Source organism: Lactuca virosa, chromosome 2 (assembly GCF_052849685.1).
Source record: "Lactuca virosa cultivar CGN04683 chromosome 2, Lactuca_virosa_CGN04683_v6, whole genome shotgun sequence".
Lineage (NCBI taxonomy): Eukaryota > Viridiplantae > Streptophyta > Magnoliopsida > Asterales > Asteraceae > Lactuca > Lactuca virosa.
This window is the reverse complement of record NC_136427.1, coordinates 196,280,343-196,352,431: the sequence shown is the minus strand read 5'-3', so window position 1 is coordinate 196,352,431 and position 72,089 is coordinate 196,280,343. Positions and strand designations below refer to the sequence as shown.

Below are 72,089 nucleotides of genomic sequence, written 5' to 3'. Positions count from 1 at the left end.
TTTGTTTCCGAATCAAAGTCTCGGGTTCGGTTATCAAAGGGTAGTCATATATGTATCTAAAGAAATTTCCTTAAGATTTTATAGCATTATTAATGACGACAAGTGGTCTAACAGGTCGATTCAGATGAACGCTCATAGGTATAGCTCACACTTCACTTGGGTGTTTGGTTGTTCTGGCAGCAGAACAAGTTAATGATCACTAAAAATGAGTGATATCTCTCTCTGACGACTCACACTCATATTGGAGGTGTTCAGCTATGCTTTTCCTGTAAAGTCACTTAGTCTCATTATTAGATAATCAATCACATAAGACTGGTTTCGGCATTACTCAGCGGGTTTCTTCATTCATGCCATTAAAGTTCACTCTCTCTCCGTCGGGAAATACATGTAGAGGGGTTTAGCAATTTTCATAGTGCAGTTTGCAACTAAGATTCTTCAGTGATGAAGGCTACAGTATCCCGGGAAATCCATTGTTGTTGCAGCTTCTTCTTTGATAGTATCCTGTTTGTTGATCAATATCGATTTATTGTAAAAAGATATTTTGTTTTAGCATTGAGAATTTGCTACATTTGAGACCTTTTTAAGAGTATTTGACTTGAGTGATTGAGATATCTTCTTTTGTGAAAAAATGGTTAAAACAAATCGCGAGATTTTATGATTTTTGTTTTGAAATAACCATTTGGTTGAAAGTTTGTTTGAAAATACCAAATATAGAATATTTTTTTTTGTTTTGTTTGGTATATCTTTATTGAATCCATTTGTTTTCTTGTTGATTTGTCTTTGAGGATTGGATGTTGATAGATATTTGTTTCTCATTTGGTTTTCTTGTAAGGATATGTCGTTGTTTGCTTGATGGATCATGGGATCGCAAGTCTTCATTTTTGGTTGGCTTTTATCTAGGTAGGGATAGGTGGCATAAAACACAGTTTGTCTAGTATGTAAGAAATGAATGTATCGTCCCTGGTCATTTTGATATCTAAGCAAAAATAAGACCGTGACAAGGTATAATTGGGTATACCTTATAAGCAATAGTGACACACCTAAGCTCACAAGAAATGATTTCCACAATGATTTAGATCGACGAGGCACAAATTCTCACATGGGTTTTTGTTTTCATCTGAACCTCCTAACCTTATGTCCCTTGATTGTTTAAAATCGTCAATAATGAAATAAAATCGAAGGAAATAAAGTTATATACATTATGAAAAGTAGGATATTTGAACCTTCACTCCAATTGAGAATCAATATGACTTAAAATCTTCATCGAGCATAAGCATCTGAAAATTAAGTCAAGAGAAGATTAATCACAAGGTTCTATAAAAGCTTATTATGGCAAGTCTTTTATTAAATTTTTTTTTTTTAAGATTTGTTTTTCTGAATGTTTTTGGAAATATTGGTTATTTGAATGTTTTTGGTATTTTTGAAAGGAAAGCAATTTTCAATTGTTTTTGAATTTTTCTTTTGAATGAAAATAAACACACTTTTGTACAAACAAAAAGTAAAAGTTTAAGGATGGATGTTATCTGGATTTAACATTCCTAGACGGCCTAGGAAGTATTGAAACTTTGTTTCATCGAGAGCCTTAGTGAAGACATCGGCAATTTGATCTTCGGTGTTGATGAAGTGCAATTCGATATGACCCTTATGAATGTTGTCTTTGATGAAATGATATCGAATGTCGATGTGCTTTGTCATGGAATGGTGAACGGGATTGTGAGAAATGGCAATTGCACTGGTTGAGTCACAAAATATGGGAATTTGTGAAATTTTGAAGCCATAGTCTCGCAGTTGAGTTTGCATCCATATGACTTGCGAACAACAGCTGGCGGCAGCGACGTATTCAGCTTCTGCTGTTGATGTGGATACACAAGTCTGTTTCTTTGAAGTCCAACTCACTAGTCTACCTCCTAGGAATTGACAGCTACCAGATGTACTCTTTCTATCTAACTTGCATCCTCCATAGTCTGAGTCGGTGAAAGCGTTCAGCTGAAAATCGGATTTAGCTGGATACCAAAGGCCAAGTTTGGGAGTGCCTTTTAGGTATTTGAAGATGCGTTTCACAGCAACTACATGGGATTCCATAGGATTTGCTTGGTATCTGGCACAGACACATGTAGAAAACATGATGTCAGGTCTGCTGGCAGTGAGGTATAAGAGTGATCCGATCATTCCACGATATCTTTTCTGATCAACAGGTTTGCCATTTAAGTCTGCATCGATTTTGTATCCAAAAGCCATTGGGGTTTTTGCGGTATTGGATTTATCCATTGAAAAACGAGTGAGTAGGTTTTTGACATAATTCTCTTGGTTGATGAAAATGCCATCAGTTGACTGTTTGATTTGAAGTCCGAGAAAAGTAGTCATCTCCCCAATCATGCTCATTTCAAATTTGCTCTTCATTAGATCTGCAAACTTAATACTCAAAGATTCATCAGTAGAACTGAAAATAATGTCATCAACATATATTTGTACGATTAAAAGATGTTTATTATAGATTTTACGAAAGAGGGTTTGATCGATTGAACCTCTTTTAAAACCTGATTCTTCGAGAAAGGTTGTCAATGTGGCATACCAGGCTCGGGGTGCTTGTTTCAAGCCATAGACAGCTTTCTGCAATTTGAAGCTGTGATCAGGAAATTTGGGATCTTCGAAACCTGGTGGTTGTTGGATGTATACATCGCGATCTAACTCTCCATGTAGGAATGCACATTTAACATCCATTTGGAATACTTTAAAGTTCTTATGTGCAGCATATGCAAGAAAGATGTGAATTGCTTCAATTCTGGCAACTAGAGCATATGTTTCATCGTAGTCGATTCCTTCTTGTTGTGAATATCCTTTGACTACGAGACGTGCCTTGTTTCGACAAATGATTCCTTGATCGTCAGTTTTGTTTCTGAATACCCATCTTGAACCTATAATAGAAACATCGGGTGGGGTAGGGACAAGATTCCATACGTCATTTCTTTCAAATTCTTCTAGCTCTTCTTGCATAGCTTTTACCCAGTCTGGATCTTTGAGAGCAGAATGTATGGTTTTGGGTTCAGTCATGGATAAGAAGGCTCCAAATAAACAATCATTAGAAGTTGCGGCTCTAGTTTGGATGCCTGAGTTTGGATCTCCGATGATTTGGTCAGTTGGGTGGTTTCTGGTCCATTTTATTAAGCGATTCTCTTCCGCTATAATAATTGGAATTTCAGTATCCCATTGTTCTTCTCCGGGAGTTTCATCTTGGAATAGGTTTGAAGGTTCCCCCATAAATGATGCATCGGGATTGTTTTGGATATTTGGGGATGGGGTATTTAAAGGAGGATTTGGTGTTTGTTCCAATGAAGAAGTATGTGTAGGTGGTTCCCCCTCGAATTGATCTGCATCATTTCGGTTTGTTTGTGGAGTTCCTTCAGTGGTTGTTCCTGTAGAATCAATAGAAGTAGTTAGAAGTTCAGAATTGTAAGCGGTTTTGGGTTGTTCAAAAAGTAAATCAAGATCGATTTCAATATCTCTGTCAGGAGAAGGTGTTTGTTGAATTGGATTTTGAAAAATATTATCGATCATTTTTTAACCAAAATGTTCACGATCCAATTTCCTGACATAAAATTCATCGAAATGAACATCGGTACTTTCTTCAATTACTCTGGTACGTTTGTTCAGTACTCGATAAGCAGCTGAAGAAAATGAGTAACCAAGGAAAATTCCTTCGTCCGACCTTGATTCAAATTTTGAGAGGTGGTCTTTATTGTTCTTTATGAAGCATCGACAACCAAAAATATGGAAAAATTTGATGTTTGGTTTTCGGTTGTTAATGACTTCATATGGTGTTTTATGAAGATGTTTATGGATTAAGGAACGATTTTGAGTGTACCAAGCTGTGGCTATTGCTTCTGCCCAGAAGTATTGTGGCAGATCAGCGAAGATAAGCATTGATCTTGCAGCTTCACATAGAGTTCTGTTCCTTCTTTCGACAACTTCGTTCTGTTGTGGAGTGTATGGGGCTGAGAAGTTATGTTCAATTCCTTTGTCTTTGAGAAATGAATCTAGAGTCTTGTTTTTGAACTCTAAACCATTATCACTTCGGATTCTTCGAACAGGTCGTTTGAGCTTCAGTTCGATTTGTTTTATGAAGTTGATCATCTCTTCAGGTGCTTCTGATTTTAGTCTTAAGAAGAAGACCAAAGTAAAGCGCGAGAAGCCATCAACGACAACAAGAATGTACTTCTTCCCTTGTATGGTTTGGGTTTTGGCAAGGCCACAAAGGTCTATGTGCAGCAATTCTAGTGGTTCGGATACACTAGATTCTGAGATGCTTTTGTGAGTGGATTTGGAAAGTTTTCCCTTTTCACATGCAGCACACAGAGTTTCATTATCAAGCTTCAGAAGTGGCAGTCCTCTAACAAGATCATCGCCGATCAGTTTGTTGATGTACCCAAAGTTTAGATGGGAAAGGCGGCGGTGCCATAACCAACTGATATCTGCTGGGGCTTTTGATAGCAGACATATATCGGGTTTACCATAGATAAGATCCATGTCAAGTGGATACATATTTCTGGCACGGTAAGAATCAACAATGATTTCTTTGGTTTTGGCGTCCATGATCAAGCTTCTTTGTTTGGTGAATAGGACTTCAAGATTGTTATCACACAGTTGAGAAACACTGATGAGGTTGTGTTTCAGGTCATCGACATAGGCAACTTTCTTTATGGTGAAGTTACCATTTGTTATGTTTCCATAACCCTTGATTTTTTGCCGTCATGTTGTTGCCGAAGGTAACGTCTTGATTGGTTTGGGTGGGTTTGAAGTCACGAAGGTAGTTTCGGTTTCCTGTCATATGCTTGGAGCAGCCACTATCAATATACCATGTATCATCCTTGGGTTCTCCAGCATTAGATACCTGCAATTTAGACAGAAGATTTAGGTACCCAAATCTGAATGGGTCCTGGTTTGTTAGTTGTTTTTATTTTGGGTTTTTTGTTTACTGAACTTCTTGTAGCATTTGACTTCATATTGCTATAAGAGTTTGGTTTATAAGGATGGAATGGTTGAGGTTTGATTTTATTTATCAAATTTTCCCAAAAAGTGATTTGTTTCTGAAAATTCGTTGGTTGATAAAATCTGTGATTTGGTGAATGATATCCTAGATGTGAAATTTTTTTTGAAAAGTTCTCTTCATATCTGGGATGTGATTGGCGGTTATGAAAGGCTTTTTGAAGATGATGTTTTGAAACTTTCTGATTTGGTCATTTTTGAAAGTTCATTGAATTTTTAAAGGTGATCTCCTGAAAGCGGTTTTCAAAAGGTTTTTGAAAAGGTTTTGGTTTTTGTTTGGAAACCTCTTTTTGAGGTATGACGTATGGTTTAACAGGTTTCTTTGGTTTGTTTTCAAAAGCCTTTGGTTTGTTAAGTGGGGTTATGGTTGCTTCATTGGTATGTTTGATTTGGTTTGTTGAAGAACTAGCAGAGTTTGTTTCAGATTTTACAACTCTTTTGATAGACTTTTTGGAAACAGTGAAAACAGTGTCATCTGGGCTACAGTTGATAACTGTTTCGTCATCTGAATCTTCATCATTAGCAGATGTGAAAAGATCTGGAAGAGTGGATTCAGAGTTTTCACAAATTGTCATGTTTTCTTGTTTAGCTAGTTCATTTTCAAAGGATTCTCTTCCAATTCCTGGTCTGTAATTCGTATCAATTTTGCCAGTTCCTAAGGTGTTTGCTTTGGTGAAAACATCATCACTTAGTTTTCTAGCAATTTTGATAGAATTCATATTCCATATCAATCTTTTGTTTTCAGATTCAAGAAAATTGGTTTGGTTTAAAGAATCAGTCAGTTTTTCATTTAAAGTTTTGTATTTTTCAGTTGATTCTTGAAAGTTTTGTTTCAACTGAAGGATTTCCTTTTCTAAAACATCTTTTGTTTCAGAGGAAATGACTGACTGATTTTTTTGTTCCAAATCCTTTTTCTGAATTAGGGTTTGATTTGATTGTTCCAAGACGTGATTATAATCTTCTGATTTTCTTTCAACGTCTCTTTCCAATTTGTTCTTTATCCTTGTTGATTCTCCAAATTTGAGTTGCAAGGTTTGTAACTCAGATTTGCAGATATCGAAATTGATCATTGTGTCATGATATTTTTTGAGATCAGCTTCTAGACTTTTCTCAATCTTGGTTATATGGGACTCAAAAATTGATTTCGAAAGACCAAGTTCAGAGATCATAGACCATACCTGTTCTATGACGTTTGGAGCTCTTGAAGGTCTATCAACACCAACTACGAAACAGAAGTTTGATTGTGTTGGTTCATTGTCAGCTTCGTCTTCAGAAGTTGGCCAGTATTCCACGTTTGGTTCATGGATTGCCATCAATGCTCTTTGCTTATCTTGATTTTCCTGTTTCTTTAATTCATCGGCTTTTTGAGCGTAGTATGCTGAGTCTTTGACTTTGGTTTTGTTTTTGGCTCGGCATTCTCTAGCATAGTGATTAGTTCCTTTGCAGTTGTGACAAATGATCACTTCTTCATCACTGTCATCCTTTTGACTTTTAATCGGAAGTCTTTCAGGAGCTTGAGTTTGGATTTGTTGGGAAGATTGGGAAGGGTTCTGTTGGAATCCAAAATTTTGGTTGTTTTGAAAGCCATTGTTTTGATTAGTGTAACCTTGATTTTGGAATCCTCTGTTTTGGTTTTAAAAACTGTTGTTTTGGTTATTGTTATGATGACTTGAGTTGGGATTGTTTTGAAATCCCTGGTTTTGAAAACCTTGGTTTGAATTGTTTTGGAAGGAAGGTCTTTGAAAATTTTGTCCAAAATAAGGTCTTGGTTGAAAACCTGAGTTGTTTTGAACAGGTTGAGGTCTTAGTTCAAATCCAGAATTATTTTGTCCAAATGATGGTCGGTTTTGAAAATTTGGTTTAAAATTCGATTACCGTGATTTGGAATAAATCTCTGGAGGTTTGTGTTTGCTACCAAAGCACACAGTTGTTGGTAGTCTGCTTCATCATTTAAATCAGATTGATCAAAAGAATTGTTCAAAAAGGGTTGGTTTTGAAAAGATGTCTGATTAAAATGATTGAAGTTTTGTTCATTAAAAGGTGTTTGGTTTTGAGAAGATGTGGAAACGAGAGCAAGTGGTCCTCCAAAAGCTGTAGTGGTTGGTGGGTCAATCGAGGATTCATACGATTGAAGTTCTCCATACAAATTGTATAAAGTTTCAGTATGAATGGCTGGATTTCCCTGAATGATGAGTTTAACCATCTTCCAGCTTTCGTAAAGATTGTTTAGAAACTTGAGATTTATCTCGTGTTGTGTCTTTTTGATGCCCAAATTGTTCATTTTTACCATGATAAAATTGAACCTATCATGAGCATCATGGATGGTTTCTGATGAAAGCATCTTGAAATTATCGAATTCATTTAAAACAGATGTTCTTTTGTTTCCAATAATTCTTTGATTTCCACAAAAACGATTTTTTAAATTTTCCCAGATTTGATTAGCAGTCAACAGTATTATGTCATCCATTTGACTTAGAATACTGTGGGGAATTCCAGACACAAGTTCCTTTTTGGCTTGGAGTTGCAGCCTTTTTTCGGTTTCAGCAAGAGTGGCTTGATTTGTAGCAAGAGTAGCCATATTTTCTGGAGTAACATATGTTCCTTCTACACAATTCCAGACATCTTCACTTATGGTGTTAAGATGAAGATTCATACGGCCAACCCACGAATTATACTCTTCAGGAATAAGTATGGGTGCCCGTGAACCAGATCCCAAGCTGTTAGCAATAGAAACAGAGTTCATGTTGGAATAATTAGCAGAAGACATAATAAAATTTTTGTTTTTGAAAGGATTTTGAACAATTGATATTAAAATGAAATTTTTAAAGAAAATCTTATGGAAGGTTTATAAACGCTAACCAAAAGTTTTCGACAAAAATTTCAAAGTAAATCACACAAGCTCTGAATTTTTTTGTTTAAGATTTTTTTTTTTTAAAAATTTTTTTTAATTTTTTTAATAAATTTTTTTTTTTAAGGATTTTGAACAAGTGATATTAAAATGAAATTTTTAAAGAAAAAACTTATGGAAGGTTTATAAACGCTAACCAAAAGTTTTCGACAAAAATTTCAAGGTAAATCACACAAGCTCTGAATTTTTTTGTTTAAAATTTTTTTTTTTTTTTTTAATTTTTTTAATAATTTTTTTTTTAAGGATTTTGAACAAGTGATATTAAAATGAAATTTTTAAAGAAAAGCTTATGGAAGGTTTATAAACGCTAACCAAACGTTTTCGACAAAAATTTCAAGGTAAATCACACAAGCTCTGATACCAATTGTTAGAAATATATAACAATCTGATTACCACGAATAAAAGGCTCGGTTACCAGTTACTGGGCGACAGATATATATATTTAATGAGATTAGATGCGGAAAGATAAGAAGTGCGGAAAAAATAAATACTGGAAAGCTATAAATGACTGAAAGCTATAAATGAAATAAATGACAGTATTTAAATGACATAAAGCGTTAATAAAATATATAAATATATATATAGTGGGTGGTGTTAGAACGGGACTTGTGGAACGACTGTTTTGTCAAGTTGTTAGTCAAATAAATGACTAACAGGCTTAGGGTTGGACTGAATCTTAATAGACTGTGTCTCTATTTGTTCAAAGTTCAATCCGGTAAGTAACAATAAGTTCTTTTTATGTAACAATGAATTGTTTACAAAACGATACAAAATACACGGGTAATGTTTTTTGTATGTGGGTATGGTTTTTTTTAAGGTGATTTGATGAGGTTGAAGTGGGTATTTGGAGAGTGGTAGAAGGTGGAATAAGGTTGTAGTTTTGGTGGTATAAGGTAACAAAGAGGGTGATGTTGAAAGAGCTTTGGGTGGTTATGAATATAGATTTTCGTAGTAAATCTCTCTGGATAGCCAATTCTCTCTCGCGTCTCTCTGGGGTTTGCAGTGGTCAAAAAAATCGAGGAAAATTCCTGGATGTAGGTAAGGTCCTGAATAATTTGCGGTGCAAATCTCTCCCGTATTATCTTGTTAAGTTGTGCTCGGTGAATTTTTTCTTAACTTGCAAATTCTGATGTCGAAAAACAGCAAGGTGATGATGGTTGTGGTGATTTGAAAGGGTTTTTGGAGGAGGTTTAAGGAGGGTACTTGGAGGGTGTTTGGAGAGTATTTTGAGGTTGTTTGGAGGTTGATATAAGGTGGTGATGGTGGTGAAAGTTTATGAAGATGATGATGTTTGATGGGTTGAAGATGAACACCTTGAGTTTGAATGAAGAAGATGAAGATGGTTGATAATGTTCTTCATTTTTGGTTGTTGTTGATCTTGATGTTCTTGGTTATTGTTGTTTGGTGATTGAGAGAGTTTTATGTTCCAGGGAATTTACAAAGAAAAATGAACACTCACACTATAACATATGAATCTCTCTTACTCTCTTCTATCTCTCTCTCTCTCTCTCTCTCTCTCATTATCACCTACACTATCACATGTGCATATATACTTGAAATGTCTTCAAGCACTTAGTCTTTTTTATTGAAAAGAATGGTTGGTGTATGCAAGTTGTAGAAGAAAAAACATGGGGTGGGGTGGCTTATCATTTCCCTCCCTTTTCCTTTTGACCTTTCCACCTAATATATGAATATATAATACATATACACATATATAATACATACATATATATATATATATATATATATATATATATAATACATACATATATATATATATATAATACATACATACATATATATATATATATAATACATACATATATATATATATATATACATACATATATATAATACATATATATATAATACATACATACATATATATATATATATATATATATATATGTATTATATATATATATATATATATATATATATATATATATATATATATATGTAATACATATATATATATATATATATATATATATATATATATATATATATATATATATATATATATATATCGTTGAAACTGTTTAGTCATGCATATGTGTTTTCGTCATTCGCTGGTTTTTGTATTTTCCGTTTTGATCACGCATTCATGCAACCTGAAATAACTGATAATATTTGTTAGATAATACAAATACAGCTCGTCTTATTTCAGTGATGGTTACATACAATGTCACATACAAAGACATTTTTCAACAGAGGACCAATTGTGATATGGTATCTTAATCATTAAGATGATCATAAACATGATACTAAAGTACTCTCCCATCTTTTCAGATTTGAGAAACTTTTATCTTTCTGCCATACTTTGATTCTTCTTATTCGTTCTGTCTCACATTGAAACTTCTCCAATGCTACAGACTTATACTTAAACTTATAAGGATAACCATATTTACTGAACTTAAGTAAATCATGACGAATAGCCTTCTTGATCTTTTGTGGTGGACTTGACCAGTGCACAAGAATGTGTACTCGATCCCTTAGTCCTTTCCTTATTCACATAAGGAATTAGTCTTAATTTTCCAAGCTGAAAGTTCTCATTCATCATACTATACAACTTGCATGATTCCAAGTTTCGGTCCAATTGAACCTTGGGTGATGAGAATCTTTCCTTATTTGGTAATATTAGACACTACCACAACCGAAAGAATCAAATTCATTTTTCCAATATTGCTATCAATGGAATCTTATAAGCAACAACTTTTCACAAATGCCATTGTAAGGATACTTAAAATAAATAAAATCAAAACCTTTTTCTTTTATTTTAAAACTTTGCGGAAAAACTTATCCTTACAATCCATATGAAAACCTTTTTGTTATCTATTCCTAAGCAATATAAATATCATAACTCTTAAGTAATAGCCCAAAATTCTGATCACCGAACCATGCGATTGAAATCCATCTTCGCGATCAGAATCAGCATGTACTTAATAGAGTTAGACAATGGACTTTACCTGAAGTAGAGCCAAACTTATTGACTTTAACATCCTTAGGTAAATTTGGCAGCTTCGTAACCAATGCCCCTTCCTTTGGCAATAGTTACCTATGGACCCTTGATAATGGGACTATCTCAGACTTCGCCTCTCTCTTTACCATTGGGTCAACCGAGTTGACTGTGGCCGATCCCTTTCCATTGGGAAGAGAGAGCTTTACTGGATATCCAATGTCATCATTGTCAATGGCCATAGCGTTTTAGGAAGTTGATCTTAGCAAATAGATAAGATCATTAAGGGTCTTGTCTTAGTCTGTTTCATAGGATTCCCAAAAGAACTCACTATGTGACTTAGAAAGTAGTTGAGCCACCAACTTTCTCAAAACTTTGACACCCAACTCTCCCGGCTTGTCAATATGTGACTACATCTCCAAGATGTGATCACACCTAGACCTTGCCTTGCCAATAGGGCTTGAGTGACCTTAAGCTTTTTAGGAACTTGTGGGTTAGGGAGAATAATTGGAGGAGGTGAAAGAAGTATGATATCCATGGGACATCATCTTCATTTAGGAAAGCTTGTTTCAAGATATTTGGGAAGATCATAAATGTCTAGACCAGACATCTTTTTGGGAGATATTCAAGATAGTTGATTTAAAGTCCTTAATATGACACCCAATATGAAATATTAAGGCTAGGACCCAACAAACTATTTTATAACTTAGAAGAGGGATGCCGTAATCCAAGCTATAAAATATTTGAAGGTAGGTGAATGACGATTCACCAATTTCCACCATGAAAAACGAAGTAATTTATTAGGTTTTAATTGGATTTGAAAGTCCTGGATCTTTGAGATTCATTGAACTGTTCAAAGGCATGTTTCAATCTCGAGTGTGCCCTTCAGGTTTTGTGACTGGGATGCCGAGGATCACAAAACAAGGTGTGAATAACCATGCAAATATACTTGGTACCCTTAATATTTACCCCTTAATCAGTGTGCCGGTTAACCACACACGCTCCACCGATACTATGATAAATATTAAGTTACCCTTTGTCTACCTTGTTAAGTCCAGGTTAGTGTGCCGGTTAACCACACACGCTCCACTAACGACTTAAGCAAAGTGCAAAGTGTAATTTCATGGGTTAGCACCAAATTCACATTTTCCTAAGTAACTAAGATTGGGTATTAATAAGAGTTTAGTTACTTAGTATTTATCATTAATACTTTTAATGAAAGGAGAATTATAGTCCTTGTCCTACCCGTTCGGCTAACGACCCTCCACCAGTCAAGGAAGCGGTGCGTGAGAGTGGACACCCATTAAACTGCCATTTTATAGGCAGTAACCTTATACCCCCCTTATAGACCGGCTTCGTGAATGAGGCCTACTAACGTTAAGACTGACTTTACTCTTATACATATATATAAATATTATTAACTTATAATATTATAAAGTATAAGGGTTGAATTTTAACTTTTAAAATTCTAAGGGCTAACTTGGAATTAAAGTATTCATAAGTGAAAACTTTTCAAATTCCAAAACTTGAGGGCAAGTTTTGAAACTATTCAAAACTAATTAATTCCATAACTTATGAGTTTAAAGTAGTTTTAATTAAAAAAAAACTCTTCAAGTTCCATAACTTGAGGACAAGTTATGGAAGACTTTAAACTAATTAATAAAAAAAAATAACTTTTTTTTATTGTAACTTATGGAACTAATTAAGGTAACACTTTTTTTTTTAATTTAATGAAGAGACTCTTGAACCTCCATAACTTGAGGACAAGTTATGGAGTCATAAAACCATTTAATTAGAACTAGACTCTTCATTTTGTAACCTTTGCCAACTTTTATGAGTTTTATGATTCTTAAATGTGACTTTTCATATAACTTGAGGACAAGTTACAAAAACACACTTTGGAATCAACTCTTAGATTAAAATGGATTGAAAACAACTATTTCACACAACTTTTCTATTAATCTAAGAACCTCATAAGAACAAGATAATTCAAATCATCAATCTTCAAGAAATTAGCATGAACATACAAACTAATACAAATCTTGAAATTATGACAATTATCTTAGAAATTGGATTAGCATGAACATTACCACATCAAAAACAAGTTTATAAGTCCAAAAACATCTTAGGGTAATGTTCCTAGTCCAATTCCAGCCAAAACAATCGAATATATGCATCCAACTCGATTTTTCAGCTACTTTTGCAAGTATAACAAGAAAACAAGCCTAGGCTCTGATACCACTGTTGGGTTATGAACATTCTAACACTCCTAAGTGTACATGCAACCCTAAATACCTTGGATCTATGTTTTCTCTATTATACATACAATTATGAACATCCAAGGTATTATCCTAATCTAGCATACAAAATAATAAATATAACAAGATAGAATACATACCTCTTTGATGTAGAATGTCTTCATGAAGCTTGAGTGCCTAGTGCCCCAAGTGTGACACCTCAAATGGTTCACACAACACCAAATACACTTGGAATAACTTGAGAGAAACTTGAACACTCCTTGAAATTGTCTAGCCCTCACACTCACACATTAGTGCACGATTTCTTGAGCCATGGGATTCTTTTATATGGTGGCTATTAGGGTTACACCATGTAACTCATAACTTTACCCATTCCTTATGCTCCATGGATTTTAACCTCCATGGAGTATCCATGGGTCACCCCATGGACTTAGTCCAACATAAGGAATCTTGGATCACAAGCCCACATATATAAGAATGAATGATTTACACAATCAACCCATATATTTAATTAGTCTCCTTTTGATCACTTAATTAATTCCAAATTAATTCTTGATCAATACTAATTAAATAACCTTATTAATATATTAGAACTTAGAATATATTAACCAACCTTAAGTGTTATTTCTCTCATTATAGTCTATCCAAATGCATGATGCCATGCAACCCAAATGGACCATGCCGGGTCGGGTCAAGTCTTACCAATTATAGTTATGGACTTAGACATTAATCCAACAAATAATCCTCATAGGACTTTTGGAGTTCAGCTGTCATGGTGGCCATCATGATGCATGCCACCTTGGTGGCATCTCTTTCATGTGCCTGATACTCAGCGACCTCCTCAGGAGTAGCAGTGGACTCATCAAGCTCCTTTAGCTCCTTATCGAGGACATATTCCTTGTCCTCGTAACGAGTGGCCATCCTGATGTTCCGGATCCAATCCATGAAGTTGGAACCATCAAAGATGACCCTCCCACAAAGGTTCATGAGGGAAAAGGAGCCAGTAGGGTTAGAGGCCGAAGCATTGTTGTTGGAAGACATCTGAAAAGAAGAAAACAAGTTTAGATTAGATATATCGAATCCTTAATAATACACCCAAATGTAATATTAAGGCTAGGATCCAACACAATATATTATAACTTAGAAGAGGGATGCCGTAATCTAAGCTATAACATATTTGAAGGTAGGTGAATGACGATTCACCAATTTCCACCATGAAAACGAAATGAATTATTAGGTTTAATTGGTTTTGAAATTCCTAGATTCTTTTGAGATTCATTGAACTTTTCAATGACATGTTTCAATCTCGATTGTGCCCTTCAAGTTTTGTGACTGGGATGCCGAGGATCACAAAACAAGGTGTGAATAACCATGCAAATTCACTTGGTACCCTTAATATTATCACCTAATCAATGTGCCGGTTAACCACACACGCTCCACCGATCTATGATAAACATTAAGTCACCCTTCGTGATCCTTACTAGTCCAAGTTAGTGTGCCGGTTAACCACACACGCTCCACCAACGACTTGGTAAGGTACAAAGTGTGAATTTCATGGGTTAGCACCATATTCATATTTTCCTAAAGTAACTAAGATTGGGAATTTATTAAAGGTTTAGTTACTTTATAATATTCATTATACTTTTAATGAGAATTTAAAGTCATTGTCCTACCCGTTCGGCTAACGACCCTCCACCGATCAAGGAAGCGGTGGGTGAGAATGGACACCCATTAAGTTGCCATTTTATAGGCAACAACCTTATACCCCCTTATAGACCGGCTTCCTGAATGAGGCCTACTAACGGTAAAACGACTTAATCTTATACATATATATAATAATTAATTGTCACACCCCCAAACCAAGGATGGCGGAAACGTCCGGGGTGGAGGACTTCATGTATAGTATCACAACAACGAGTATAATAGTGCCCAAAGTAAATACAACCATCATAAATATAATTGAAAAGGTTATACAATAGTATGTGTTTACATGTTTCAAATCAATTACACTTATGATGACAAAAATGAAATGTTTGACGATTTAACGTCTCATCCTCAAAAGCGGTTGATTTCCTGTTTCACTGAATTCCTAAGAATACAAGTAGTTTGAAAAAGCGTCAACAATTAAGTTGGTGAGTTCATAAGAGTTTTATTTGAGAAAGAAGTCGTTTTCCTTGTAAAAAGCGATAGAATATGATTCCAGAAAATTTAATATTTTCCTATGTTATGCAATAATGTACCCTAGAAAGACCCGTAGATTCCTTCTATACTCACCCAGTGTATAAAAGTTATATAAAATTTAAGTTAAATAAACCGTCGAATATAATGGGTCTGCCTTAGGTCCACAACCAAACAAGGAACAGGAAGTAAGGCGCGCCCACCAATTCTAGGTCGATTGCGACTAGATTCTTATATAACTCTAGCATATACAATTAGCAATTATAGCTGAAGTCTAACAATTCTAGATGGAATGTAGTTTTGATAGAACTATGTTTCCAAAGAAAATCCAATATTTTCCTTATAAAAGTCATGTATTCTGATTATAACTAAGGGACTTTTCTAGAAGATTTGTTGTAGACTAAATTGAAACAAGGCTTAGTATATGTAAGCAAATCGTCATACTTAGGTGTGTGTTTTATATTTAAATAAAACTCATATGTATAAAGCCTTAGAATTGCCGTGAACTGTAAGTTTTGTTAATATTCCATGCCAATATTTTCCTTATAAAGGTCATGTAGTCCTAATTGTTAAGATAGAGAATATGTGTGTGCTTATAATGTTCATAATGGGAATGTGTTTCCAAAGAAAATCCAATATTTTCCTTATAAAAAGTCGTGTAGCCTTAAGCGTCAAGACCGAGAATATACAAGTATTTTTCCATACTTAAAGTAATTCATGCAAGTTTAAATCGGCATAAACTCGTTTAAATTAGGAGTAAAACCCCTTTTCAAAGTAGAATTTTTCATGTAAACTTGAAAGATTGTTAACTCCCTATGTGAGTCGCTATAACCATACTATGACAGAATAACCTGCTGCGACGTTCTTCAGATGTCGGAATTGAAATGACATTTGTCACCCCCGATCGGCCGATCGGACTTATGCAAGCAACATGGGTGTGGGTTGTCAATCCCAATATAGATCTATACACAATTATCACGCTCTACCTACAAGAGACCCTGGTTATAACTAATTCAGGATTTTCTGTGGTACTTAAGAGTACCCCGAAGGAGAATGTCTCACAACTTACGTTAACTAGTTTACATATAGTTTTGGGTATAAAACCTCTTCCGTGGAGGAAGCGAAATCACCTTTTATGAAAATACATTTGTGATATAAATCCATAAACTATTACTATTATATTTTATCAAGTAGTATATGAAAAACCCATTTGTTTGAGAGTAAAACCTTTTCCATGTAGTATGCTTTTATCGAAAATTCATAAACTATACTTAATGTAGTTTATTAGATGTATTCGAAATGAATGGAGGAAAATCCTTAACATGAATGACTAATTTCTGTTTATGATGATAAACTAACGAGAATGCATCCAAACATTGAGAAACTTATTGTTATGCACTTTGCTCAACATAATACAAACTGTTGTTAATATGGTAAACTATGCAACTAGTTTTTATCCTTTCTGCACTGTTTTGAAATTATCATAGAAAAATCATACGAAGTTGAAAACTAACTCCGTAAACTCTGAGAGATTAGAAAATGTGTCTAGTTTATTCATAATTTTTATTATGATTTTTAGAAGCCTCTAACTTATGTGAAAGTGTTCATAATCACAGACTGGTCCGAATTCGTTTCTGAAATGCTAGGCAGTTTTGTAAAAATCACCATAAATCATAGAAAAATCATATGGAGATGTGCAAGTAGTCATTTTAAAGGTATAAACCTGAACTATTTGTACATTATACAGTTTTGAAAGATATTAAGTTTAAGTTGGGTAAAAAAGTTCGTGAACGGGTCACAACTTTTCTGTTGTAAGCTGTCAAGTTGAGTTTTGAATATGTTTTGGTGTTTTAACTTGTATTCCCCCCCTGAAAACTGAAGAAAACTAGAAAATGTAGGGGTATGAACTCACCTTGAGTGATTTCTTGAAGAGTGGAAGGTTGAAGATGATGAGTTTTCAAGTCTAGATCACTTGATGAACACACGAAGTTTTGGATGATCCTAAGAACGATTTTTGGCGTTAAGATATATGAGTCAATGATCCAAGAGTGTTATGAAATTATGGAATAACACTTGAGTTTAGATGGAATACTTACCAAAAAGTGCAGTAGCAACTCAAGAACACTTCCAAAAGTGGCTGGAAGTTGAGAGAAAATAAGCTTCCTTGTGGGGTAAGAAAAGTGTAAAAGTGTGGAAATGATCAAAGTAAATCAAGAGCTCTTCCAAGGATTTCTTTATATAGATGTGGCTGGAGCAAGTTGCAAAGATGATAGGATGTTTGCCTTGGTTTGTGTGATGTGGATAGGGTTGGGTTAATGAGGAAGTGACACATGGAGGCAAGTGGGCACACTTGACCCACTTGTAACATAAAATATCCTAAGCCCTTTTCTTTAGTGTAAAATATTGATTTATAATTAATAAATCCCTGGGATGTGATTAAAGTATGAATATATAGAGTCTTATATGTCAAAATATGAGTTTGGGCGAAAATCCCACGTTAAAATCATGAAAAACGGGCTTAAAACGAAGTCGTGGTCGAAAACCGGGTAAAAGTTGCGAATCTGCGAAGTCAGGGCCGGAGGTTCGGTCTTAGGAGCTTAGAACCGAAGGTAGGTTCGCTTGATGCATTAGAACCGAGAGGAGGGCTCGGTCCGAGCAGTCTCGCAGGCGAACACGGAAGAGGGACCGAAGGCGAAGTAGGCTAGAAGCGAACGGTAGTTCGGGTTCGGTCTATGCGAGCTCGGTTCTCCAGAAGCTTCGGTCCTTGCAAGTTCGGTCTAGGAGGCTTCTTAGGGTTTCGCCTCTAAGAGGTTCGGCTCTAAGAGGGTTCGGCCCAAAATGGCCGTTTTTCAAATAAACTTCTCGTTTTGCGCGGTTTTTGACTAAGTTAAGGGTCGGGATGACTATAAAAAGTTGAGAGAGATTTTGAGAGAGATTTGGGAGAGATTTCACATACTTGGAGAGATTTATGAGAGATTTCACATACTTGGAGAGACTTCACATACTTGGAGAGATTTGGGAGAGATTTCACATACTTGGAGAGATTTGGGAGAGATTTCACATACTTGGAGAGATTTGGGAGATATTTCACATACTTGGAGAGATTTCACATACTTTGAGAGATTTGGGAGAGATTTCACATACTTGGAGAGATTTGGGAGATATTTCACATACTTGGAGAGATTTGGGAGAGATTTAACCTTAGCCAATATTATCGTATAATCTCATAATGCAAGGTTCGTGAACCCCGTTATGCTTCGTTTATGATTGTTTTAAGTCCCCGAAAGGGTCCTTAGTCGTGTTTTGATGCGTTTAACTCCCTTTTTAGGGTTTTTACATTGCTAAACACATAGATTCTTTGAGACACTTGAATTCTTGACATACAAATGCACATTTTTATACATAGAATAACTTTTAGCATACAATTACTAATTAAGTATGATCGGTTTGACTTGTTGACTTTGACTTTGACTTTGACTTTAATTTGACGGTTGTCACATTATCCCCCCGTTAGAAGGAATTTCGTCCCGAAATTTGTATTTGAGTGGGACATCAAGGGTTGGGGAATGGATGTGGGTATCTTTGTTTCACTTGATCCTCACGTTCCTAGGTGAATTCGGGTCCTCGTTTTACGATCCAACGGACCTTCACAACAGGGATGTGACTTTGATTTCGTTCTTTTGATCTTTCGACCCATGGTTTCTATCGATTTTTCCACAAAGTGGAGACTCTCGTTGGTTCTGATTTCTTTGAGGGGGGAGGGGTATTACAAGAGTCTCGTCGGACAGACACTTCTTTAAGTTTGATACGTGGATGGTTGGATGTACATTATTAGGTTCTCGTGGCAGTCAGAGTTTGTATGCTATCCGGCCAATCCTAGCGAGGATTTCGAATGGCCCTCTGTACCTTAGATTTAGTTTCCCATGTTTACCGAAACATATCATTCCTCTCAATGGTGAGGCCTTCAGTAGAACTCGGTCACCATCCCGCAATTCCGAATAAGTTTAGTCGCGTAAACCGAACCTATATGCTCCCTACCGATCTAATCAAACGAGAAACACTAAAGCAGGCCCTATGCAGCGCTCCGAGGAGAAGTTATTACTTATGACTTAGTACAAATTCGAGAAAGGCTGAAAGCATCTTGAAACCGACAAAGTGCTACACAGATAAGCGACGCCAAAGTAAATACAACCATCATAAATATAATTGAAAAAGTTATACAATAGTATGTGTTTACATGTTTCCAATCAATTACACTTATGATGACAAATATGAAATGTTTGACGATTTAACGTCCCATCCTCAAAAGCGGTTGATTTTCCTGTTTCACTGAATTCCTGAGAATACAAGTAGTTTGAAAAAGCGTCAACAATTAAGTTGGTGAGTTCATAAGAGTTTTATTTGAGAAAGAAGCCGTTTTCCTTGTAAAAAACGATAGAATATGATTCCAGAAAATTTAATATTTTCCTATGTTATGCAATAATGTACCCTAGAAAGACCCGTAGATTCCTTCTATAATCACCCAGTGTATATAAGTTATATAAAATTTAAGTTAAATAAACGGTCGAATATAATGGGTCTGCCCTAGGTCCACAACCAAACAAGGAACAGGAAGTAAGGCGGGCCCACCAATTCTAGGTCGATTGCGACTAGATTCTTATATAACTCTAGCATATACAATTAGCAATTATAGCTGAAGTCTAACAATTCTAGATGGAATGTAGTTTTGATAGAACTATGTTTCCAAAGAAAATCCAATATTTTCCTTATAAAAGTCATGTATTCTGATTATAACTAAGGGAATTTTCTAGAAGATTTGTTGTAGACTAAATTGAAACAAGGCTTAGTATATGTAAGCAAATTGTCATACTTAGGTGTGTGTTTTATATTTAAATAAAACTCATATGTATAAAGCCTTAGAATTGCCGTGAACTGTAAGTTTTGTTAATATTCCATGCCAATATTTTCCTTATAAAGTTCATGTAGTCCTAATTGTTAAGACAGAGAATATGTGTGTGCTTATAATGTTCATAATGGGAATGTGTTTCCAAAGAAAATCCAATATTTTCCTTATAAAAAGTCGTGTAGCCTTAAGCGTCAAGACCGAGAATATACAAGTATTTTTCCATACATAAAGTAATTCATGCAAGTTTAAATCGGCATAAACTCGTTTAAATTAGGAGTAAAACCCCTTTTCAAAGTAGAATTTTTCATGTAAACTTGAAAGATTGTTAACTCCCTATGTGAGTCGCTATAACCATACTATGACAGAATAACCTGCTGCGACGTTCTTCAGATGTCGGAATCGAAATGACATTTGTCACCCCCGATCGGCCGATCGGACTTATGCAAGCAGCATGGGTGTGGGTTGTCAATCCCAATATAGATCTATACACAATTATCACGCTCTCCCTACAAGAGACTCTGGTTATAACTAATTCAGGATTTTCTATGGTACTTAAGAGTACCCCGAAGGAGAATGTCTCACAACTTACGTTAACTAGTTTACATATAGTTTTGGGTATAAAACCTCTTCCGTGGAGGAAGCGAAATCACCTTTTATGAAAATACATTTGTGATATAAATCCATAAACTATTACTATTATACTCGTTGTTGTGATACTATACAAGAAGTCCTCCACCCCCGGACGTTTCCGCCATCCTTGGTTTGGGGGTGTGACATTAACCATTAATGTTATAAATAGTATAAGGGTTAAATTTTAACTTTTAAAACTCTAAGGGTTTGGAATTAAAGTATATTAAAGTGTGTGTAACTTTACAAATTCCAAAACTTGAGGACAAGTTTTGAAACTATTCAAAACTTTTCATTTCATAACTTATGAATTAAAGGTTCATAAAATGAAGACTCTTCATTTTCATGTAACTTATGTGTTTTAAGTGTGCATAAATGAAAGTGACCTTTGGAAATCCATAACTTGAGGACAAATTATGGACTCCATTAAAACACATAAATGATCAAGAATTATCAATAAATAATTTAGCAAATAATTCCTATGATCTAACAATAATTCATAAGAACATGAACATCATATCAAAAATTCCAAGAACATATGAACACATATCATCATGCAATTTTGATATAAGCCATTGTAAATGGATTAGCATAAACATTACACCATCTAAAACAGGTTTTATAACACCAAAACAGTTTAGGGTAATGTTTCTAGCCCATTTCCAGCAGCAAAACTCGAAAATCTGCATTCTAAGGCTTCTACTCGTCGATTGCACGAACATACTCGACGAGTAGGATGAATTTACTCATGGACTCGGCGAGTCCCCCCATGGACTCGGCGAGTTCATGCTGCAGAATGCAGAAAACTTGAGTTTTTCAACAAGTTTGCAACAAGTATCAAACAAACAAGCCTAGGCTCTGATACCACTGTTGGGTTTTGAGCAAACTAACACTCCTAAGGTGTTCATGCAACCCTAGAAACCTTGGATCTATGTTTGTCTAAAATACATGCAAAATAATTTTCCAAGGTTCATAACCTATCTAGCATACATGGGGTACTTTTAAACATAAAAGATACTAGAAGAATTACATACCTTTGTTAGTGAGTTGATTCCTTGGGAGTTTGAGAGCCAAGCACCAATAATGTGAATGCCTCAAATGGAAATCACAAATCACCACAAACTTGGAAAACTTATGAGAGAGCACTCTAATACTCTAGAAATCGGCCACACCTTATGCACACACACATAGTGTCTTTTCAAGCACCATAAGCCTCTTTATATAGTGTAGATGATTAGGGTTATGAACCATGCAAACCCTAATAACCCATGTCTTTTCCTATTCCAAGGATCCATAGGTTAAAAGCTCCATGGATCATCCATGGACTCCCATTCAAGCTTAGCCCATTTCCTTATGAGTGTTAGCCCACACTATATAAGTACAATAGCCCATTATTTAATTAGTCACCTTATGATCACTAAATTAATTCATAATTAATTTAAGATCAATACTAATTAAATAATAAAATTTCATATTAATATATTATAACTTATAATATATTAGTAGGCCGCAAATATACTCTTCTCATAATGTTATCCATATAAATAGTTCGGGTGAAGTGCAACCCAAATGGACCATGCCGGGTCGGGTCAAGTATATACCAAATAAGTTATGGACTTAGACACCTTATCCAACAGGGATGACTTTGGATGTTGAGCTGCTTGATCGTGTTTTCAAGGCACCTATCACGACCGTCAAAAGTATCTCTCATAGTTGTCGTATGGCTTTCTCTCAAGTGTTCCAAATAGCTCTTAACAAGGTGGTCGCTCACCTCGAGTATGTGGAATCGTGGGTTAAGCTATTGCTTCTTCCCCGATCTACTTTGCAGGTGTTCGTGCCTAAGAACAGACAAGAACGTAGGTATGGGAACAGGAAATCGTTACAAAATCGTTGCATATTGAATTCTTTAGCTACATGGGGGAAAGAGTACGGTATTGTCATATTAGTTGAAAATATGTTCGACAATGCAGGTCTTGGCTCATCGGGCCAAAGAGCTGATCACTTTCAGGATGACAGAACTAAGGGCAACACCAACATCAGACAATGTCTCCATAAGGTTGCTGATGGGCATTTTACAGCAGCAGTGAAAGTGTTGTGCTCCTCGGGTGTTGCTTCACATGACAGTGACACTATCAAATCTTTAGGGGCTAAAAATCCATACAAGCCACCCCAATCCATGTCGAACACCATTTATTCTGAGCCTCCCCATATAGTAGATATTGATAATGTTCTTGGTTATATTAAATCGATTCCTAAAGGAACTTCGTGTGGGAGAGATGCCTTGAGAGCTCAACACATTTTGAATGTTGTATGTGGGGAGGGGTCTACTATAGCTACAGATATCTTACATGTCATCACCGTAGTGGTTAAGCTGTGGCTAGGGGGAAGATGTCTGTCATGTCTGGCAGAATTTGTACGTCTGCACCTCTTACTCCGCTCCTAAAACCTGCCAATGGAATCCGTCCTATTGTTGTAGGCACTATATGGAGGCGTTTGGTCTCAAAGGTTGCTATGAAAGGAGTTGGTAAATAAATGGCACAATACCTTAATGACTTTCAATTTCGAGTGGGTGTGTCGAGTGGCGCTGAAGCTGTACTTCATAGTGTCAATAGGGTGTTGAGTGCACGTCATGATGATGGATCTCTTGCAATGCTTACTGTGGATTTCATGAATTTCTTCAATTTAGTAGATAGATCTGCCTTACTTCACGAGGTCAGGATGAGATGCCCTTCTATTTCCTTATGGGTTGAATTCTTATGTGGACATGCAACAAGGTTATATTTGGGAGATAAGCATATTTGGTCCACTATTGGGCTCCAGCAAGGCGATCCTTTGGGACCACTTCTTTTTGCTCTTGTACTACACCCACTTATACATCAAATTAGAGACAATTTCAAGCTTCTTCTTCATGCTTGGTACTGTTGGATTAATGTCTAAGTCCATAACTATATTTGGTATGTACTTGACCCGACACGGCATGGTCCATTTGGGTTGCACTTCACCGGCACAATTTATATGGATAGTCTTTTGAGAATAGTATATTTATGATTTATATTAATATATTATAAGTTCTAATATATTAATATGGAATCATATTATTTAATTAGTATTGATCAAGAATTAATTTATAATTAATTAAGTGATCAAAAAGAACTAATTAAATATGGACTCTTATATATATGGAATGGGCCAAGTTCATTTAGGTTGGGCTAAGCTTTCATGGATGGTCCATGGAGCTTTTAACCCATGGATCCTATGTAAATGAAAGGTCATGGGTATTAGGGTTTACATGGATGTAACCCTAATCCTCCATAATATATAAAGGGGTCCTTGGCTCACAAAATTGGCACAAGTGTGTGAAAATAAGAGTGGGCCGATTTTAGTGTGCATTCATATTCTCTCAAGTTCTTCCAAGGTGTTTTGGTGATTTGTGATTCCATTTGAGGCTTCCACACTATTGGGGCTAAGCTCTTAAAGCTTGAAGACATCAAGCTACATCAAAAGGTATGTCATCTAACTAGAACTTTGTAGTATAGGTGCTTCATAATATGCTAGTTAGGATGAAACCTTGGAATAGTTAATATTTGCATGTATAATAGAGAAAACATAAATCCAAGGTTTATAGGGTTGCATGTACACCATAGGAGTGTTAGAATGCTCAAAACCCAACAGTGGTATCAGAGCCTGGTTGTTTTCTGTTATATTGATGCAAATGTTTTATTTTCAAGTTGGAAAAAAAAGGAAAAAAAACATGACGTTTGTCAAATTTTAAGATAATTACTTGTTTTGTGAAAAACGAATTATTTGTAAAATTTGAATCATTTGTTATATGAGTTGAATTATGTCAAATTTAGTAAAAGATAAAATGATATGATTATTTTATTAGTTTTAAAAGTTTGATCTAAATGTTTTAAGGAGTTACATATTTTGTCATAAAATTTTGGAGCTCAAAAGTTTTTTTTTTAAAGTTGTGATCTTAAGGGTTTTTGAAACTTCCATAAGTTATGGATATGAAAGTTTTTTTTTTTTTTTTTAAAAAAAATTGATTCAAAGTTTTTATGGAGTGACAAAATTTGGTGTTAATGTTTTAAAGAATTCCATAACTTGTTCTTAAGTTATGGAACATAGAAAGTTTCATCATAAAACACCATTAATTCCATAAGTTATGGAATCCAAAGGTTTTCAAGAATTACAAAACTTGCCCTCAAGTTTTGGAATTTGAGAAAAGTTTTTTTTGAAAAAAAGAATTGAATTCTAAAACTCTTGGGTTCATAACTTAAACAATTAATTAAATGGTTTTAATTTTGAGTTTAATAATTGGAATTATGATGCTTTGTTGAATAGTTCAAATTAACTCTTATGGACTTTATTAATAGTTAATTAAAGCGTTTAATTAAAAGAGTATTATTAATCCATAAATATATGGTTTGAGTTTAATTAAATTAAAAGTCTAGTTTAATTAATAGATTAAACCACCAAGTATTTTAAATGTCTAAAATACACCCTTATACTATTATAATATTAAAAGTTTAATATATTATATGTATAAGAGCAAGTCGTCTTACCATTAGTAGGCCTCATTCACGAAGCCGATCTATAAGGGGGGTATAAGGTTACTGCCTATAAAATGGCAGTTTAATGGGTGTCCACTCTCACTCACCGCTTCCTTGACCGGTGGAGGGTCGTTAGCCGAACAGGTAGGACAAGGACTATAATTCTCCCTTCATTATAAGTATAATGATAAATACTAAGTAACTAAACACTTATAAATTCCCAATCTTAGTTACTTAGGAAAATGTGAATAGGGTGCTAATCCATGAAATTACACTTTGCACTTTGTTTAAGCTGTTAGTGGAGCGTGTGTGGTTAACCGGCACACTAACCTGGACTTAACAAGGTAGGCAAAGGGTAACTTAATGTTTATCATAGTATCGTTGGAGCGTGTGTGGTTAACCGACACATCGATTGAGGGGTAAATATTAAGGGTACCAAGTATATTTGCATGGTTACTTCACACCTTGTTTTGTGATCCTCGGCATCCCAGTCACAAAACCTGAAGGGCACACTCGAGATTGAAACATGCCATTGAAAAGTTCAATGAATCTCAAAAGAATCTAAGAGTTTCAAAACCAATTAAAACCTAATAATACATTTCGTTTATCTTGGTGGAAATTGGTGAATCGTCATTCACCTACCTTCAAATATTTTATAGCTTGGATTACGGCATCCCTCTTCCAAGTTATAAAATAGTTTGTTGGGTCCTAGCCTTAATATATCATATTGGGTGTTATATTAAGGACTTAAATCAACTTTACGTGAATTTCTCCCATTGTTGATGTCTGGTTTAGACAACAATGATCTTCCCAAACCAAGCTTTCCTAATAAATATGACTTCCCGAGTTTGGCTCATGGAAGTCATACTTCTCTTCCTCCACCTCCTCCAATTATTCTCCCTAACCCACAAGTTCAAGGTCACTCAAGCCCTAATGGCAAGCAAGGTCAATGTGTGATCACATCTTAGAGATGAAGTCACATATTGACAAGCCGGGAGAGTTGGGTGTCAAAGTCTTGAGAAATTTGGATGTTCAATCACTTTCTAAGTCACATAGTGAGTTCCTTTGGGACTACTATGAAACAGACTATGACATGAACCTTAATGATCATATCTATTTGCTTGGTGCTGCTGAGTCAGCAATGATTTGGAACGATAGTAAAGCAAATTTGATTAGAAGATCAACTTCCCAAAAAAAATTTATGGACAGTGACAATGGTGACACTGGAAATCCAGAAAAAGCATTCTCTTCCCAATGGAAAGGGATTGGCCATAGTCAACCCGGTTGACCAAATGGTAAAGAGAAGGGCTAAGTCTGAGATAGTCCCATTACCAAAGGGTCCATATGTTTATTTTGCCAAAGGAAGGGGCCTTGATTTCAAAGCTGCCAAATTTACCTAAGGATGTTAAAGTCAATAAGTTTGACTCTACATCAGGTAGAGCCCATTATCTAACTCTGTTAAGTTCTATTCTGAGATCCTCATTACATGATGTGACTGGGTCACATGTTGATGTTTTAAGAATCAAAGAATAGAGAGAAATCTTAAAGGAAGTATATGCTGATTCTGATCGCAAAGGTGGATTTCGAACGCATCAGAATTTTGAGCAGTTGCTTAAGAAGTTATAATATATTGCTAAGGAATAGATAACAACAATTTTCCATGTGGATTGTAAGGATAAGTTTTTCCGCAAAGTTTTAAAATAAAAGAAAATTGTTTAATTTTATTTATTTGAAGTATCCTTACAATGACATTTGTGGAAAATTGTTGCTTATATGATTCCACTGACAGCAATATTGGAAAATGGATTTGATTCTTTCATTTGTGGTAGTGTCTAAATTTACCAAATTAGGAAAGTTCCTCATCACCCAAGTTTCAATTGGACCGAAACTTGGAATCATGCAAGTTGAATAGTATGATGAATGAGAACTTTCAAGCATTGGAAAATCAAGACTAATTACTTGTTCACATGGATGTGTGAGTCAAGTGAAGGACTAAAGGGATCGAGTACACATTCTTGTGCACTGGTCATGTCCACCACAAAGCTCGTTAAGACTATTTGATTTACTAAAGTTTAGTAAATATGGTTATACTTACAAGTTTAAGTATAATTCTGAAACATTGGAAAAGTCTCAATGTATGGCAGAACGAATGGGAAGAATCAAATTAGGCAGAAAGATAAAAGTTTATCAAATCTGAAAAGATGGGAGAGTACTTTAGTATCATGTTTGTGATCATCTTAATGATTTAGAAATCATATCACAATTAGTCCTCTAAAGGTTATCTTAGTGCATTCTTATGACTAAGAAGAGGAGTCATGAATTGTTGAAATGGTTAGATCAGGAAGATGAGTCATACTTCGTTCCAAAACAATTCTTAGAGTCATACTCCAAGATTGTAACTTGAATGACATATCTTAAAGAAAGGTTTAAAACACTTGTCAAATGTAAGAGTAAAAGTGTCCTACTCTTGTACATTTGAAATTGGTAATTTGTGATGTTTTGGATAAAACAAAGACCAACTAAGGCCAATTGTGTGAAGTGTTTGTCTTGATAAAGAATCCGCACTATCTCTTGAATATTTGGCAAGATAGTCTTATATGTCAAGAGGATAGTGGGAGTCTTAAAGATCCTAAAAAGAATTTCAAGAACTAATCAAGAATAAAACCTGAGGTTCTTCACTAGCACACAACTTGAGGTTTATAACCTATCGTGTTAACATATTATGTGCTCATTCCAATTAAAGTTGGCTTTGCATAGGAGTTCTGAAAGTTCTCAATTGGTTGCATAACAACTTGGAAGCAATGGCAGGCCCTGTACTGCCAGGTGGCAAGAAGTTAAGATTGCATAAGTTCAGTCCATATGAGTTTGGATTTGTCATTATCCTTGTCTTGTGACTATGGTTTTGACGATTCACATGGATAAGAACACATACACCATAAAATCTAAGGGTCATAAGGTTTCTCTCCGATTCATGAAAATGATGGTGAGGAAACACTTCCACCAAGTAGATTTGAAGCAGATGACAAAAGGTCTAAACAATTGAGACTATGATTACGACATCCCTTTTCATAGTTCTGAAATTGTTTAGACACACATGCATGCTATCTAAGGAAAGGTGTATGATTTTGATAAAGTTTTATCAAAGCATCTCGTATCAGAAATCTGAACTTTGGTAAGAAAGTCAATAAAGTACTGATTTCTAGAAGTCCAGCTGATTTCTGAGTACATGTCAAAGCTAGTGGGACCATAAGTGTTATGCTAATAATCATCATGTTAGTGGGAGCATGATAATTATTGTTAGTGTTGCAAGTTAGCAATGTTAATTATAGAAAACAAAAGTTTCAATTCGTGAGGCTGCAGGGATTGAAAAAGTTGTTTTGCTATAATTAAGGGAGATGATATACTTCATTTCAGTTCTAAAGGCTTAGATTGAGACCTTAATCATCTTTAGTCAAGAATATATATATGAATTTCATGTTGGATTGGTTCAACTTAAGGAAATTCTATATATTGCGTTCTCAAAATTCGATTATGATTACGACATCCCTCTTCATAGTCAAATTTTGAAAACATGGCAAATAAAAATATTGTAGCAAAAGACTGGTCTAGAATCATGTCTTTATGTGAGACATCATGAATCGTGTACCATTTGCTTTGGGTACAGGATCGATTGCATGTGCTATAATATTTGTCATTTCTAAATTTTTCCAAATGCCCAGAGGCATTAAGAAGGGAAAAGGTCTAGAATTGGATATGACTAAAATGATTAAGCAATTGTCGAGGACAATCTGAGGTTTACCAAAGATTGGTTGCTCAGGGACAGTTGGAAGTATAGTGCTAATTTTGGAAGGACCATATTGACATATTCTGAAAAGAGGCATCTCTTATTCAGAAGTGATAGTCAAAATGAGAATATGGAGTTGTCTCCATAGGTGGAAGTTATCTGTGTAAGATTAGAAAACTTAATGCAAGAAGCATGTCCAAAGCAATGTACTTTGAATATGAGACTTAGTTTCCATGGAGTTGATCTCCATTGGAATACCTTATAATGACTGTTGACAAGTCTTTGTGACTTTGTACATATTCATTACAGGAGGGTCAGTGCATATAAGTTTAAAATCTAAACAGATTTCGATAAATGATAGGAATTTGAAATTCTCACATTTTTCGATAAGGATTTGGGAGTGTGAAATTAGAATCATTGAAATTATGTTCAATTGGTTTATTTCACAAAGTAAGGATCATAGACAAACATAGAGTGCATACTTGGTGTATGGCAAAGCTATTGTTTAAGAAAAACATAGTGTACATGCTTGGAGCATGGGACAACTAGTGTTTTTAATTCAAGTATAAACTTGATAAAACCGAAACAATGAATAATGAGTAATCAGTATGGTGATAAATAAAAGTGTTTATTTATATTCATAGGGTTTGATACCATATTTGATTCATTTATTCTTGTGTTTCACTTTGCATGTTTTGACTTCCAGAATAACTAAGTCTCTCTTCCTGAATGATTAAGTTATTCAAACCATCCACAGTCGGTCATATGTTGGAAGTAGATATGAATCAAGACTTCCATGGGTTGGTTTGTAGAGGTCCAAGTTGGTGGACAAAGTGGTGCTACAACACTCATGAGTGCTCATAAGTTCTGAGTATTGGATTCAACCCGCGCTCATTTGAATCACTTCATGGATTTTATCACGAGTGATCATGAGACGATAATATCTTATATTCTTCAAACCTAGAGATATGAGTTGTTACTATGAGTTGGTTATACATTGATTGCACGAAAACGCATTTGGTAACTCGATGTTATAAAACGTGCCTTTGTGTATGATTCAACAAGTAGTAGAACAAGCCATATGAGTCGAAGTTTATCCATTCCTTTTACCTTCGGGATAAAAGCGATATGTGTGGGCCCCTCGATGATTCAGCGATGACACATGTGAGTGCTTGGCCAAGCCAGGACTGATTTGATTTGTTCAATCAGTCAGTCATCATAAATCGAAAATCGGGAAACAACAAATGGACAGAGAGAATGATTATAATCCATGTCTCAGTCCATATGATATCTAGAATGGAGGAATATATGATCCCTTATCTAATGGACAAGTCATTGACAATGTCAGAGTTCGACAGCGGCTTTAAGAGCTACGATTGCCAGTTAGGTTTTGAAGTCATACTCAATAATAGTTTTAGACTTATCCAAGTGGGAGACTGTTGGATTAATGTCTAAGTCCATAACTATATTTGGTATGTACTTGACCCGACCCGGCATGGTCCATTTGGGTTGCACTTCACCGGCACAATTTATATGGATAGTCTTTTGAGAATAGTATATTTATGATTTATATTAATATATTATAAGTTCTAATATATTAATATGGAATCATATTATTTAATTAGTATTGATCAAGAATTAATTTATAATTAATTAAGTGATCAAAAAGAACTAATTAAATATGGACTCTTATATATATAGAATGGGCCAAGTTCATTTAGGTTGGGCTAAGCTTTCATGGATGGTCCATGGAGCTTTTAACCCATGGATCCTATGTAAATGAAAGGTCATGGGTATTAGGGTTTACATGGATGTAACCCTAATCCTCCATAATATATAAAGGGGTCCTTGGCTCACAAAATTGGCACAAGTGTGTGAAAATAAGAGTGGGCCGATTTTAGTGTGCATACATATTCTCTCAAGTTCTTCCAAGGTGTTTTGGTGATTTGTGATTCCATTTGAGGCTTCCACACTATTGGGGCTAAGCTCTTAAAGCTTGAAGACATCAAGCTACATCAAAAGGTATGTCATCTAACTAGAACTTTGTAGTATAGGTGCTTCATAATATGCTAGTTAGGATGAAACCTTGGAATAGTTAATATTTACATGTATAATAGAGAAAACATAGATCCAAGGTTTATAGGGTTGCATGTACACCATAGGAGTGTTAGAATGCTCAAAACCCAACAGGTACCTCGATGATGGGACCGTCATTGGAGATTCAGAGGAGGTGGCCAGAGTTTTGGACATCATTAGGGTGGCAGGCCCAGGATTGGGGCTTGAGCTGAATATCAAGAAAACTGAGATATTTTGGCCTTTATGCGATGGTAAGAAGCTTCGTACATGTTTATTCCCTGTTGACATTGGGCGACCGTCAGTGGGGTGAAGCTTCTTAGAGGAACTGCTAGTAGAGATGCGGTTTTTATTAATGGGTTAGCCATGAAGAGGGTTGCCAAGGCTGTTGATTTGATGTGCCATCTACCACAGTTACATGACCCCCATAGTGAACCCCTTTTGCTTCGTTCTTGCATGGGTTTTGCCAAAATTTTCTTTAGCCTGAGAACGTGCCAACCCGTTCACATGGAAGAGGCTGCTTTGTGTTTTGATAAAGGGTTACGTGGGTCGATTAAGGACATTATGGTTTGCGGGGGTCCGTTCTTTGGGGACTGGCTTTGTTACCAATTAGGCTCGATGGTTTGGGGTTGTACTCAGCAGTAGAGGCTTCCTCCTATGCTTTTGTGGCCTCACGAGCTCAATCGTGGGTGTTACAAGACCACATCTTACGAAATAGCGGTATATGTGGTATGGATTCAGATTATGTTTGTGCTTTGACCTGTCTTCGTGATACAGTTTTGGGCTTTGATTTCAGCGGTCTTACTAATAAGGACACCACCCCTCCAAAAGCCCAACATTCATTGGCGAGTGTCCTTTTTAGTAAGATTGTCCAAGACATGGAAGTTCACTTCGACATGACGATTAGGCAAAAAGCAATTTTTGAGTGTCTAAGGGCCCCACATGCTCAGGATTTTCTTATGATTATTCCTATTGACGGTCTTGGCCAGCATATGTCGCTAGTGGAGTATCTTGTCATCCTCAAGTATCGCCTTATGATCCATTTATTTACGGCTGACGAGACTTGCCTTGTTTGTCGCAAGGCATGTTTGGACTCCTTTGGGGAGCATGCAGTTCATTGTAAAGAGCTCCCGGGTTTCAAGTACCGACACGATCTGGTTAGGGATGTTCTTTTTGACATATTTAGGCGCACTGGGGTTTCTGCCAAGAAAGAGGCACCTGTGAATTTTATGACTGACCCATTGGAAGGAAGATCAACACTTAGACCAGCTGATGTTTTAGTATTTGGATGGGCTGGAGGAAAAGATGCATGTATGGATCTAACAGGGGTTTCCCCTCTTGTGGACTTGGAAAGTGTGGTTTTCACTGTGGGGCAAGCTGCTTTAAAAGTTGCATCAAACAAAGTGGAAAAACATGAGAAAGCGTGCACGGAAAATCAACACACGTTTATACCCTTTGCATTTGATACTTTCGGTTTCCTTGCGCCAGAAGTTGTGGAGCTATTCAATAGAGTCCAACGTGTCATGCATAGTAATGTTATAACTCCAAGATCAATAGATGTTTTCAAAAGAATTTGTTTTGCCATCCAAAAAGGGGTTGAAGCACAGTTTGTTGCTCGTTTACCCATTATGTCTATATAAAATTTTCTTCTTTATTTAATATATAAAAAGAGGATTGATAAATATGTATAACTGTGATTTTTAAATAAAAGTAGCTATTTTGGTCCATTTATGGATAGGAGTTAAAATTTATCTTTCACATGCTATATAGGTAATTAAAAAAAAATAAAAATAAAAATAAAAAAATAACCGAATTAGAAGCCCCTTTCACTGTGGACTATATGAATTGATTCCTCTCTTTTTTTTTTTTTTTTTTGAACGGACAGCAGACATAAAATTAAAAACAAGCTAGCTAGAAACTAGCAAAACACAAGAACAAGAATGAGTTACAATGAACATGAAATAAAAGGGTTACAACACCAATAATGCCAATTAAGATCAACCTTTTGGCTCTACATTTAACCTAATTAAAAAGGTTTATTTGTATTTCATCCGCCGTTTTTATCGAGATATTTTCGATTCTTGAAAAGCTTTGCATTTCTATCCTTCCACACATACAAAAGAACAACATTTTTCAAAGCTAACAGAAACTTGAGCCTTGAGGAGGAACATTGCAGCCCATTTAAAAACTTTGCCCACTCAAGAATGTTCCCTTAGGCTCGTATCCAAGCCCACTCCAATCGATAGCCCAAATCCAAATCATCTTCCCTCTTTTGTAAATTTGGTGCAAGAGAAGTTCAATTTTGAGCTAAACGCCAAGTGAGACAGTTAATCGTGATTGGCATCCACCATTCTTTTTAAGTAAAAACGGATCCACATGAAAATACAATGAGTTAAATAATTAATTTGTGGCACTACTAAAATAGAACATGAATGCAACCTAATAACTTCATTGTAATTGGAGGCTAAAAACGGATTCACATTCTCTTTTTTTTCTTTTTGGGATAATGACTTCAAAGGGTAACCAACTATATACTTTGTATATATTTAGTCACTTAACTTTTTTTGGTGTACTGTCAACCCTTAAACTTGTATTTTTGTTTAAATCTTACCATTATTACCCGCATTAGCAGGTAAAACCTGTTTTGAGGGATTTGAGTTCCATCTCCGGTGATATTTCCGGCATTCCTTACCTCCGACGACATCTCCAATCATCTTCTCCGGCCACATCATATTTGAATTCGCGTTTTTTGAGTTATTGGGTTTCTAACATGGAAACATTTTGGCATCTTCTTAGGAAATCTAGTTTCAGCACCATAAAATCGAAAACATAAACGAGTTCTTGAGTTCGTGTAACCAAGAACTCTATATTTGCCATTGTTTACCAGATACTTGAAGAACCATTGAAGCCATGGATTTCTTTGAAAAGAAACCTCAAGAACACCAAATATCTTCTATCAATGGTGGACATTAGCTTCAAAGCACGATACATCTACATCGACATCGGAGCTAGAAACTATGGATCAAGCATGGAAGTTGGTTTTCCAAGTTGAATCAGACAAATGATTCAAGAATTTTTACCCAAAAAAAAGAACCAACCCTTCAAGATTTTCGAAATTGAATCAGACAAATGATTCCATCAAGAATACAAACCCAAGAAAAAGATAACCCTTACACAACTTGGCTATGAAACGAGACATTGTTCTTTGAGATCAAACGCCAACCAAACACCAAAAACGAAGATAAAGGAAGAGGGATGTGTCGGTCTTAATTCGCACAAACTCAATTAGTTTCTTATGGGATTTGAATAAGATTCAAGGGTTTGATTTCATGAATAGGTGAAGAACAATATTACAGAGAAAGATTTTGTGGTGGTGAAGATGGATATCGAAGGAACAGAGTTTGACAGTGTTTCACAAACCCTAACTCGAATCTGGAAATACTTTCACAAACCCCGACTCAAACATCAATATAACCTAAACGATTTCAAAACCCATTTTGAACTCGAAATCTGGAGGAAATCGAACTCCAGTAACCCTAGGGTTTTCTTGTGTTCATCTTCATCTTCACCAACTTCGATTTCAGGAACAAAATTGCAAACAATTTTATCTTCCTCTTCAAAGATTCGAATTTTCACACATAAACACCAAGAACACACAGTTAGGTGTGCTTTATGAGTTCATTTTCTGAATTTTTTTTGTCTGATTCCTTCAATAAAACCCACATTTAAAGTGTGCTGAAGGTAAGGAACGTCGGAAATGTCGCCGGAGAAGATGCCGGAAAATCATACTTGGCCGGAATACTTAGGTTTGGCCGGAAACCGGAAAAACCGACTATTACCGGTCATAGTGGTCTAATGTACAAGTTTCAATAAGTTCAAGGTTAAATAAAGCACGAAAAATAATTCAGTGACCAAATATGAACATTTCCTTAAGTATGTTACCCTTTCAAGTGATTATTCTTTTTTTTTTTCTTGCAGACCGATCATGATTTAAAGAAAAACCAGTCAAAAAGAAGGAAATCGTATTCCTACTGTCATCTCCTAGGTATCTTTACATTTTAATGATTTTAGATGTGATATACTATAAATTAAATTTGTCGTAATATTTTGATACTAAAAAAGTGATTTCTTCATAAAAGTTAAGATACTAAAAAAGTGATTTCTTCATAAAAGTTATGTTCTTGATCATTGTGTCATATTTGCGATTTACCAAACATGACCATAGTAGGTGTTTAATAAATTGAATAAAACAACTATAGAGTCGAAATACCAATTCGGACCTTACACTAGGCATGTAAAGTTGTAAACCAATTAAATCCTTTTGAAAAATATCATTTTAAAAATCTGTAAAATTTATTCCTTAAATATATATATATATATATATATATTTTTTAACAAACCTGGTAAATAGTAGTATATTAAAAGAAACTTTCTAAGAAATACTATTAATTTGTTTCATCCTCATTCTCACTTGGCAAAGAAATTGCACACGTCAACACAAACCTCATCGCTTGCGACATCAGTCACTCTAAAATAATACTCCGTCAGGCTTCACGTTATTAACCAATTCCTTTCCTTCGGCCAAAAATGTCTGCTATTCGAATCCATCCGCCTACTACGGCGTTGACGACATCTATCAAACACCTTACCTGCAACCCAAATAACCTCAACCTCTTCACCACCAATTCTCGCAATTTCAAGCGTTCTGGGTTCAGAAGAAACCTAACCCCCATCGCCATGTCTTCCAACCCTCTCGAGGTCTGCGCCAAATCGTCTATCACTGTCCCCAATAGGCTCGGCGACTGTAAGTTCCTATTCCTTCTTCTTCTCCGGTTTGTAGAATAACGTGCTCAATTCATCAATTGCTTTTATTTGATTGACATGAGATGTAATACTTACTTACTGTATTTGATTGTAAGAGTGGAATTTGATGAATTAATGCGACATTTCACGAGTGATATAAAATTTGGATGTGTAGTTATTGTGAGCGATTTCTCCTTGTTTTCAGGTCCTTTTACTCAGAGAGTTTTGTTGACTTTGGAGGAGAAGCATCTTCCTTACAATCTCAAATTAATTGATCTTGCTAACAAACCAGAATGGTAATCATACGCTACAGTATTCCCTTTCTGATACTTTAGTTTCTGTAGTCTTGACACTCTGAGTTTTCTGTAGGTTTCTAAGTATTAGCCCAGAAGGTAAAGTTCCTATCGTGAAGCTTGATGACAAATGGATAGCGGATTCAGATGTTATTACACAGACAGTAGAGGAGAAGTTCCCTGAACCACCATTGTTGACTCCACCTGAGAAAGCTTCCATGTATGTTTATGCTCTTTATCCCCCTTTTGTTCAATTCTTGACTTTCATTGCTCATTTCTGATTGGTGATTGATATGTGCAGTGGATCAAAGATTTTTTCAACATATATTGGATTCTTGAAAAGCAAAGACCCTAATGATGGAAAAGAAGAAGCTTTACTTAATGAGTTATCTGCTTTCAATGATTACATAAAAGAAAATGTGAGTTTCTCTAGTATCTTATATTGAATAGAGACACTATTATTTGTTAGTTGACTTGAATTTGACTTTCTTGAATAGGGCCCATTTATTAATGGGAAGGATATATCTGGTGCTGACTTGTCACTTGGACCAAAATTATACCATTTGGAGATTGTTTTAGGTCATTATAAGAAGTGGTCAATTCCAGATTCACTTCCTCATCTCAAAACCTATATGAAGGTACTCTACTTTACTTTCTACACCAATTCTTGTTAATATTTGCATAAATTTATCAACTTTATAGTTAATTGATGAAATTGAATGTTGTTGTATGCATACAGACTGTGTTCTCATTGGAGTCATTCACAAAAACTATGCCACTCACAGAAGATGTAATTGAGGGATGGAGGCCAAAAGTCATGGGTTAAAGTCTTAAATTAACTATGTTACTTGCATTTGTAATTTTGTTAAATTGTAGCATTCATTTGCATTATATGTAGTATAAGTGTTATTTCTTACAACAATTAATCAAGACAAGTAACATATTACACATAATTTCCATGTCAAATAGATGGCTACCACGTGTTTTATGACATGGTGTTTAATATATGGATTTAAATACTTGTCATCTTTTTGGTTTTATGATTCACAAAGATTCAAGCCACCATGATCTAATTTATATCCTTTTCTATTTCAAGATTGGAAATCAACTTATCATATGTGTAATCTATGGGGACTAAAGATCGAGCTTTCATTGTTCTAAAATATCTCTCTGATTCCTCCAATCTTCCACATTCACAAAGACTAACAACCAACCAAGTAAACACCAAAACCCCAGGAGACAGTTTCCTGTATTCCATTTCATAATAAACCTTTAAAACTCCCTCAACATCTCCATCACGTCCATAACCTGCAACAAGATAGGTATATGTATTTACATCTGGCAAGAACCCTTTATCCAACAAAAGAGTCAACATTTCATCTACTTTACAAACACTCTCACGTCCATTTACCATTTTAACCACTTCACTGAACGTTAAACAACTTGGAATGAATCCATTATGCACCATTTTTTGACAAAGATTCAAGCTTTCTTCAAATCTTCCGACTTTTGAAAAACCAACAATCATATGAGTATATGTGTCATTGTATGGCTTCAAACCGATATGTTCCATTTCTTTAAACAATTCATCTCCAATTTCAACCTTTCCAGCCTTACAATAGTCTCCTATAAACGATGTATGCACAAAGGAATTGGCCTTGAAACCTCTCTTGAGCATTTCATCGAACACCTCCCGTGCAGACTCTAATTGTCCTAACTTTATCTTGGCATATACGATCAAAGAATATGAAATGGTATCCGTAATCATGTTCTTTATCAACATCCTCTTTAACAAAACTAACCCATCTTCGATTTTTCCCTCCTCTATCATCGTGAAAACCAAACAAGTGTTAACGATCACTCTAGGCAAGCATCTCTTTCCATCAATCCTATCTATCATATCAACAAAAGTTTGCAGCTTTCCTTGTTTACACAATGCGTTAATCATGATCCCAGTAGTTTTTTCATTTGGGTATGTTCTATGTTTGATCATCTGCTCATAAACTCTCCAAACCAACTTAGTCTTATCTGATTTCTGAATTACGTGCAATAAGGTATTGTAACTGATAACACTCAATCTAAATCCATGTTCTCCCAAACAAAAACATACATCTATAGCCTCATCAATCATCCTCAACTTTGAACAAATTTGTATCGTTAAATCAAACACAAATGGAGTTGAACTAGTGACCTCATAACTACTCATCAACGAATGAATAAACGAGAGGACAGAAGAAGATCCTTTACAGTCAGGATCTTTCAAATTACCTGTAACAGATCGGATAAGAACTGATTCAATTAACGCGCTGGCATCTTTGATTAGCTTCGCATTAACCAAAATGTGTATTACAAGAGCGTACGTTTGTGTTTGGTGTGTGATGTTGCCGAAATGGGATGACCAGTGGAAGAAAGATAGAGCTTTTTTAGCATTTGGTGGTTCTTGGAGTTGAATCAGTACTTTGTTGATGATAGCTGAGTTTCTGACATCGACGAACTTAAGCTTCCGATTAAGGGTTTCCCAGTTGAGGTTATTTGAAAAGGATTTGCAGACGCAGGTGATTGTTTCAGCTGTCTTCTCTTCCTCTTCCTGCGCCGCCGCCGTGTGTGGTGATTCTGCCGCCGTATTAATGCAATTTTGAAAGCGAGGAAGGTTAGTATTGATTGAAGAAGAGGATTTGGTGTAGGGAATGATGATTCGGCGTAAGAGCGTCTTCATCAGCAGAAGTTTGATTGCAATTTGTTTGAAGTTCACGTCAGGCAGAACAACGATTTGCTCCGAAGTCAACTCAAATTCATATTGCGCCCCTTTTATGTTCTGAAGTTACATGTCAAGCCCTTGTTTTTCTCTAACGTCTCTCTTTTCCATCCAAAGCTTTTGAGAATTAAAATTTGGAACATCAAAAGTTTGGTATATGAACTTGATAAAATAATCTTTTTGTAAGTGCATGTTTGTTAGGGCTTTCGCAACAAACACGTTATTAAAGATGCAAAGAACATAATGATTAACAGGGTTCACACGTTTGGGATAATCCTGTTAAATCTGCAAACGATTTCTTTTTTATCAATTTAGAAACATTAATATTTAGAAGATACAACGAGATCTATATACAATAAGAAAACGGGCTTAAACATGTATATGGGCCAAAGCCCACGAAACTCGGATCATATTATCATCCTTTTGAAAAAACCTAACAAAGGTGAGCCACCACATAAGTGCATATACCGATATACGTTTTGGTTATATAGGCCATTGCTAAGTATTAGTAATGGTAATCATGACATATCATAATTAACAATTCAACATTATTTTAAGGTCTTGTTAAGCACTTTTTAAACTCAACTCAAAATTAAAGACATAACAATATTGTAAATACATTTGTAATTAAAACCTGTTATAGTTTGTTTGCCATTTTAAAGGAAACAATGGGTTGGATCCAGAACATGAGTTCCCACATAATGACAACACACGTCTAAATTCAAACAGTGAAGAGGCAGGTTTGTTATCATACAGCTTCAATCAAAGTCAAAGCAAAATTGGCGAAACACAAGAACAAAGACCAAGTCGAAACACCTAGATGAATTTGTTATCGACTTACCACCTTCACTTGAACATACAAATGCTATATCAACATCAGATAAGTCAATGGCACATCCAATTTCCCAATTCGTTTCTTATAACAGATTCTCAGAAAGCTCATCGAGCATTTCTTGCGGCTATTACGGCACATGACAAACCAAATAATTTCTTGCAAGCCGCGGTTGATCCAAATTGGCGTGACACAATGAGCAAAGAAATGTGTGCTCTTGAAGAGAACGGAACTTGGGTACTTACTTCCCTTCTACCAAGAAAGAAAGTTATCGACTCAAAATGGGTCTATAAGATAAAATACAAGCCTGATGGACAAGTTGAGAGATATAAAGCTCGTTTAGTCGCAAAGGGATACATACAAATTGAAGGAATTGATTTCCATGAGACTTTTGCACCTGTTACAAAATTAGTAACGGTTCAATGTGCTTTGGTTGTTGCTTCTAAAAGGCAATGGACCATCCATCAAATGGACGTTAACAATGTTTTTTTGCAGGGTGATCTTGATAAAGAAGTCTACATGAAGGTTCTACAAGGATTTGTTAAAACATATGAAGATCGTGTATGCAAGCTACAAAAATCCATATACGGTTTACGACAAGCATTCCGAAATTGGTATCAAAAGTATACCAAGTCTCTAGTGAACAACGGTTTTAGACAGTCAAAGGCAGATCACTCCATGTTCGTTTTCAAAAATGAATTTACACACATTATAGCCCTTATATATGTCGATGATATTCTTCTCATGGAAAACAATAATGATAAACTTGAAGAAGTGAAGGCATATTTACAAACACAGTTCAACATCAAGGATTTAGGACCACTAAAATACTTCTTGGGTATTAAAGTAGCATGATCACCAAATGGCATTGTAATCAGTCAATGCAAGTATACTCTCGATATTTTAGAAGATTGTGGAATTCAAGGAAGTCGTCCCTGTTCTTTTCCTATGGAGCAAAACTTGTTCTCAAAAAAGAAGACAACAGTCCTTAAGTAGATACTCCTAAATATCGTCGTCTTGTAGGAATATAAGTTTATCTTACCGTCTCACGTCCAGATATTGCATACTTCGTAAACCAGTTGAGCTAGTTTCTGAAAAAATCACGAAAAACACATTGGGATGCAGCAATTCGGGTGCTTCAATATTTAAAAACCACTCATGGACAAGGTTTATTTTTACCTGCTTCTAGAGGCCTTGATCTAGTGGCTTATTGTAATGTTAGCTGGTTGAGTTGTCCATCAACAAAAAGTCTTTCACTGGTTATTTCATTAGTTTGGGTGGTTCTCCAATATACTGGCGGACAAAAAAACAAAGTGTGGTTGCTAGATCTTCAGCTGAAGCCGCTGAAGCCGAATACAGGTCAATGGTTGACACGGTATGTGAAGTTCTTTGGTTAAGATGGCTAATCATATTAATGTGTGATAATGAAGTTTCTCGTCATATTGTAGCTAATCATGTTTATCATGAGCGCACAAAACATGTTGAAATGGATTATTACTTCGTGAGAGAGCGGGTTGCTAGTAGAGAGATAAAACCATGTCCAATTCGGCCAGACTTTTTACCGACAAACATTTTCACTAAAAGTTTTGGGAGCGGACCGGTTTTGATTTTTATGTAGCAAGTTGGGTATCTGTGACCTTCACAATCCAACTTAAGAGGGAGTACTGAGATAGGGATATATATTTGTTTCCTAATTTAAGTCTATTTTTTTTTCTTGTTAGTTTACTTATCCGGTAAGTCTTAGAAGTCTTTATCTAGTAGAGTCATTTTCTCATTCTGTTTGCTTTAGTTTAGTATAAATAGTCTTCTCAATAAAAATTAGTTTATGAAAACTGTTACTTAGATAAAGATTTAAAATTAATCTTAGTAACATCTAATTTAGTTATTTAAGAAATCATTTCCTCAAAATTAACTCCAAATTTTATGGTGGAATTCACAATATTATCACATTTATAGGATCAGGAGGTTAAACTACATCCCAAAGTCCCAACCCTACCTTAACAGCTAACACTTCAAATTTGACCAAATCTTGGTCAAACCACCCCCCTCACGACCTCACCCTCACCCACACTCAAAATCGATGATTCAAACAAACAACACACAAACAAGGTGAGAACCATGGACTTCACCCCACCATCAAACCCTCCTATGGTTATACAACAACCCAACCCCATTTCATCAATCCCTTCTTCTGGTAGTAAGCTTCCAATTAAGCGCAAAACCCCCACATCAACTCTTATCCTCTCAACGCCCAAACTCGAATCCGACGACGACGACGCCGATCCCGATCCCGATCCCGATCATGACGCCATCGCCAGGCAACCTCCTTTCAAATTTCATCGGATTTGGACGGAGCCAGACGAGATCCGTTTCCTCCAGGGACTCCTCGATTGTTCTTCCCAAGGCTTGTCGTTCCCTCGAGATCTCGGAATATTCTACTCTCGATTCTCCCATGGAATGTCGCAGCCGTACACGAAATCGCAGCTGTCTGAGAAGCTCCGTCGTCTCCGGAAGAAGTTCAGGGTGATTTCCTCGCGGCTGTCGAAAGGGCTCGACAAGGCGCTGCTTTCGCCGCAGGATCGTGCTTTGTATGATCTTTCGAAGCAACTTTGGGAGCCGGATCATCCGTTTTTACCATCTGGCGTTTCCAATTCGGATTCTAACCCGGTTAATAATCACAACTGTAAGCCGAATTTGGTTGGGGTTAAGGTTAGTTTCTCGCCGACGCTACCTTCGTCTTCTATGGCTGTATTAGCTTTGCCGTCTGTGATTAAGGAAACGAACAATCGTAGCAACCGTAACAAATTTAACAACCTTGCTGCTGGTGCTGCTACTGCTGGTGGTTTCAATGGCGATGTTAAGCTTAATGATGTGAATGTAGAATTGGAGCGTAATGCTGAAATGGCGCGAAAAGAAGTCAGGGTAAAGAGTGGTGGTGATGATGTTATGCATTTTGCAAACAAAACTCTTGCTGATGTTCTTGATCAGTCGTTGAAGGAGATTAAAACGATGATTGATCTTCAAAGAGATTCAAATCTTGAGAAAGAGATTAGCTTTGAGAAGCGATGGAGGGATCAACATATTGCAGAGTTTGATGTATTGGCCAAACGTCTGAAGCTAATTGTTGAGCATTCCTCATTGGTTAGTAAATAAAATCTTTGTATACACAAATTGGCATATATGATATAACTACTACTCTTTATATTTAGAAATCTTTTTGTTGATCTTCTTCAGTCATTTCGATTTATGATAACTTGGTTCTCTTTTCTACTTGGACTTATTTTTCTACTTGCATAGTTTGCCTTATGAGTTATGAATATATCCATTTTTATTTGCTCTTAATGTTGCATTATAAGTTGTTTAGAATAGTCTTTTCATGATTGTTCAAAATATGGAGGTTGAATGTGAGAAAGAACTCTTGTAGTAATGAGCTGAATGTTGTGTATATGCTGTTCTTTGATCAACATTGTAAATAGTTGTAATGAGCTTGGGTTATTTTTGTAATTATCCTTTCTTTCATCATAAGTGTAAATGATTTTTCATAGTAATTAATCTACTTGCTTAGTTGTTTGAAATGAATGTCTAGTGTCAGAAAAATGCAAATAAAATGTTTAAAGCAAAGAATAAGGTGAAATTATAAAACAAAATGAAACCTTTTCAAAACCTAGAATATCTTTAACCTTTTCATGTCTTCCAATATGACTTAAATCACTTTGTGAAACAATAGGATGTTTGTATTTTGCTGTCTTCTTCATTGTCTAAGTAACCATTATTGCTTGCAGAGGGATTTATCATTTTAATTGAAAATCTCTATAAAATTACAATGATTTAAGAAGTTATCCAACCATTGTTCCTATCATTAATTTTAAATCACTCTTCTAATTTTATAAATTTTAAGAACTTGTACAAAAATCGAACTGAAGCAACTAGCGAAGGATTTATCTTACTAATCGAAAATTGAACTAAAGCAACTCACAAGAACTAAGAAAATACATGAAAATCGAACAAGTTCAAGAATATTAGGGTTAACGATGGAAAAAATCAAACTAAGAGACCACGTCATATTCCTTGTTGATATATTCCATTTTCAACACATACTAATCTTATTTACAACATAAATAGATGGAATTTCCAATTTATGCTATTTTCCACATCTTGTCCCATTTCAGTACATAGTATAAGCTTATTCCCATTTCCAAGTTTCAAGAGTCTTGCGATCACTTGCTTATAACTTGTTCTTTCCATTTAGGGATAATGTAGTACAATGAAGTTTTGAGTTTGGTCTAATTTGACCATTTATGTTATTTTTTTTACGCAATAAGTCATCTAATTTTTACAAATTTTACTGTACATGTCAATTAAGCCATTATCGTTTGTTTTTAACCATTCCTCCGTTAATTAGTTGTACTAAATTACACGAATGGTCCCTATGGTTAAAACTTTATTCGTAGTTGGTCTCATAAGTAGTAAAATTCATCATTTTTGAAACTCAGGGGACCAAACTGTAACATTGTCATCGTGTACAAAATGTTCGTGTCACTCTGGGACCAAGTGTACAAAATTTTTGTATCGTCATGTTTCAACACCGGATCTGGAAGGACATCGAGTATCAAAAACAAGTTACATTTGTCAGGTACGCCTCTTCTTCTGGCATTACCTTTTGAACCAACTCTCAACCGGTTACCGGAATCGACACCAAAAGGGACTTTAAGGCTGATTCGTTTTCACTTTCGGACTCGCCTGTCGCCGAAGCATGTGGTGCAGGGAGTTGAGATTTCTCTGGTTCCTTTACAGGAAGAGCAGGTGGTGACTTGTTGGAAGATGCCGATGGGAGTTCTGGCAGAGGATATCACTTGGCCTTGATTGCCGCATAGGGAGCACGAGAAGCGGTGGTTCCGGGTTTGGCGTCGGATCCTTTGCAAGTTTGATAGGTGTCGAGTTTTTATATTTCGATTACTTTTTCGATTCCAAATACAGTTTCTTTGAAGTTTAGAATGAGGTTGTAGCCTTGATCTTCACCTTCCTTGCCCATGTTGCGGGAGCTCCGATCGCCCATTTAGCCGCCCAAAGTCGAAAAGTGATTCAAAGATATCAAATGGGTTACTGAAATCTTGGTTGGATTTGATTAATTTGGGAAATTTTTAGAGCGAACGACTGTGATGTGAAACGTTTGTTGATTTTAATGATTTTTTGGTGGATTGAACTTACTTTGTTACACATGTCGTTGATACCTTTGAGTACAGCCTCAAGCCCTTGTTGTATTGACATCGTTTATCATCGTCTCATAAAACCTGTATTGAGAAGAAGGGGAATTTTTTCATTTACCGTAGATGTGAGATTTAAAAAAAATGATGAATTTTACTACTTTTGGGACCAACTACGAATAAATTTTTAATCATAGAGGCCATTCGTGTAATTTAGAACAACTGGTTAACGGGGGAATGGTTAAAAACTAACGATAATGACTTAATTAACATGTACAGTAAAAATTAGATGACCTATTGTGCAAAAAAAAACATCAATAGTCAAATCGGACCGAACTCAAAACTTCATTGTGCTACAATGTCATTATCCCTTCCATTTATTATCTTAAGGCAATGAGTGGTCACCACTTGACCACTCCAAAAGTGTTGCTACCTAAGATCATCTGTTATACCCAAGGTTCTAAATAACGTAAGGCGTGACTTGACGGCAATGTCAAGCCACAAACTTTTCCAAGCGAGCCACGTCGTTTGTAAGGCGTGATTTAAGGTGACAATTTTGTATATAATTTATATTTTTATATGTATTTTCAACTATTATTCATTTTTATACACATATATGAGTTAAGACGACATTTTGGTAAAGTTTGGCGGCATGTACAAGCCTTGAAGTCATGGCGCGCCATGACGAGCTTTTTAGAACCTTAGTTATACCTACCACTAACCATTATAGTGATGGTGTTACATCATCACCACTAAACCTATGGGATACCCACCACTACAACTTCACTCCACATCATTTTTTTTAATTCAAAAATACAATAAAAATACAAAATTTTTAAATACAAAAGAAAACATAGAATTTTTTATAATTAGTTTTTCATTCAATAAAGAAACATTACATTCATTTAAAAACCTACATTACATAAAAAATTAGAATAAAAAACAAACATAAAAAAAACAAAATTAATTTTTGTTCATGTTGAGTTGGTACAAATTATATGTGATGTCTCTTGAAGATTGAAACATGTTTCACTGTTATGAATTTCAACAACTCGTGTTAAAAATTCAGTCGTTGCGGGTGTAAACTCTTCAATCGGAATGACTATGTCGTCCAGGTCATACGTGCAAATCGTTCGACCTTGATCTTCAATGATCATATTATGCATTATAAAACATGCTTGGACCATTCGTTTAATTATATCTTTATCCCAAAGTCATGTATCGTATTTGCATACATGCCATGTTTGCTTGAGTACTCGTCAGATGCATCCAAGGCTATAATGTATCCCAAATATCTAAGCGCAGTCGTACATTTTTGTATACTACTAAAACTCATTCATCCTCTAGCATCGAGTTTTTGTTTAAAAAAATCATAACAAGCCTCTAAAGCATTACTAATACATAAAAATATAGCTTTATTAACACAGAAACGACGTTCGAAAGCATCTTCATTGTAAAGACAATTATCGGCAAAGTAATCACGTACCAATGACTCGTGTGCGGTTTGGAGATCTCGATTGACAACCGCTCTTGAAGGCAAAACATTCGAACTTTCTTCATCGTGAATGTGTTGTACAACGTTCAAGAACGTCGAGATGAATTCTCCATCATCATCCGAATCGAAATTCTTAAAGAATTCCATGTATATTTGTTTTTATAGATAGAGAGTATAGAGAATGGTTTGAGTGTATAAGTTGTTAAATTGTTGTGTTTATCTATAGGTAATGTTTTATATTTAAAAAAAAAAAAGTTTTGACCGTTGAACGGTAAGAAAATGAAGAAGGAAGCCAATCGACAGTTTACGTTCATCGTCTGCACCACGATTGAGCACGACCACGACCAACCACGAAAGGCCGGGATGGTGGGCACGATGGACTTCCGTAGCCATGTAGACCACGAGCTTGCTCGTCCTCGGTATATCAGATGGTCTAATTGCCAGCCATTATCACTTCCCCATCACACACCTAGGAAGATCACCACTCCACATCACATTTATTATATTTGTATTTTTTGCTTAATATCTTGTACATTTAAGAGAAAGAAAGGGAAGAATATGAGAGAGATGGACAAAGAAGAGAGTGGTGAAGCGTGGTTCTCACCACAACCAACCACAATCACTTCCCTTTACTCCACCTACTTACCTAGGGGTGGTGTTCACATCTATAATGCCCCATAACTCCACCATCACAACCTCACTCCTGTAAGCCTAGCATTGTAAAATTAAAATTTCAAGGTGTTAAGCCTAGCATTGTAAAATTAAAATTTCAAGGTGTTACACCTGGTGTGACTTTGGTCACATTGTTCTCCTATCCTTTCAACATTTTTTTCTTATTGAAAGTGGCTTGAAATCCAAACATAGAAGAAAGGTCCTACATGCCTTGGTATACACTATTATTCTATTTTGTTTGGAAAATACATAATTTAATTGTTTTTAAAAGAGGAAATTTCTTTCCAGTAAAGACAACATATGACATTCGGTTACAACTCTTTTCTTGGATCAAGCAGAGATCCAATTTGCAATCCCTAAACTGGTATGAGCGGTGTTTTTTTTCTCTTTTTTCTTGTATTTTGTACATGTCTAGTTTCCCACCGCGTCTTTTCTAGTTGTATAAAGTTCATCTCATGTTCTAAAAAAAAAAACTAATTAAAGGTTTGGCTAGGGTAAAAGGCAGTCAATTTCAGAAATTTCACTCTCCTTCCTCTATGTCTTCTTTTCTTCTCTTTTGGTAATTTTCAGTAAACCCATTTGCCTATTGAAGGCAACTTTATCATAGATTGTCAATTAGATCAATTAACCAATTTATTTATCTGTCAATTAGATAAATGGATCAAAATAGATATAATACGAATCAATGCTCGACTTGTTAATTAAGATGTTTGGTGTCATATTGTTTTACATAGCAAACTAGACACTTCTAGCTATGATTGTGGTATTAGATATGAACAAATAGACCGGTCTCGGACTGATACCAAAAAGAATACCGAGACCAAACCGTAAATAATGAGACCGGACTGAAAAAAATACCAAACTGTTCCGAGACCCACCCAAACTGACCAAAATTCGATACCACAACTCATTTTATAGATAAACCTCGATGTATTAAATTATAAAGTTGTTGACTGCTATGTTTTTTTTAGAACAACAGATATATTAAGAAAAGAAAACTAGCAAGATGCTAGAAACAATAGTTTTAAATACAATTAAATAAGAAAGAGCTAATCCAATTCGACCAATCTAACGAAACCAGATTTGGTCTATGTTTAACCCAGTTGAAAGTACAAGCTTGAATGTTATCCGTTGTCTTCATAGGTGCAATTCTCACATTTTTAAACAACTCATTCCTCGCATTCCAGATTTGCTTAAGAGACGAATAAACCAAAGCTAATATCAAGAGAGTCAACCTTCTGTTTTTTCTCAGGGATTGCAGCACCACACGAAGATCATCTAGGTTGCACGGAATCGGCACCATAGTTCCACACCACGAACCAAGCCATCTCCAAATCAACTTCGCATGCTCACAAAACAAAGAAAAGGTGATAAAAAACTATAATATTAAAAATACATTGATAGCTTATTTATTATTAGATATATAGTAAATACAATGATTTTATTTATAACATAACGTAAGAAATTATTTTTAATGGTCCAATGTTACCACTATGGACCATTATCTTGGTCATTCAATGTCATTATTACCGTCTGTTACTATGAACCACAGCAAATAATATCACTAGTGGCTGTGGACCGCCATTACCCACGAAATACATCAACAACAATTGGCCTCGTCTTTTGCAATTTAACCTAAAAAATAATCTTAGCCTATGTTATATATACTTATATATATGCCATGATATATTGAAATTATAATGATGATGTTAACTTAGTCGAAGAGAATATATTGATACGAAATGTAATCGTCTTAAATTTATAAAACAAATAAGAAAAAGTTAGATTGAGTGAACATGCGGTGATCTGATGTGATGCAGATCAACAAATAATACATCTAATCTTGAAATTATTGTCACATGATGCCAAATATGAAAGAATAAAAATCTCAATTATAACATGCCAAATATGAAATTATTGTCACATGAGCACCAACAACGCGCCGCTTTTATCGGGTAATTTCATTTAAATTACTATAGAAATATCATTTAAATTCCCTCACAAGTAGTGGTAAGGGGTATCTAGTAACCCATGCATATTGTAATATACAGTTTGAAAATTATCAAAAAAATCTTAATATTTTGAAAAAGTTTTATTTTATTCTAAAAAAATTTTAAACATAAAAGTCCCGATTATTTTATTTTAGCTCGAATTAACAAAAAAATCATTTTTTTCTTTTAACAGGAAATGACATATTAGCATGTAAAATCAAATAATATAGATTTTAATGTTCAATTTTTATTTTGGTACTAAAATGAAACTTTTCCGTAAATATTGAGAACTTTTTTGATAATTTCCTTATACAATTTCTAACTAATTACTAATTACGTCGTTTTCTTACATATATTGATATAATTTTTATAAAAAATTATAAATAATAATTTATTTCCAATCTATTATATATTTTTTAGTTGTGTCTGACGCGTCATAACTAGCTTATTTTTCGAGCTTTTTTAAGTTGTCATGTTTAGCAAGTCAAAAGTAACTTATAAGCTAGTTTTTTAAAAAACTATTTAAATTAGTTTTTTAGAAGTTTTTTAAAAAGAATTTCAAATATATCCCGTAAATAATTACATAAACATATTTTTTAAATGCCCTTTTATGTCATTTTAAATTTCCAGCTACAACGTGATTTTTTATCAGCTAGTTTTTCAACTAGTATGTCAAACATAGCCTTAAACTACTTTTTCAGAAGCTTTTTAAATTTTTTCCAAATATAACTATTAATTAATTATACAAAACATCTTTTTTTAAATGTCCTTTTATTTAATTTTATATCTTTCAGTTAGTTTTACCAAATCTTATTTTTTATCAACTAGCTTTTCAGCTATTAGCTAGCTTTTCAGTTACTACGTCAAACACAGCCTTAAAATTAATACAAAAAATTGGATTATTTTTTACTTATATAAATTCTTAAAAAAAATACCTTTTATATTTATCACTTTTAGAAAATCGAAGCACGCTTTTGTATTAAAATAATTTTACAAATTATGTTTACTAAACAATTATAACTAAAATAAGTTTTATATATATATATATATATATATATATATATATATATATATATATATATATATATATAGGTTTAGGTTATTATATTCAAAGTAATTATTATGTTATTGTATCCATAAATGTGGGCCAATCATTTTACTTATTTTAAGAAAGTGATTAATACATATTATTGAATTAAATATAATTGAAAAATACCATCTCATTTAACTAGAAGGGTATTTTAGTCAATTAATATAGATTTAATAAAGGAAATTTGCATATTTTAAGGGATCATAGTTTCTATTAATTTTAAAAATCTGATTTTATGAATTATAAGGTTTTTAATTCGGACATTCTGACAGAATATGTTTGAGTATGTTCAAAAATAAAAATATTCTTGAACCATAAAATAATAAAAATATTCTTGAACATATTTCTTGATCATGACTTTAAAAATTTCTTGTGGAATAACAAAATTCTCGAACCATCAATTGAAGAATTAAAACAAAAATTACATTAATTCTTATAGAATACATGTAACAATTGCTAAAAATTACATTTATTGTTAAAGAATAAAATTAAAAAAACTTTTCAAATCTGGAAAAAAAACATCAAAATCTAACAAAGACGCTAATACATTCTAAAAGAATAATGTTGCTAAGAGGCGTCGTTCAAATTTCGTGGTCCGTTCTTCAACCATCAGCTTCTGTAGAAAAATCCAATGAATAAATTAGTGAGAAAATATCCATATTTCATTCCAACATAATTGGAATTCATGATTCCATTCTGATAGAACTGGAATTCATTTACCAATAATTATATTAATTTGGGGAATTCTAACAGAATATGTTCATGATTATCATAAAAAACATTCTTTTCTGATAGAATACTATAAACGAAGAAATATCATTCTGTCAAACAATCAACCCAAACATCCATTCTATATTGAAATCAAATCAAATTAAAAAAAAAATCCATTTGAAGATTAAGTAAAAAGGTATAATAACAAAGAAAAAGAAATTTACCTTAAACAGTTTCAAAAAATCCATGATATATCATAATTAAAACATGCATATGATTTTGATAAGCATACACATTCTCTTATTTGAAAATGAAATAAAAAAAGTGATAATTACCTAATTGTATCATTGTCTTCTCCATTCTCTTTAATTAAAATTTATGTTTTCCAAATGGTTTGATAAGAATGTGTTCACATTGATATTTATAACTGTGTAAAAATTAATGTTTGTCTAAATAATGCTTTTTGTTGATTATATGTGTGTGCTTCAGATAATTGGTCATCACAGTGACTTTTATTAAACAATAATTTTGCTGAAGATTCCACCAAACATATAACCAACGTAATCATATAAATTTCCATCGCTCAAATCAAAAAAATTCCGGTGATTTCAAAATGTCGCCCAAATCTCGAAGAACAGTCGTCACAAGTGAAAGAGAGTTCGAGAATTTTTTCCAAGGATGGTTGGTTGGTCAGGAACATTACCTGGATGAGCTTCGATCGAATTTACGAACTTCTGCTCATAGCTCCGATGATGAACATCTCCGTGATTTGATCGCTCGTGTTCTCTCGCATTACCAGCAGTACTACGAGGAGAAATCTCGAATCTCGAATCATGATGTGTCGTTAGTGTTCTCTCCGATGTGGTTCTCGTCGTCTGAACGGAGTTTCTTCTGGATTGCTGGATTCAAGCCAGTATTAAAGTTTTTGGGGCGGACGATGGTGGCGACGGCTTTGTATCATCGGCTAGGGCTTGTAATCGGTGGAGATTGAGCGACTAAAGAAAAAAAAAACGAGTTTAATATAAACGTGGAGAAATTAGGTTAAAAGTCAATACCATGATTATAAGGATTATTTTTGGAAGTTACTAATCAAATTACTAAATTACCCTTATTTATTTATTTAATTATTTAATTTTTTATTTAATTTTGATTGGCCCACATTTATGCATACAATCACACAATAATTACTTTGAACACCTGAACCTAGTTCTATATATATATATATATATATATATATATATATATATATATATATATATATATATATATATACACACATAGAGAGAGAGAGATAGAGAGAGATAGAGAGAGAGAGAGCTAGGTTCAAATGTTTTCTACAAGTATTGTATGCATGTATGGACCAATGAGAATTTAGCAATAATTTAATAATTAAATAAATTAATAAGGGTAAATTAGTAAATCATGACTCTAAAATTATAGTAATTGAGATAAATGGGGGATTTGATTTAAAATCACCAAAATAAATATGTTGTCCTAATAATCAAACCTTCAGATTTCTTCCATTCGTTCGTCCTCAGAAACCTTCTTCCCCCTTATTAACCCTCGGACACTTTCATCATCATCCCTCACAACATATCACCATTTTCTGTTCTTCTTCCTCCCTCTTCACCGTCGGACTCCATCATTATTGACAAAGGTCGAAGGGTACCTCATCATCATCTCGTGCTGCGATCTCCATCTTCAACGCCTCCTTCCCAATCGTCGACCACCATTGCCACCTAATACCATCGCCAACTACTACTTTCTTCCACGATAATCAGGTTCAGTTTTTTCAACCAGATAATCAACTACTAAAACTGAAAGGATGGTGTTTGCAGTAACGAGAGGTGGTTCTTTCTCTACATCTGCAGTTGAAACGAAGATATTAATTTAAACGAAGATATCAATCACAGGCGGATAGGAGAGTCCTTTAGGGTTGTTCTTGGTGGGTTTGAATCTTTGTTTGAGCACAGAGAGATCTTTGGATCTGGTAACTAGGCAGAGCTTCAGAAGTTGGTCGAGAAGCCATGATGATTGTCGAAAAGCAATGAGAGAACTGTGGATCTAAACTCATAAATTGTTGAGGTATTTTGATAGATTCAGATTCCCCTAATTTGCTCTTGACCTTCAAATATCGGTCCGGTCCCCCATGGTGATTTTTCTTGATTTCAATGATTTATGTAATCTTTTTTATCTCCTATAGTGTCGATTTGGGGAAATTGATCATTGACTCTCGCATTTGTTCTTCTGCTTCGCTTCAGTAATGTCAGTAATCCCTCCATCGATACCCTCATATCGATCATACCATGGAGCATGAACAATCACAAACAACCATGGTGTTTTACTCCAACTAACCGTCTTCAAGCTGTTAGGTACGATTCTCACTTGGTTTGATTTCTCTTTTGTCTTTGTTTGAAATTAATTGGATTTCATTGATTGAGAATTCAATAATGGAATTGGACCTGTCTTATCCAAGTGTGGTTTATTTTGGCCATCACCAAAGCATAACTTAGCCGATATGAATTTGTTCCTTCTTCAATCCAGGTGTGATTTTACTTTCCTTTATTTTCAGTTTTGGTTTATTTCGCAATTCGTTTGTATGATTACAAAATTCCAATCTGAGAATTCAATAATGGAATTGGACCTGTCTTATTCTGTTTTAGGGCTTGAATCTTAAGAAAATATTGAAATATTGCACTCAAATTTTCTATCTACTAGTAATGATTTTGGAAGTGAATCAGAATCAAGAATCAAAATTTTTGTTATCAACGTTTTTGAATGTTGCTTGTTCTGTTGTGTTTTTTAAATGTTGATAATAAAACATGCCTTCCAAGTGTTTGATATAATGTCAAAAAGACAAAGTTTTTGTGTAAAAGAGGCAAGGTTGATATGTTGGACTTGTTGGGAAGATTCTGTAAGAATATGTTAAGGTAACATGTTTATACTTGTGTTGAAATATTCTGTTAGAAGTAAAGTAGATAATATTTTGTTAGAATTCTTAAGGATTTGAAGTTTAAGCAACAAATAGAAATGAAATATTTTTTTAGAATTGATATTAATATGTGTAGTTATGTTATTTTGGTGTTTTTATTTTATAAAAAAAAGATGTTGTAAATTCTATTAGAATATAAGTTAAAACTTGTGTGTATTCTGTCAGAATTTATTTATACAAATGCATTCTGTCAAAATGTCTTTAAGAATGTTTTGTTAACAACAAGTATATTTGTTTAAGTGGTAATGCATTCTAGCAGAATTACGAGTAATGCATGTTATTAGAATAGCGATAGTATATTCTAGCAGAATAACTAATAATGCATGTTGTTAGAATAAATTACAATTGTTTGATGTCTACTACATTCTATCGGAATTTATAGTTGTTATTCTTTTAGAATGCTCTTTTAATATTTGAAAGTTGATTATGTTTTTTTTTTGTGGATTTAGGTTTTGAAGAGACTGCAATTGATGTGGAAAAGGAGAAAAAACATGGAGAACTAGAGTGTATTCTTGCAAAATGTATTATGCTAAAATGTATAAAGTGCTTCTTAACAATAATATTCTTTTGGAATGGATTAGTGTTTTTGTTAGATTTTGATGTTTTTTTTTTCTTTTTTAACCATTTTTAGTTTTAATCTTTAAGAATAAATGCAATCTGTATTCTTTAGAAAATGTTAATCTTGATAATATGTTGTATAATTCTTTAAGCATGTTTAATATAAAAAGTATCTTGAATGAAACAATATTCTGCAAAAATAAAACCGCAAATATATTTACTAGTTTATTGTTGGCTTTTTGTCATTCTGACAGAATAAAATCGGTTATTATTAAAAATAATAGTAAAATTTAATTAGAATTAATTTAAAAAATTCAGATTTTTAAAAACTAAGGGAATTAATGATCCCTTAAAATCCGAAAATTTCCTTTTTTAAAATAGGTTAAATGACCAAAATACCATTTTGCTGAAATTTGTGTGATTATATGATACATGCTACCCTATGGTAATATTATAGACCCTCAGATCATGACTGTTGATTCTATTCATCCGGTGGTCCGGATGTGTGCATTCTGGCACACAATAGTTAGTAAAAACAAAATAACCTAACTCTCTCTCTCTCTCTTTATGTATATATATATATATATATATATATATATATATATATATATATATATATATATATATATATATATATATATATGGGAGGGCTCATACGAAAATGCAAATAATTTACAAAAATAAGAAAACAAAGAAAACCTATGAAATTGTGCCACCCCAACCTTATATTTTGGACAAGAATTCATCCAAAGTTTGAACTACATGATGATAATCGATGATACATGAGAAATTGTTTTATACTAGCAAAGCATGTTTTTTGACTTTTTTATTATGAAAACTTGAATTTAAAAGTGGTTAAGGACGTGAAAAAAAACGGTTGTTAAAATCACTTTTAAATCTATATTACCATAAGACCCTCCCATTTAAATTTATTATCTTTAATTTATTGCTAATAAATTTAATTTCTAAAGTACATGTGTTTGATTTTTATAAGATAAATTCTGTTTTTGCATTTCGCAAATTATTTGTTTTCGGATGAACCTACTTGTGTGTGTGTGTGTGTGTCTATATATATATATATATATATATATATATAAACAAGTATTACACATAATTTTGGGAGGGGGGGAGTAATACACAAATTAACAAGTATTATATATATATATATATATATATATATATATATATATATATATATATATATATATATATATATATATATTAAATCTCATGGGATGTTTGAACAGGAACTTTTTATCATTCTGACTTTGGCCACATACTTTTCTTTCCTTCATAGATTTGCCACCACATGAGTTTACCTTTTCCTCACTGGCCGCCTCTGTCTTCCAATCAGATGATGGACCGACTCCTTCCACCGCCTTCTACCTTTCATCTACCCGATATCCTCAAAGCCTCAAAATTTCTTATCCGACCATCTCACAACCACCACCAATCACCCTACACGTCACCCTTTCACCACCTCCATCTTTCAGAGCGTCCCCGACCTTCCTACCTCCGGCTTCGCTGTTTTCCCCTTTCTTAACATCGATTTTGCATCCAGACTGTCGCCCGTCGAATATGCTAATTAAAAAAACCCTTGATTTGAAGCTGCTTATTTTGAAGCCATGTAGCCTTTTCTTCTCCACCCCTTTCTCTCCACCCTTCTAAACGTCGATTGTTGTTGCTGCGATAGAGCAACATCAACCGACATCACCACATACCCGCACAAAGGGTAGTCAACGGCGGTGCTCGCGCCCAGGTAACAGTCGGTGCATCGGCTGTCGTTTTTTTTTCTATTGTTCGTCTTTCATGACGAATTTTAATATTCTCCGAACTAATTGAGACGTTTGTTTTACTCCAGCAATAGTTCTTACACTTTCGGAATCTTTAAACGATTGTTACGTTTGGACCCTCATTCAACGGGGGATCTGTTTCACCGCCATATGCTTCTTCTAAAGTGGAGTAAGGTAATTTTTTATTATTATCTTATATTCATTCGATGTTGATTTCTCCTTCCCACACCTCAAATAGCTTAACCAAAACCATCAACTGACGTTTGTTTTTGTTGTGATTGTTCCATGTCGCTATTTCAGGAGCCTCAAGTGCCCTTGGGGCTGAAACTTCACGAGTTCTTGCATTTTGTAGACTCCATGTAGTTATGTCTGTTAGGAATACGTCGGCAGGAGGATTTGAATGGGTTAGTTGGAGACGTTGAGTACAGGTTTGGGAAGTGGAAAGGCTCAACAAGGTTACTGCTTTTGGATGAGAAACATGCCTATAAGGCGTTCGATGAAATGCCTGATCCGATTAAGGTATTAATTCCAGGTTAGTTTACCTAATTCATTGGTTGATTATATTTGTTTGATTATCCATTTTAAATGAATGATGTATCCATTGTACCTATTAAAAGTCCCAACTAAGTTTACTTTTTTGCCCCTATGTTTCTAGATATTGAATTATGGAATGTTTTGAATGTGTTTGTGAAAAAAAATGAATTTTATGTATATTTTAATGGAACAGAATGACCATATTTTAATGGAAAATGGTTCACCAGTTCCCAGAGATTTATATCATCATATACATGGTTACTACCATGCTTTCTTTTCAATTGTACCTGTCCCACTCTGTTTGGTGTAGAGCTTTGGATGTCTAATCTAGGAAAAGGAGCGCGATCTTTCCTGATTGAATGAGTCATCAGTGGGGTTGTTAATGAGTCAACAATTTGAGCATGCCTCAACTTGTACTCAACACAAGAATTTTAGAGTAAACAAGCCTACATCAACCCATGTCAGCTAAACAAAAACATGGAATGAGCTAAAAGGACCGAACTTACTCTACCATATTTACCAAATTAGGCAACAAACCCAACTTTCATTTTTCTACATATTTAGGCAATACGTGATCAATATTTTGGTTACTTATTTGGGTTGGTTTTTTCCAGGAAAGTTGGTTTTATAGCATGTCATTTAGATTGTAAGCTATGTTACAAAACACTTTGATTTAGCTATAATATTGCCTTTATTTGTACAAAACACTTTGGTTTAGTTCTAATATTGATGTTATTTCATGCCATTTTGACAGCAAAAACTAAACAGCCAACTGTCATGTTTTTTGGTCTAATCTAACTACAAAAAAAATTATCATTTTCACAGGTTTATCAGATCATTGCGACAGCAAAAATTGCCCAGAAAATGTTGCATGACACGTACTAGATATATGTTGACCTTGAAGAATACAATAAAATGAAGGAAGCAGATCTAGAATTCTATCGTGGAGCTTCAAGTCTACAATACGGGACAGAAATATTTTTACCATATCTCTAAAATATGGACAAATCCACTTCAAGAAGTTGACAATGCACAAGAAACTGATGACTATTTCAAATGCAGACTTCATACATTCTTACCCTTGTATTTTGGAAGGTTTTAGGTTCCTTTGCTTCAGCTGCAATCAGAATTAGGATAAGAGGAATTACAAGGTCAAAAATACAACTGCATAAGAATTCATTGATAAAATTAACCCTTTTCGTTGATTTTTCTTAATGTTTTCCTGGTTACACTCTTGGAATTCTTCTTTGTCACATGCTTTTGGTTGCTGTCATCACTTATTTTATATGGAAATGACAAAACTCTAGATTTTTTCCAACCCATGCGAAGCATGGACTCTTTCCTAGTATATATTAAATCAAATGAGAAGTTTCAACAGGAAACTTTCTATGTTTCTAATTTTAACACTATATTTTTACTTTTTCTTAATTTTGTCACTAAAGTTTCAACAAACTTTTCCTTTTTATAATTTTGCCCCTTTATTTTTACTTCTTCATATTTTTGCCACTAAACATTCACTTTTACTTCTTTAAAACCCTTTTTCTTTATTCTATTATAATTTTACCACTTTATTTTTATTTTTTTTATAATTTTGCCACTAAAGTTTCAACAAACCTTTCCTCTTTATAGTTTTGGTACTTTATTTTTACTAATTTTGCCACTAAAGTTTCAACAAACTTTTCATCTTTATAATTTTGGCATTTTATTTTTACTTCTTTATATTTTTGCCACTAAACTTTCACTCGTGCAACGCACGGGCCTTTTCCTAGTTACACATAAAATATTATTAGGTAAAGCAATAACTTTAAAATATATAATTCAAAGTTCAAGAACCAAATTGTTGAAATAAATTTTTAACATCTAAACATATAGTATAAGGCCATATCTTTTGTATTATTTATTTTTTAATATTAATATAAAAATTAGATTTTTTTTACTTCTATAAATTAAAAAAATACCTTTTTTATTTATCACTTTTTGATAATTAAAGCACATTTTTTTATTACAAAAAATTTGGAAATTATGTTACTAAACAATTATAACTAAAATAAATTATTCATATAAAATTAATATATTTAGATTTGACTTATATTATAATATACAAATTAACATGTATTGCATCTAAAATATCATTATGTAATAATAACTTAAAAACATAAAATTCAAAATTCAAGAACCAGATTATTTAAGTAAAAGTTTAACATCAAATTTAAGATAAACATATAAAATATTATTATATCTTTTATATTAGTATTATTAACATCAAATAATATCAGAAATATGGTTGAGTGACAGTAATTTCACACCAAACTTGATATGTAATTTAAGATTTGGTGCTGTAAGGATGTCTATTTTTACATGGTTATGTATAAGCATCATGGATATTCTATTTACCACTCCACATCATTATATCTTTTTTATTTTTTTAATTGTTTTATAAATAATGTTTTCTAATTAATTAAAATGTAAAAAGAGATAGAGAGAAAAAAAGGATTATGTGTGGTCTCATTTGGTGGATACCATCTTAATCTTAAAATAGATAAGACTCAGAAGTTAAAAATTATTATGTATTGAAAAAGAAAAGTATCTATATTTTGACTTATTAACAAAAAATCTTTGATATGTTGTATTGTATGCGTTAACTTAAAGGGAAAATGACTCAAAAGGGTAATTAAGTTTCAATTTATACAAAAAATACCATTGAAGTCTACCATGTTCAAAAAATACCAATAAGTTAAAGAAACAGTTCAAAAAATACCATCAAACTTACCATTTGTTCTTATTTTTTCTATGTGGTAACCTGCTAACCGGTTTCCAGTTAAGGGCTGATTTGTGTTTTCTTTTTTATAAGGGTGGTGATTTTGGATGAGGTGGGTGGAGAAGGAGATAGTAGCAGCAGTGTTGAAGGTGGTTGACGGGTTGTTGGTGGCTGTACGGTGGGTATAAGGGTGGTTCTCGATGTTGCTGCGATGAGGGTGCAATAGGATGGTGCGACAGTTAACTGGTGATGCAAGTGAGTGCAAGGATGAGAGGGTTGGCTGGAGGTTTGCTGGTTCGATTTATATCAGGCGTGGCGGTGGTTCATGGTTAAGCTCAACGAAGAAAATGAAGATGATGGTTTATGGTTTTTGGGTTGTGTTTCACAGTTGTGGTGGTGTTCCGTAAAAAAATGAAGCAGAAGCGAGAGGGAGGAGCAGCAGCTTTCTACGAGAGGTTGAAGATGGATGAACAGTGGCAGATAGGGGTTGGTCTCGGAAGACAGATGTGAAGGGAAAGGTATCGAGATGGTGGTGTTGGTCTCGGTGGGTTTTTTGCTTCTCAGGTAAGGGTTCTCGGGAAGAAAAAAAATCAACAATTACGTTGGCTCATTTCTGATCTTAAATTAACACAACTTCATATCAAAGATTGTTGGAGGGGCTGTGGTGGTTCGGTGATTATGAGGGTGATGTTTGTGAGGGTGGCCCGATTTCTAGATGGCTGCAGCGAATCAGAAGGGAAAAAAGGACGTGGTGAGGTTGGGATAAAACAGAACAGCACGTCTTCGGCTCACGGCGGATGAAGAATCGTCAGGAGGTGGTTCCGACTTCTCAGTGAGCAGCAACATTTTTTTTGTTGCAGGTTTTTAGATGGAGATGATTTTTGTTGCGTGTTTTTAGATGGAGAGGACGATGAACAGTAGCAAACGATGAACAGTACCAGTAATCTTTACCTCATAACCGGTAGAACCGGTTACCACAATGGGATATAAGAAAGAAAAGTCATTTCAGATGGTATTCTGTGAACAATTTGTTAAGTTGGTTGGTATTTTTCGAACATGGTATACTTCAATGGTGTTTTTTGTACATAATTTAAACTTAATTACCCTTTTAAGTCATTATCCCTAACTTAAAAATTGATCTCAATTGCAAATAATGGTTGATTTTAATGGTTAAATTGTAAAAATAAAATAAAAATAAATAAATAAATCAAAGGTAATTTTTTATGGATAGAACCAAACTATATTGAAATTTTATGCATATTTCTCTTTAATATTTTGCAAAAAAAAAATCTTTTTTTTATGAAATTTGTATTTTTTTTTTTATGAAATTTGTACCAAAGTAAAAATAGCAAATAAAGATGCTAAATTTGTAAAGTAACTTGAAAAGAAATCCTAAATTTAGGTAAGTTAGATTCCCCTTTTCACGCCTTAACCTCCGCCTCGTGGCTACCACCGTCATCATCACCGCTCGACATGTCACTGTCACTCACAAACACTCGCCACTGTGCATAAACATGAGCTGCAATTCACCATTCTCCATAAAAAACACATCCTTCGCTCACTATAAATAACCCTCTGCACTTCAACTCATCATCACAGATTCACACTCCATTCCATTCCATTCCTTCACAGTATTATCAGATCTCGATTTGGTTGAAAAAAGAATGGCAGGAGGAAGATCTTCATACGCAGCTCTCATTTTGGTTCTATCGCTGGTTCTCTTGATCACATTTGCCGATGTAGCTCAGGTACCAATTCGAATTCCTTTCATTTTGATTTTTCAAACATTCGATGAATTTTGCTATATAAGCAGTGTTTAAATCGAATTACATAGTAATTGACTAATTGTTATGAAATCCACAAAATCATACAATCGCATCTCGATTTTCAAGCTAAAATTGAATTAGATTTGTTTCGTTTCAAGAGTCCATAAGCTAATTATTCATCTTGTTCTTAATCTCCATTTTAGGGATACAACAAGCTTCGTCCCCAAGGTATAATCGAAACTCGAAACTTCATTCCATTGTGCATTATCAGGTTGTACATTACAAATTTACAATCTACTAAAGCACTGACATTGTTAATTTCTGTACAGATTGCAAGCCTAAATGTACATACCGTTGTTCAGCAACGTCTCACAAGAAGCCATGCATGTTCTTCTGTCAAAAGTGTTGCGCTAAATGCTTGTGTGTTCCAGCTGGTGTTTATGGCAACAAGCAGACGTGTGCTTGTTACAACAACTGGAAGACTCAGGAAGGCAAACCCAAGTGTCCTTGATTTTTATGTTTCAAACTTTTGAGGGGCTCCATTGACAATTCTTTAAAATGGAAGGACCTAACTGTTTTTCTCATTCAATAATTTCAAGTTTATTGCTGTTTTATTAAAAGGATAACAATGGGCATTTTAGTCAAAATGTTATCCAACCAAATTTGTGTTTGCCTCCTTTTATCTGTATCAATGTTAAAAAAAAAATATATTTAAAAAGAAAAATCAAACTTACTTGTTTTAGAAGTTTGCCTCATTTTATATGAAGTTTAGTTCTCGTGATTTTGCACATATTCGAGTCTATAAAATCTCATATCTACTTAGAAGTTTGAACTTGAAATGTTTTACTAAAAGGTTTCTCAAATTGAAAAAAATGAAATTGTTTTTAAAATAATTTACCACTAGATTTAGTCCTTTATTGATTGAAAGTTCATTGAATCTACGAATATGCATCGACTGGTTAAAGCTATATCATTAAAGTTGTTACAAGTTATACCATTAAAGGTCTTATAAAGTATTAAAACATATAAATATAATGTTGATTTATTAAAGTTATCTCACTCGAGTTAGACCTTTAGAACATGCCGATTTTCCAAAAGTTTTTCTCTTTGCTTGGTAGTCAAAAATATTCTTTTGGAATTAATATTCAGGTAATGTAAATGACCAATTAAAAATTAAACTAAACTATTAAAATGACTAGTTATAAGCTATACTAAAGTAATAATTTAGATTTAGTTTTATTAATAACAATATATTTTACTTTGAAATTGCTATATACATAATGTAAAAATGGTGATAAGCCTACTCAAACACAATTAGATGATGATGGTTAAAATATGGTGTTATGTTAAATTGATAATCAAATATCATGCAAATTATCTACACAACTAAGCAATATAAGAAAGTGTTCCAATTGATTTCTAGAGTTATCAACTCTTTCAAGAAAAGCTTTACAATTTGGTTTTTATCAAAGTCTGGGATTGGTTTTGAACATCAAAAGTTCTTTTGTAGAAGGACTTTATGCAAAAGTTGATATTTAAAATGTGTTTTGATTAATAAAATGATTTTTGGTCTAACTTTTGTATGTAAAGTTTCAAAAAGTCACAAAAAATCACAAAATATGACTTTTTGAAACTTTTTTTTTTCCTCTTGCAAAAAGTTATTTCAAAAGAACTTTTTTATTATCCAAACAACTTTTGCCTTTTTAAAAAAGCTAAAAGTTAAAAAAACTATTCTAAAAGCAATGTTAAACACCCTCTAAGTATGATCCTAAAACCTGACACAATCAAAAAATTTCAACAAGTTTATTGGGTCTTAAGATATTTCTTTGGTAGATATTCGGAGAAAGTGTCGTTAACCAACATATGATCCTCTTTAATAAATGAAGGTTTTTTTTGCCACTTGTCACAATCTTATTCAACTTGTCAAATGTCATTTTGTGGTTATTTTGAATTAATTTTTTTTTCCAAATGTCATTTTATGAGTTTTTCTATTTTTTTTAAATTCAACATAATACTTTAATATAATAATTACAATAAATATAGTAATAATTAGATATCAATTTCATTAATAAATTTACCTTTTAATTTTAAAATTCTCAAATTTAAAGTTTATTAGTTTCTTTTATTTATTTAAATTATTTGTTTAAATTTAAAAGATAAAAAACATTTTCATTATAATAATTCATTATTTTTTTTATTTTCTTATAAATTCAAAGTTCTCAAATATTTTAACCTTTATATATATTTTTTTTTAAAATTAACCTATGTATTATATGGGTCTCACAAGTAATTATTCTATAATAGAAACTAGAAAGGTTACCACAGCTACGCGGGGGCCTGAAACTTTCAATGTTGTTTCCGAATCGATAAATATGACAGACGTAGAAAGTGCAAGGATGACAAGCCCGAGCTTTGCCCCGGACCGTTTTGTTCATGTTTTTATGAAAAAATATAAAAGTTTTGACTGCAAGGTCCAGAAGTGTCAAAATGGCTAAAGAATTAAAGCGGTAGGAATTAGCAAGTTTTTAGAAAAGGGATCAAAGTTGTCGAACCGTTAAAGTTTTGTGGCCAAACTTTAAATATTAAAAGGTTCCTAAATAGAAAAGGGATCAAAGTTTTCAAACCGTTAAAGTTTTATGGCCAAACTTTAAATATTAAAAGGTTCCTAAAAAATGTAAAAATATTGATTACAAGGACCAAAAGTGTCAAAATTGCTAAAAAATGAGGACCAAAGTTGCCAAAGTACAGGGACCAATTCTGCCAAAAAAATAACATAAAGTCCAGGGACTAAAATAGACAAAAATTGTGGAAGTTCATTATTCATAAGAAACAATTTCCATAATATTATCGATTATAAGGACCAAAAGTGTCAAAATGGCTAAAAAATGAGGACCAAAGTTGTCAAACCGTTAAAGTTTTGTGGCCAAACTTTAAATATTAAAAGGTTCCTAAATAGAAAAGGGATCAAAGTTGTCAAACCGTTAAAGTTTTGTGGCCAAACTTTAAATATTAAAAGGTTCCTAAAAAATGTAAAAATATCGATTACAAGGACTAAAAGTGTCAAAATGGCTAAAAAATGAGGACCAAAGTTGTCAAACCGTTAAAGTTTTGTGGCCAAACTTTAAATATTAAAAGGTTCCTAAATAGAAAAGGGATCAAAGTTGTCAAACCATTAAAGTTTTGTGGCCAAACTTTAAATATTAAAAGGTTCCTAAAAAATGTAAAAATATCGATTACAAGGACCAAAAGTGTCAAAATGGCTAAAAAATGAGGACCAAAGTTGCCAAAGTACAGGGACCAATTCTGCCAAAAAAACAACTTAAAGTCCAGGGACTAAAATAGACAAAAATTGTGGAAGTTCACTATTAATTTTTATAATTTGTTAACACATATGAGACTATTATTATGGCAAAAGTCTCTTTACTATAATAATTATGGCAAACCTCTCCTTGTTATATTTAAGTCTTGAATTCTTATTATACTATATAACTTCCATAATCACAACTAGAAAGGTTACCCCCGCTACGCGGGGCCCAGAAGCTTTCAATGTTGTTTCCGAATCGATAAATATGACAGACGTAGAAAGTGCAAGGATGACAAGTCCGGACTTTGCCCCAGACCGTTTTGTTCATGTTTTTATGAAAAAATGTAAAAGTTTTGACTGCAAGGACCAGAAGTGTCAAAATGGCTAAAGAATTAAAGCGGTAGGATTAGCAAGTTTTTAGAAAAGGGATCAAAGTTTTCGAACCGTTAAAGTTTTGTGGCCAAACTTTAAATATTAAAAGGTTCCTAAATAGAAAAGGGATCAAAGTTGTCAAACCGTTAAAGTTTTGTGGCCAAACTTTAAATATTAAAAGGTTCCTAAAAAAATATAAAAATATCGATTACAAGGACCAAAAGTGTCAAAATTGCTAAAAAATGAGGACCAAAGTTGCCAAAGTACAGGGACCAATTCTGCCAAAAAAACAACATAAAGTCCAGAGACTAAAATAGACAAAAGTTGTGGAAGTTCATTATTCATAAGAAACAATTTCCATAATATTATCGATTATAAGGACCAAAAGTGTCAAAATGGCTAAAAAATGAGGACCAAAGTTGTCAAACCGTTAAAGTTTTGTGGCCAAACTTTAAATATTAAAAGGTTCCTAAATAGAAAAGGGATCAAAGTTGTCAAACCGTTAAAGTTTTGTGGCCAAACTTTAAATATTAAAAGGTTCCTAAAAAATGTAAAAATATCGATTACAAGGACCAAAAGTGTCAAAATGGCTAAAAAATGAGACCAAAGTTGCCAAAGTACAGGGACCAATTCTGCCAAAAAACAACATAAAGTCCAGGGACTAAAATAGACAAAAATTGTGGAAGTTCACTGTTCATAAGAAACAATTTCCATAATATATATATATATATATATATATATATATATATATATATATAATAATTAAAAACGATATCATTATTCTTAGATATTTTTGGTCATTTTGTGATTAGCTGGGTTAAAATAGAATACAGGATAATTGCTTCTAATGCTTTAAGGGTATTTAGGTAATTTTCGGGAAAAAATATATCTATCATGTCAAAAATACAAATATTGATATTTTGAGGTTATTTATTTATTTTTTTAAAATATAAGCTATTTTAAAGTTGGTGTTGCTTATGATTTATGAATATCACTGAATGTTGACAAAAGAGGTGTTGCACAACCCGGCTCGGCCCAGTTTGGTGAAGCATAAAGTAACAGCGCAAACCAATATTGTAACCGGTCTAGCACCGGTCTGGGCTGGCTTAAGTAGTGTAACCGGTCCAAGAGAAGTCGGCGATGGGCATAAAAACCGGCACAACCATTTTAATTTTACCCAAATCAAAAGGATATTTGTTAGATTATAAATACAAAAAAAGGACAACTTATGAAACTTATTTCTCTTGAAAAATAGAGTATTTGTTTTCGTTTTGCTCGTCAAAAGACGTCTTCATTCTCCTGGTTGGGTTTTTAAAGTTCTATTCGTCTTTCTCCTTTTCAACTTATTCATCAAAATCAGCATTTGTAATTGTAGTAGTAGTAAGGGGAGATTAATAAAGTTTTTTTTATTTCTTGTCATGGTATTTCATAGAATATTGAGCATATTATACCTATATAATGAAATATGCCAAATGGAATATACATACATAAATATAATGTTCCTAATTGAATCGGGCCGGCCCTTAAGGGGACAAGTTGGGCAACTGTCTAGATGTCCATGCCATCTAGGCCCATTTTTAATTATGTTGATATCTTTTAATAATAAAGTTTTTTTTTATGTCAATTAACATTTGGTAAAACGTCTTTCTTCTAACTAGTTTATCAAGTTCGATCCTTGGAAACAACGGTTTTTCTCGTTTTTACTCACTATTGTTTTCCTTAATAATCTATATTATGTCGTTTTATGTTGTCAACCAAAAGAGTCTCGGCTCAATTGTTAACATATCCTCTTTGTTACTCATTTACCTGGGTTTGATCATTTGGAGCATTGTTTTTTAACTTTTTTTTTTCTACTAGAACGTTGTTTTCCTTTGTAATTAATATTGCAAATATATTGTACAAGAAATAATAACACATTGTATGTCACGATTAAGTTTAACTATTGATTTTTACTTTTTTTTTATGAATTTTTTGTTTAAATTCATTTGAAATCATTTATACATATAATAATAAGCTTTTATAATTGAATATTTATATTTGCCTGTTATTTAAGTTTTGTTGTTCGTCTCTTAAAACAATCTCTACAAAAAAAGTTATTATATTAACATTTTTTTATTTGTGAGGCCTCTTTTGTTTTGTTATGGGTTTCCAAATATGTTTGGACCGAATATGAATGAAATATTCTAACATAATTTATTGATAACATGCGAAAACTATAGAACATCAAATATGCTCAGAAAATATTATTAAATGAATATTAAACTAACAAACGAAAAATATATAGTTTTAGACGAATAATATGTGCGCGTGCACAAAAAAAAAAAAAAAAAAAAAAAAAAAAAAAAACCTAACATAAGTTTCTCATATTACAAAACTAAAACTATAATTACATGGAACTTATTAGTACATAAATGAAAACTAACGTAACCATTATGTACAAAACCTAGAAAAATAAATGTTAAACAACATTATAATAAGATTATTAAACACGTTATTAAACGATATAAAACCTAGGTTTCCAACATAATACTATGATATATAATGAAAATTGAAAACTCTCTGTAGTTAAGATTATACTAATTAATATTGAATGCAATTTCTCACTTTCATTTACATATTAAAATATTAAAAAAAAATTGATATATAAATCATATCATATTTAGAATTTTATGAATTGCTTGGATCATAATTCATACTTCATAGCTAGACATAAAATTAGCATCATTATTTGAAATCATATTAATATTTTATCGTCCAGAACCATTTATAATCTTTTTGTGTGCCGGAACGTGTAGAGTCATGCATTTTTAAACCAATACTTGTTATATTTTTCCTTGAACCACGTAGATTATTGTTTACTTCGGAAAAAAGAAAATTCACACACAAAGTGTTTATTTAGTTGTATCATGGTTTTAATATTTAATATTTTATTTTATTTTTAATTTTAATTTTACTTGAATTAATTAATACATAATGATCAGTCTCGGGTACGCCTCTTGATCGGATATATTTTCGGGTTTCGGTAATGCAGGTCGGATAATTAAGGTAATTTATGGCTGAAAATTTTTCTGATACCCAAACTACCCAAACTGAATTATATATGGGTATTTAGGTTGTGTGGTTATTTAAATAGATACCCGAATTACCTAACAATGCTATGAACGGACATGTCTTAAACGATGTGCTTTAATTTTTGAAACATACATATATACAAAAATTTCGTAAAAATATTTCATATCATATTATATTTCTAAAAATAAATGATAATCAAAATTATTATGTTTATAAATCTCCTTTCTAATAAAAGAATCTTGTTTAGGTCACATGACACCTTTCTACACAATGCTTCTGCGACATGACACTTTTTTAAAGCCTCACCTAATGGTTTCTTGCTCATATATTTTTCTCTTTCTGTTGAGTATTTCAGTGACAGTTAGTCCCAGAAAATCAAGAATCTTCAAAACCATCAACCCTATCTTTCTCCAAAATTATAGGTACCTTGAATCTCTCTAAAGAAATAAATTTTACACTCGATGCCATTGCTTTCCAGCTCCACCCTCTTGCCGCTGTTCTACTTTCACCGTCATTTTATGCACAAACAAACCGTTTAAGCACACCTCTTTATCTCTCTAAACTTTTTTTTATCTATCAAAAGGTACTATAAAATCTCACAATTTGGCCTTCCATCTTCCAGCCGAGAAATCAGTTACTGATAACCGATATTTTAGGGTTGATTAACAAGATTCAAAGAAATTAGAGGGCAATCGCTTCCAAATTTTAATCTTTGTAAAAAATACAAGTCCACCACATTCCTTTTTACGCTCAATCATTGAAATTTTTTGAACCCTGGAGTTATTTGATCTAGAAGTAGTGAGTTATTTGATTTTTTTAACCTAACGTCGATCAAATTTCATCTTTGGCTTCATTTGAATTGGATTTTCTCATGTATCTTTTTCCTATTTATCTCTTCCAATTAAATGTTTATGGTTCTATCGATGTCTAATTTTTTTTCTGTTAACATTGTTTCTAGACAAACATACCACGTATTCCACAAAATTGAGTATAGACGCTAGGTATGATTTCTATGGTTTGGCTTTTTTATTATTTTTCTTCAAATGCTTGATCCAGATCTGTAATCCAAGTAATTTTTAATACAAGAAAGCTAAGGCCAAATTGTTTGACCATATTGTAGTAAAGAACATTTTCGTGCAGGACTTAAGCAAAACAACTAGCAGCTATCGCCATTAAAAGAAACAATTAAGTGAATTATACTTTTATTATTGTACTTATTTGATTAGGTCATTTACATGATCATATCATAATTTTCCTTGACTTATCTTATTCATGGGTTGAAATTAGAGCTAGAAAAGGCTTCTCCTTCTTTGAGGAGCAATGCAGTTTACTTGAGGGATTCACACATTAATGGATAAGACCTCTATTATTATTTCAAATTTAGGTCAAAATCTAATATGTTTAATTTTTAAACCTATGTTTACTTTTCTTAAAACTATTACTTTATTTGCAAGGTATTTAATATACACTTTTATGATTTTTCTGGAAGAAGAAATCTAATCAGAAAGCAAAGATTTTGAGAGTAATAATAAACTTACCCATTCTCTATCAAATTTACTTGTCAATTTGACAATTATTGTATGTTGTTACTTGAAAATCAATATTTTATCAACTATTTGTTTGTTTAAAATTTTCAGAAAGTGGATTATCCATTGGAGTGAGATATTTTTGATCTTTGTTAATATGATCTTCGTAAAAATCTGAAAGGTCCTCCTCAGGTTTGTAATTTTAATTTTTATACCAAGTATTTCTTTCAAAAATGATCTTAATCTTTATTTGGGTAAATGATAGAAAAAAACACTTAGGGGCTGTTTGATTTGAGTCTGACCCGGTCCGGTCAGACTATTTTGGCTGACTCGGTCCGGTCGGCTTGTTTGATACAACCATTTAAGCCACTGACTCGGTCCATATACTCCTGAATCGGTCGTTCAAAAAAATATCGCTGACTGGAAACGAAATCTCATTCTCCCTTATTTGCCCTTCTCCTTCTCCTTGCCCACACTGTTTCTCACGCCTTTCTCCGGACGTTCTTCTGCACCACCTCCATCAATTTCTTTTCAATTGCAATCCATTGATTGTCGATTTTTTTTCTGATTCTATCAATTTCAATTGTGTCGATTTCACAAAATCAAATGTGCCGATTGTATCACAAAATCAAATGTGTTGATTTCAAATGTGTCGATTGTATCAATTTCAACTGCGACACCACCTTCGGTCCTCCACGTTCTTTTGCAACACCATCTCCACGTTCGCTGCGGCCGGCGCCTCAAGCACAACCATCGACCTCCGCCGCTCCTAAGCCAACGCCTTCAACCAGCGCCTTCAACCACACTTCAGGTACATGTATTTCTCGGATTTGTTTTCAGAAATCGGATGATCTTTTAATTTCTTTGTTTTTTTTTTTGAAAAGTTGGATTTATGTATATCAGTATGTTGGTACTTCTCGAAATCAGACCTAAAATTTGATCAATTCAGTTGTCACTTAAGACCTTAAATTTGATGCCTGCTTTTGTTCTTAGATTGAGTATTTAATTTGTCACATTTTATGTTGGATTCTTGCTCAGACATCTCCTATGTAGGAGTGTTCAAGGATGGAAAATGTTGGGGATAATGATGTGAAAATGGTGTTAAAAGGAAAATATGACATAAAGGTTGCCAATGGTGAAATGGTTTCATGTACATCAATCCTTGCTTTTGTTGCAAACAGTACATACATTGTCACTAGCTTCACACTTGTAAAGCTTAGAATCTTTTGCCATCTTGCCCTTTTCTAACCACTATAAATGTGATATTTGAAAGGTATTTTGGTTATAGGTGCTAGATATCCAAAAGGGTAGCATTGGAATGAATTCTGGAAAAACAACTTTGTGTATTTAAACATTCAAGATTTTGCAATTAGAATGAATTCATATAAGAAGAAAGGGGGAAATGTTGATTGTAGCATTGAGATTCAACTTGCATTGGTTGAAGAGAATGATAAGATCAAAAGTTGTTATTGATGACTTGAAGGTGTGGCAACCACAGATTGTTCAAGATGTAATGAAATGAAATGTTGTATTCTTATAATTTATTATAGTTAGAGATGTAATTTATGTTTCAATTTAGGGATATTGAGTTTGAATATTTGTTTAAAAACTTTTGTTTAGTAAAGGGCATAGAAAATAACAACGTACTTTGCTTTTTTTTTTTTTTACCAATATAAACAATATATAGCAATGGGTATGTCAAATAATTGTAAAAATGTTTAGTCAAATCTTTAGATGTTAAAGTTTGATGTGTTAAATTGTTGTAATTATTTAGATTTTTTTAAAGTACATTGTTGTAATAGAACAAAAGGGAGTATGGTCATTTTCATCATTCAGCATAGTCAGTCAAATACATAATCAAACATCCAAGTTACAGTCAGAGCTAGACTCGGTCAGAATTCCGACTCAGTCAGCTTCTGACTCAGTCAGATCTTACTCAATCAGCAACTATCAAACAGCCCCTTAAACTTTCATATTATTATTGATTTAACCACCTAACTATTTCTTTTGTATTATTTAAACCGTTATACTTTTTTTGATAGTTAAAAAAAATCAGTTTTCTGGTTATGGTTTTGTTATCGAGGTAAAATACAAAAAACACAGTGTATCTTTTACCATTTTATCTGTTTAGCCATTAGACTATTATCGATTTATTTCGCTAAACTATTATTTTAATAACAGAAAAACAATAGTTTTTTACATCAGTAAAATGGTGAAAATATGTTTTGCTTTTTCAAAACCGTGTCACTGGGAAAAATGATTTTTATAAAAGAAAAGAT

The 72,089-nt window shown here is 33.7% G+C and overlaps 5 protein-coding genes across 6 annotated transcripts; 4 read left to right on the top strand and 1 right to left on the bottom strand.

Moving 5' to 3' along the window:
* The first annotated feature begins 35,778 nt into the window (after nt 1–35,778).
* Nucleotides 35,779–37,373, top strand: DHAR3 (dehydroascorbate reductase 1). Its single transcript, XM_079079027.1, has 6 exons — nt 35,779–36,093; nt 36,298–36,388; nt 36,462–36,605; nt 36,687–36,804; nt 36,883–37,023; nt 37,125–37,373. The coding sequence occupies exons 1-6, from the start codon at nt 35,877–35,879 to the stop codon at nt 37,209–37,211; spliced, it is 798 nt and encodes a 265-aa protein (XP_078935153.1). The 5' UTR covers nt 35,779–35,876; the 3' UTR covers nt 37,212–37,373.
* LOC145159969 (Pentatricopeptide repeat (PPR) superfamily protein) lies at nt 37,362–39,154 on the bottom strand. The gene has a single exon (XM_079079026.1). It carries the CDS (start codon nt 39,099–39,101, stop codon nt 37,455–37,457), a length of 1,647 nt encoding a protein of 548 aa, XP_078935152.1. The 5' UTR covers nt 39,102–39,154; the 3' UTR covers nt 37,362–37,454.
* A 2,813-nt stretch (nt 39,155–41,967) lies between these two features.
* LOC145159968 (uncharacterized) lies at nt 41,968–45,212 on the top strand. 2 transcript variants are annotated; one of them, XM_079079024.1, is made up of 3 exons: nt 41,968–43,113; nt 44,466–44,605; nt 44,725–45,212. In XM_079079024.1, exons 1-2 carry the CDS (start codon nt 42,091–42,093, stop codon nt 44,478–44,480), a joined length of 1,038 nt encoding a protein of 345 aa, XP_078935150.1. In that variant the 5' UTR covers nt 41,968–42,090; the 3' UTR covers nt 44,481–44,605; nt 44,725–45,212. The 2 variants fall into 2 exon arrangements, with proteins under 2 accessions (XP_078935150.1, XP_078935151.1); XM_079079025.1 differs by having other exon boundaries at nt 44,767–45,211.
* A 6,536-nt stretch (nt 45,213–51,748) lies between these two features.
* LOC145158107 (protein ZW2-like) lies at nt 51,749–52,126 on the top strand. The gene has a single exon (XM_079077049.1). The coding sequence runs from the start codon at nt 51,749–51,751 to the stop codon at nt 52,124–52,126; it is 378 nt and encodes a 125-aa protein (XP_078933175.1).
* Nucleotides 52,127–61,316: 9,190 nt separating this feature from the next.
* Nucleotides 61,317–62,183, top strand: LOC145156705 (protein RSI-1-like). The gene is made up of 3 exons (XM_079075982.1): nt 61,317–61,518; nt 61,740–61,764; nt 61,866–62,183. Exons 1-3 carry the CDS (start codon nt 61,435–61,437, stop codon nt 62,045–62,047), a joined length of 291 nt encoding a protein of 96 aa, XP_078932108.1. The 5' UTR covers nt 61,317–61,434; the 3' UTR covers nt 62,048–62,183.
* Nucleotides 62,184–72,089: the final 9,906 nt, after the last annotated feature.

What these genes read in the sequence shown, in the direction of transcription:
- LOC145159968 (XM_079079024.1), top strand. Translation starts at nt 42,091, where the DNA reads ATGGACTTCACCCCACCATCAAACCCTCCTATGGTTATACAACAACCC.
- LOC145158107 (XM_079077049.1), top strand. Translation starts at nt 51,749, where the DNA reads ATGTCGCCCAAATCTCGAAGAACAGTCGTCACAAGTGAAAGAGAGTTC.
- LOC145159969 (XM_079079026.1), bottom strand. Translation starts at nt 39,101, where the DNA reads ATGAAGACGCTCTTACGCCGAATCATCATTCCCTACACCAAATCCTCT.
- LOC145156705 (XM_079075982.1), top strand. Translation starts at nt 61,435, where the DNA reads ATGGCAGGAGGAAGATCTTCATACGCAGCTCTCATTTTGGTTCTATCG. An exon ending in CATTTGCCGATGTAGCTCAG is followed by an intron (nt 61,519 to 61,739) that starts GTACCAATTCGA and finishes TCTCCATTTTAG; the next exon opens with GGATACAACAAGCTTCGTCC. An exon ending in CAACAAGCTTCGTCCCCAAG is followed by an intron (nt 61,765 to 61,865) that starts GTATAATCGAAA and finishes ATTTCTGTACAG; the next exon opens with ATTGCAAGCCTAAATGTACA.
- DHAR3 (XM_079079027.1), top strand. Translation starts at nt 35,877, where the DNA reads ATGTCTGCTATTCGAATCCATCCGCCTACTACGGCGTTGACGACATCT. An exon ending in CTTGCTAACAAACCAGAATG is followed by an intron (nt 36,389 to 36,461) that starts GTAATCATACGC and finishes AGTTTTCTGTAG; the next exon opens with GTTTCTAAGTATTAGCCCAG. An exon ending in ATCTCAAAACCTATATGAAG is followed by an intron (nt 37,024 to 37,124) that starts GTACTCTACTTT and finishes GTATGCATACAG; the next exon opens with ACTGTGTTCTCATTGGAGTC.